The sequence below is a fragment of the Salmo trutta genome, chromosome 14, assembly GCF_901001165.1.
Source record: "Salmo trutta chromosome 14, fSalTru1.1, whole genome shotgun sequence".
NCBI lineage: Eukaryota > Metazoa > Chordata > Actinopteri > Salmoniformes > Salmonidae > Salmo > Salmo trutta.
In genome coordinates, this window is record NC_042970.1 from 82718110 (window position 1) to 82789150 (window position 71041).

At 44.4% G+C, this 71041-nt stretch overlaps 4 protein-coding genes and 2 long non-coding RNA genes across 7 annotated transcripts; 3 read left to right on the top strand and 3 right to left on the bottom strand.

Moving 5' to 3' along the window:
- Positions 1-880: 880 nt before the first annotated feature.
- On the bottom strand, positions 881-3234 carry LOC115147665 (uncharacterized). The gene is made up of 3 exons (XR_003866446.1): positions 3176-3234; positions 2942-3033; positions 881-1623 (listed from the first exon to the last, which is right to left on the bottom strand). It is a non-coding gene; the product is annotated as an uncharacterized LOC115147665 (long non-coding RNA).
- A 39-nt stretch (positions 3235-3273) lies between these two features.
- LOC115147666 (gastrula zinc finger protein XlCGF26.1-like) lies at positions 3274-6770 on the top strand. Its single transcript, XM_029689958.1, has 3 exons — positions 3274-3407; positions 3949-4702; positions 5103-6770. The coding sequence occupies exons 2-3, from the start codon at positions 4199-4201 to the stop codon at positions 6363-6365; spliced, it is 1767 nt and encodes a 588-aa protein (XP_029545818.1). The 5' UTR covers positions 3274-3407; positions 3949-4198; the 3' UTR covers positions 6366-6770.
- A 3415-nt stretch (positions 6771-10185) lies between these two features.
- LOC115147669 (uncharacterized) lies at positions 10186-15084 on the top strand. The gene is made up of 3 exons (XR_003866447.1): positions 10186-10410; positions 10747-10778; positions 13516-15084. It is a non-coding gene; the product is annotated as an uncharacterized LOC115147669 (long non-coding RNA).
- Positions 15085-24461: 9377 nt separating this feature from the next.
- LOC115147668 (zinc finger protein 585A-like) lies at positions 24462-29380 on the top strand. 2 transcript variants are annotated; one of them, XM_029689959.1, is made up of 3 exons: positions 24462-24556; positions 25099-25953; positions 26388-29380. In XM_029689959.1, exons 2-3 carry the CDS (start codon positions 25360-25362, stop codon positions 29076-29078), a joined length of 3285 nt encoding a protein of 1094 aa, XP_029545819.1. In that variant the 5' UTR covers positions 24462-24556; positions 25099-25359; the 3' UTR covers positions 29079-29380. The 2 variants fall into 2 exon arrangements, with proteins under 2 accessions (XP_029545819.1, XP_029545820.1); XM_029689960.1 differs by lacking the exon at positions 24462-24556 and having other exon boundaries at positions 24568-25953.
- A 3168-nt stretch (positions 29381-32548) lies between these two features.
- LOC115147670 (poly(A)-specific ribonuclease PARN-like) lies at positions 32549-59638 on the bottom strand. The gene is made up of 26 exons (XM_029689961.1): positions 59527-59638; positions 59227-59304; positions 58982-59061; positions 54940-55007; positions 54365-54446; positions 54130-54190; positions 53751-53916; positions 53110-53172; positions 52887-52925; positions 52551-52593; positions 51254-51334; positions 50943-50999; positions 50668-50745; positions 48090-48133; positions 47276-47318; positions 47091-47166; positions 43450-43560; positions 42498-42567; positions 41821-41876; positions 41245-41331; positions 40229-40303; positions 39580-39775; positions 39241-39389; positions 36879-36945; positions 36602-36762; positions 32549-34035 (listed from the first exon to the last, which is right to left on the bottom strand). The coding sequence occupies exons 1-26, from the start codon at positions 59543-59545 to the stop codon at positions 33989-33991; spliced, it is 2097 nt and encodes a 698-aa protein (XP_029545821.1). The 5' UTR covers positions 59546-59638; the 3' UTR covers positions 32549-33988.
- A 6272-nt stretch (positions 59639-65910) lies between these two features.
- Positions 65911-69650, bottom strand: LOC115147671 (zinc finger protein 2 homolog). The gene is made up of 2 exons (XM_029689962.1): positions 68486-69650; positions 65911-67646 (listed from the first exon to the last, which is right to left on the bottom strand). Exons 1-2 carry the CDS (start codon positions 69443-69445, stop codon positions 65985-65987), a joined length of 2622 nt encoding a protein of 873 aa, XP_029545822.1. The 5' UTR covers positions 69446-69650; the 3' UTR covers positions 65911-65984.
- Positions 69651-71041: the final 1391 nt, after the last annotated feature.

A 71041-nucleotide genomic window follows, 5' to 3' on the forward strand; every position in this document is an offset into this window, starting at 1 on the left:
CAGATCCTGGTGGCATGTCATTGTTGATAGACCATTTTTTCACCTCTTCCACACTCACTTTACGGAATTCAAAATGACAACGCTTGTCTTTCATAATTTGGTCAGATATACTTGGATGTGTAGTGTAGTGTCAGCGTTTGTTGCTGGCATGTCATGCCTAATTTTGGTAATCTTGTCAATAAAAAAAAATCATGAAGTTGTTGGCAATATCAGTGGGTTTTGTGATGAATGAGCCATCTCATTCGGTTTTCCATTTTTGCCCAAAATTTCATTGAAGGTGCTCCAAAACGTTTTACTATCATTCTTTGTCATTTATCTTTGTTTCATAGTGTACTTTCTTCTTTTTATTCAGTTTAGTCACATGATTTCTCAATTTGCAGAAACGTTTGCCAATCGGTTGAACAGCCAGACGTATTTGCCATTTATTTTGCCTCATCCCTCTCAACCATCATTTTTCAATTCCTCATCCATCCATGGGGATTTAAGTTATTACAGTCATTTCCTTAATGGGTGCTTATTAGTAACTGGGATAAGCAATTGAATAAACGTGTCAAGTGCAGCGTCTGGTTGCTTCTCATTACACACCCCGGACCAACAAATATTCCTTACAACAACATTGGAATCACTCCACAAGTATTTGTATGACCTCTTATACACTATATTAGGCCCAGCCTTTGGAACTTTGGTTTTCCAAGATATGGCTACTGTATTTTGATCACTACAGCCGATGGATTTGTGTAGAGGGTCATTTTTATGTTGTGGTCTTCAAAGTATCACAACCTATTTCTGCATATTGATTATGAATTTGGACATTAAACTGGTGTTTTGACACTGGGTTGTAAATCTAAAAAATATGACAACAGGAAGCAGCAACAGTATAATTTAAGTTATGTTTAATGAATATAAATGGTACTTTATACAGTTTCTCGATCGCTCTGGCTCATTTTTTGAAACAGTCTTAACATTTTTTAAACTCTAAGTGCAATTGTCACAAGTGTTTTATGGGACATCACAACTCTATTGCATGTCTGCAAAATGTAGTAACTCCCCCCAAAACATTTAATTCATGCTTCAAAATCGAGTTATTTTTAGTAAATTGGCCCAATGCCACCAAAATGAAATAAAAAGATCTCCTTGCGTGGCGCAACCATCCCCTGCATTGATCACGTGATGTCCTCACAAGCATCATTCACGGCATCTAACAGAGACATCTGATCTTGTGCCTGATAGTCATATACTTTCCACCTCCGTGCTGAAATAAACCTCTTCTATTGGATTCAGGAATGGGGAGGATGGTAGAAGAACTCCATTGTTATCCTTTCATGCGCTTCAAACCATTCCCTAACAATGTTGGTTCGGTGGAAGCTGACATTATCCCACACAATTACATCATTTGGCAAATCTGGTCTAAATAAACCTCTTTCATGTTCTGGTGTTAGGTCTCTGTAAAGTATATTGGCAGCACGCATTGTAAAATTGCCCCCACTTTGGCCTGGTGTGCCAATTGTGGCTCGGTGTCCAATCAGATTACGGCCACGTCTCCTGCCTTTGGCCAGATTGAACCCAGACTCGGCCACAAAAACAAGAATGTGGGTCATTTCATGTCCTTCCAGCTCCATTATTCTCTACATAGTAACACAGAAACAGAATATAACGTTTGTTTTATATAGCCTATTCTAGAATCAGACAGTTTAGTAAAGTAGAAATGTTTTCTGTTCTTATGGGTATCTACAACTTGAAGTATATACAGGCATCATTGAAGTACAGTAGAACTCCCTGTACAATATACCATGTGTACACCAGTGGTTTACCTGGACATACCGGTACCGCAGCTCCTACCAGTACATACCGGTACCGCAGCTCCTACCAGTACATACCGGTACCTCAGCTCCTACCAGTACATACCGGTACCTCAGCTCCTACCAGTACCTCAGCTCCTACCAGTACATACCGGTACCTCAGCTCCTACCAGTACATACCGGTACCTCAGCTCCTACCTGGACATACCGGTACCGCAGCTCCTACCTGGACATACCGGTACCGCAGCTCCTACCTGGACATACCGGTACCGCAGCTCCTACCTGGACATACCGGTACCGGGCTTCTTAAAGAAAAACTAACAGGTCTGTGAGAGCCGGAATTCTTACTGGTTGGTAGGTGATCAAATACTCATGTCATGCAATAAAATGCAAATTAATTACTTAAAAATCATACAATGTGATTTTCTGGATTTGTTTTAGATTCCGTCTCTCACAGTTGAAGTGTACCTATGATACAAAGCATGTAGAGGTCTGTAATTTGTAAGTAGGAAAACCTGCAAAATCGGCAGTGTATCAAATACTTGTTCTCCCCACTTTATATCTGACTGATTTTGATAATTGAATTGATCATTTTGCATGTGATGGCTCACACGATGACAGAATGTTTAGAGTTGTGAAGAGTATCACAGTTTCACTGAGAATCAACTCAGCAGTTTTGATCAGCCACATGCATGTAGTTATTGTGCAAATTGTAGACAATTGTACTTACTCTTTTGCACACATGTGCCAAAACACATGTAATTTGCTTAAATGAATAAGAAATTCAAATCTGGTGTGAACAAGAACCTAATTGTTCAGAGATGTTTAACTTATTTTTGAAGAAAATTACTCTCATTTGAGAATTGAGCCAAAACGATTGTAGAATCTTTTTTTTTTTTTTTTTTTCAGAATCGGGGAAACACTGCTGAATGAGCCCAAAAATTTGCTGTGAATGATTGATTTATATGATATATTAGTGAAATTATGAAAATGAATTTGTCTTGGCTAATAATAGAATCCAGTCCCCCTGAGCCCAGACATCAATTCAAAGTCTATTCCACGTTGGTTCAATATCATTTCATTGAAATTACATGGAAACAACGTTGATTCAACCAGTGATTAAATTAAGCTAGCAAGCTTACCTCAATTGCCTCGCTAGACTCTTGTATTGCCCTTGATCATGATTTGCAGTTCCATTACATTACACCGAAGAGTCATTGGACGAAGGCGTCTTCTGTATGGGGAAGTTTTGTTAATTAAGAGCCACAATGCTCGGTCTGAACATTAACAAGCACCGCTTGCGTTTAGGTTTTGGAAACAGAACCATATCTGCAGTTTTTATAATTTTTTTTACAAAAGGTTCAATTAATACACACCTTAACATTTTGTTGTTGCAAATATATTTTCAGATTTTGTCTGCCCTCGAACCTCTCACCCTTTCGCGACTGCTCTCCTCTCTTGTCCTTTCCCAGCCTCCGTACTTTCTGCTGGTCCCGCCCCTTTGTTGCTTCTTCTCGAAAGCGTACAGGCCGCTCTTTGAAAAGCTAGCTAGATAGCTAACTAGAAGACTATTGAATACTTCGAAAGGGAAACATAAAACTTGAGCTGGTGAGTAAAGCATTAGATATCTACCAATGGTCATAACGGGTCGCCCAAACGTTGTTATTAGTCGTTAGGTGTGCATAACCACTAGCTAGCTATCTGCTCTTCAGACCAGCTGCTGTTTAGCTTTGTAGCTATCTAGCTAATAGCTCATTCTAACCCATTTGAATCTGTGCTCAAACCCAGTCGATACACAAATACAATTATTGTTTTCTGACTGGTAACTACATGCAGATCGATTTTAGCTGTATAGAATCAATGAGTTACTGTTGTACTTGATGTTCGTTTTAGCTATGTTAGTTAGCTTGTTAGCTCGCGGAATTATGCTTCCAGGTTGGATCCTTCAAAATAAAAGCCCTCATAGGAATATTGAAATTAATTAATGGTCACTGATATTGTTCTATTTAGTAAAAACAATATATTTACAATGAATGATAGAAAATGTAACCATTTGGCACACTTGACAGCAATGGAATCTGACTATACATGTGGATCTTGGATGGTACAGAGTGTTTTTGTATTACACCACATTCTCCTATCTACACAGGTGACCTCACAAGGAATTCCCCTCCTGCTCTGGTGGGAGGAAGAAGATCCAGTGTTATGAGAACTCAGAGCCTGGAATAACTTGTCTTGGTCGGAGACTCACAAAGCAGCACTTGCTAAAACTCCCAGTGGGAAGAGAGATCTAGGAGACCTTTGAATCCATATGAAAGGAAAAGACACCTGACCCTATTTTTGACCAAGACACATAGTAACTCATCAGAATAGGATCATTAAGAATCTGCTGGGACAAAATGGACCGAGAGAAGGGAACGTTGATGGATGAAATCGAAAAGGGTTTATGGAATTTAACCGAGGACAATTTACGTTACCTTTGTGAACGTCATGGACACGGTGGCAAAGATGGCTTCAAAGTTAAAGCAATGGATCACCGGTCGTTGCGGCGTAAAATCCTGGAGGAAATGTGGGACAATACGGATTCAATGAAATCAGAGGAGCAGGGAATATCTTGGTTAGTCCAACTGAATGAGGACATCAGAAAGATACAGGAGGATGCTAGCAGTGCTGATGATGATGATGCTGTAGACTGTGACGAAGAATGGAACGGAGAGGGCGGGGTTCAGTTACCTAGCAATGGGTTGGAGGTGGAGCCCATGAGTTCCAGCCAATCTGATGATGATGGCGCTGTAGACTGTGATGAAGAAAGGGACGAGGAGGTCAGGGATTGGATGGCTAGCGATGGGCTGGAGGTGGAGTTATCTCCAGAGAGGCACACACCAGAGCAGAGAGTGAGAGGGGTGAGTATTTGATTTTCCAGTCTTACATTTTGTTTCGTAAGTCTTTCCTTGATTCCTCGACTTTCCTTTATAAAAGGATCTAATGTTCCTCCTCTTGGTCTTTCTCCACATCTGGGGTGTAATCATTATTCCAAACAGTTGCAAAACGTTTTTCAATGGGGAAAAAAAGTGTTTTATATTAGACAAAGTCGGGTAGATCCCTCCCGGTTTTCATTCCGTTGACTTCTGTTTGTGTTCCAGTGAATACACCCCTGGTGTTCCTCCTCTTGGCCTTTCTCCTTCAATGGATTTTGAGAAGTAGTTTAAATAATTGAGGATGAGAGGAATTGAGGAAAGACTTGACAGGTAGGAGATGGTTTCCCACCCTGTTTCATTCGGTCACTATTTTTACCATTTCCAGGACAAGCCTCCCCGGCCCCCCTCCTCCCTCTCGAAGTCTCCGGGTCGTGCGTCCCGCGGTAGCGCCCTACTGCGCTGTCTGAAGAAGAGGGTGTCTGTGCAGCTAGACGACAGCAAAACAACTCGCACAGGAGAGAAATCTCACAGCCCGTCTAGTGCTAAACGATGCAAGAAAACTCTCCCAGGAGACAGGCCTAGCTCCCATATCTGTGATCACTGTGGGAAGAATTTAGGAAGTCAAAAAAGCCTGAAAAGCCACATGCGTGTTCATACCGAAGACAAACCTCATGAGTGCTCCGAGTGTGGGGAGACGTTCCGTCTGTTAAGAAGCCTAAAAAAACATCAGAAACTTCACACTGGTGAGGTTAGAGGGACGAAGAAAGTCAAAGTTCCGCATCCGTGTCCTCACTGCGGGACGATGCTAGCTTCGAAGAAAGAATTAAAGGATCATCTGCGAATCCGCCACACTGAAAAAACTCAGCTCTGCTCTGAATGTGGCAAGAGATTCTCTAGCACCTACGCCCTGAGGAAACACCAGAGACTACACACTGGGGAACAGCTCCACCTCTGCCCTGACTGTGGGAAGACCTTCTATACTCAGGCACACTTGATATCTCACCAGAGGGTCCATGCTGAACACAGGGAAAGGCCACATGTGTGTCCTGTCTGTGGGAGGGGCTTTACAGCAGCTTCATCCTTGAAGTCACATCAGAGTATTCACACTGGAGAGAAACCTTACCTCTGCTCTGAATGCGGGAAGAGTTTCAGAACATTAGGACACTTCACAACACACCAGAAACAGCATGTAGAAGCAAAGCCATCTTTCCCTTGCCCTGTTTGCAATCAGTGTCTCTCAACAAAGCGCAACCTGATATTTCACCAGAGAATGCACACTGGAGAGAAGCCTTACCACTGCTCTCAGTGTGACCGGCGCTTTGTTAATGAGCAGAAATTGAAAAGTCATCAGCGTGTACACACTGGAGAGAAGCCCTACCTTTGCTCCCAGTGTGGGAAAAGTTTTGCTCTTTCACAAAATCTTAAAAAGCATCTCAGGGTGCATTCGGGTGAGAGGCGTTACAGATGTACCTATTGTGTAAAGAGTTTCATTTCTTCATCTGGTCTGAAATCACACCTGCAAACACACACTGGAGTGAAACCCTGCCACTGCCCTGAATGTGGGAAAGGTTTCTCAGAGAAGAGAGCTCTAAAGAATCACATGCTCACACACGGGAGAGAAACCGCTCCAACGTTCCAATGTCTGTGAGAATGTAACTCAGCACCAGGAGATACACACTGGGGTTGAAGAGCATAAATAACTGCCATTAGACTGAGTCGCTCTGGATAAGAGCGCCTGCTAAATTACTAAAACATTTTAAAATAAAACACAGATATTGTACACCGCTGTCTTCCCGACTCCCACGTGATAGTTCATTTCTGTCTTATTTTCTCTGAAAAGGCTTACTAAGAAACTACCATAACTAGTTATTTTGTGTCTGGGTGTTCTGTTTATGAATTGTCTGCTTGCTTTGTACTGTTCTATCTAGCCTGACTCCAGAACCTGTTTTGTGCTAGTATATATATATGTGTGTGTGACTCCCATTTTGGCATGTATTTAGCAGTGTATGGTGCAGTACCAATGTGGCCACTAAAAGGACACCACTTGCCTGTTTTTTAATGTTGTGAGGTTGCTTCACTTGTCTTCTACTATGGTGGGCTCGCGCTATGGCAGTTTTAGAAGAAGTCTGCCAAGACAACTGTACAAATCTGAACGAAGCAACAAGATAAATACATTATGGCATCTTATTCCCGAGGTAACAAGCACGCCTGCACTGATCTGTCTCGTGTCTTTTGCAAAGAGTCATGGGATTGATCAAAAGGACTCCGGCTGTTATAACGTTAAAAAAATAATACTGAAGTGAAGTAAATTCCTTTGTAAAAACAGGCTGAATTTAAGCGAAATCAATAATTTTGATTTTTTTTGCTGAGGATATCTTAGTCGGTTACTTTTACATCTAGCTACGGTGTTTTTGTGTTTGTACAAGCAGTATTTCTAACTTAAATTTGTCCAACACAGACAAACGAAGGGGCCAGGGTTCAGGTCTGGAAGCACGCTTTCCACTGTACCCAGAGGGCAGTTTTAGTACTGCAGTTTGCCTGACATCTGGCCCACAAAGACCATTCCCATTGATGGTCCCATAGAGAAGTCAGATTTCAAATTCCTAATAAGATACTTTACCCGTCACCTTTGTGCACAAAATATCAGTTGAGGCCATCTTTTTCTCCATCTCTCACAGCCGAAGACATTAACATTTTACATTCAACCAATGTCTGCCATGTTTAGGCCTCCCGAGTGGCGCAGCGGTCTAAGACTCTGCAGTGCTAGAAGCGTCACTACAGACCCTGGTTCGTTCCCAGGCTGTGTCACAACCGGCCGTGATCGGGAGTCCCATAGGGCGGCGCACAATTGGCCCAGCTTCGTCCAGGTTAGGGGAGGGTTTGGCCTAGGATAGGCCGTCATTGTAAATAAGAATTTGTTCTTAACTGACTTGCCTAGTTAAATAAAAAAAAAAAAAATTTGGATGACGTGATGATGTCATCACTGCGCGCGGTGCTCGCTGTGCGCATTGAGTGCTAGTGTGCATGTGAGTTGGCCCCAGTGAAAAGGATGCAACCCGGAGATGTATAGTGCGACAGGTAACCTAGCGGTTAAGAGCATTGGGCCAGTAACCGAAAGGTCGCTGGTTCGAATCCCTGAGACGACTTGGTGAAAAATCTGCCCTTGAACAAGGCATTTAACCCTAATTGCTCCTGTTTTATATAGACTGTCCACAAGTCAGCGTTTTGTGAACGTGAGTAGGTTAAGTTGAAAACAACAGTCTTCCATTTTGGATGCTGTCTCCAGTTAATTTATAGGCCGAGGCTACGAATATAAAGTTTTCACTCCCGCCTCCGTCCCTCCCCTTTAGAAACATCTTTCTCAAAACTAAGGATACAAATCATGTTTTGCGTATGTGTTTATTTTACACACACATTCAAGTTTTTCTCTTTAATCTATGCTTTACTCCCCCTCTTCTGAACCCTCGACCAATGTGATCGACATGGTGCTGTAGCCTGTGTAGCCTCTGTCTATAAACTCTGGCAATTTTGAAAGAATATTCCCAAAATATATATGTGAAGGCTAACTTAACTGTCTGTTGTGACGGATATTGCCTTGAATAAGGCGCCGTCTACACACTGCATTGGAGCAAAAACGATCAGCGTTTTGTGTGATGATGTCATCTTTATAGTTATACTGCCATGTAGCCAGAGTTACTGAACACCAAATGCTTCCTCCATAAGCTAGCTAGCTACTGGCAACATTATGTTATCACAATAAATGAGTTTGTATTAATAATACTAATATCCATGAATTAAATGGCAGTTTAGAAGAAGTCTGGAGATGCAACTAGCTACATATGTGTTTATATATTTATTTAAAGGTCTAGGCTCCAATTCTTCTGAATGACTGTATCTCTATCCACTTCTTGTAATGTGTCATTGTTTAATAACTAATGAATGATATTTTAACAGACCCACGTTATGTTCCCCGGGCGCCGAAGATGTCGATTTTAAGGCAGCCTACCCGCACCTCTCTGATTCTGAGGGGTTGGGTTAAATGCATTTCAGTTGAAGGTATTCAGTTGTACAACTGACTAGGTATCCCCTTCTCCCCTGGACTCCCAGGAGTCATCTTTTAGTTCTACATCAATACATGCACAATTCATAATGTAGATTATAGTGTAGTCTGTAGTTTTTAGCTTACACTGTTCATAGTGTAGTCTAGTTTTTATCTTACTCTGTTCATAGTGTAGTCTGTAGTTTTTAGCTTACACTGTTCATAGTGTAGTTGTAGTCATAGTGTAGTTTTTAGCTTACACTGTTCATAGTGTAGTTTTTAGCTTACACTGTTCATAGTGTAGTTTTTAGCTTACACTGTTCATAGTGTAGTTTTTAGCTTACACTGTTCATAGTGTAGTTTTTAGCTTACACTGTTCATAGTGTAGTTTTTAGCTTACACTGTTCATAGTGTAGTTTTTAGCTTACACTGTTCATAGTGTAGTCTAGTTATCTTACTCTGTTCATAGTGTATTCTGTAGTTTTTAGCTTACACTGTTCATAGTGTACATAGTGTATGTGAATTGTGTAAATGCTGCGTGTATATATTGTCTGTATATTCTGTTTATTGTCTGTCTGTAGCCTATATTCTGTTTATTGTGTCAGCACCATATCACCGAGTCAAATTTCTGTACATGCAAATGTGTTTGGCGAATAAAGGTGATTCTCCATTCCATCTGTTGATTGGAGGGGGAAGTTACAGATGTTGACATGTCTCACACAGTTGTTCATCTAAAGTTTCATTTTGATATGTTTTTTTTTTAATGTTTAAAAATTAAACACGTGTTTCTCAAATAATAAGTAATGTTTGTTCCTGCTTGGCCCTAGTGGTGAGACTGGTTTGGATGCATGAAGTAGAGCTAATTTTTCGGTCTTGTATCGATCTTTCTTAATCCAGGGTTTCCCAACCAATCTCTGTCCTCTGGACCCCAAGGGTTGCCCCCCCCCCCCCCCCCCCCACACACACACACACACAGCTGATTCAAATAATCAACTAATCATCAAGATTTGACCATTTGAATCAGCTGTGTAGTGTTAGGGCAAAAACCAAAACGTGCACCCTTTGGGGTCCCGTGGACAGAGTTTGGGAAACGCTGACCTAGTCCCGCGGAAACTAGAGCGGTTTGAAGTGGATAGAACATGGTATGTGTTCATTAGTTGCAGACCATAGCAAACAGTTTTGCAACATAAAATGTTATGCAATGAAAACTAGTTTCGTTTGGACAAATCCCTAGTGAATACACCTAATGCATTGATTTATAGATCATTTCATAAAACTACTTTAAAATTTGCTTTCACCACCCCATTTGGTAAATTGCTCAATCTTAAACATAAAACTAGTGAAAATCACCATTGAACTCACTGAACACTTCTCTTTCTCTCTGTGCTGTGTCATTAAAGAGGCACGTGGGATAATACATGTACTCATTTGTACGTGTAATGAGTAACTGTTCTTCTAATTTAGCTATGATGCAATATAGTGTATCTATGTCCTCAATGAGCATAGTTGTATTACTATTCTCGACTCTCTCTACCCTCGGCCTTCTGCTCCCATGTCCTTTCTGCTAGCCTCGCCCCTTTGTTTTGTTCTCATCTCGAACAGGTAGCTAGAAGACGACTGAATACTTCCAAAGGATTATGTTTCAATCGAACCGGTGAGTAAATCATTAGGTATCTACTAACGGCCAGGAGGGGTCGTCCAAAATATGTAATTAGCAAGTAGTTAGGTTTACATAACCGCTAATTTAGCTGGCTAGCTGCTCTTCAGACTAGCTGTTGTTTTTAGCTTGATAGCTAGCTAGCTAATTGCTCCTGTAAACAATGTTTAAGCTGTAGTCAAACTGAGTCGATATTCGAATAAAATGATTGTTTTCTGACTCGTAGCTACAGGCATATCGATTGTAGCTATATGAAATCATCAACGAGTTACTGTTGTATTTTCTGTCTGTATTAGCCACGTTAGCTAACGTTAGCTGCTTCTTCTTCTTTAGGATTTGGTTGGCGGATCGCGTCCAACTTTTAGGTGCGTACAGCGTCACCTACTGTACTGGTGTGAGGCCATTCGGCCAACGTACATTTAATTGGTATGGTAATACAAAATTGGGGAAAAGGAAAATCGCCCTGCCAACTATTAGCCCTCTATAAAAAAACACCACCCCATTCCACTATTTAACCCTCTTCTATTCTACTCCAGACCAACGGTCTGAGAGGACAAAACACTACCACTCAACACCCCTCTGCAACTGTTTTGCAGTAAATCCTCGCAATCCCAAGTACTTCTCAGCAACTGCCACCACAACCTCTATTTTCTGTGACTTCTGATCCATTTCTGCAGTACAATTGACAACCATGTCTATGAATGCTAAAAAGCCCACCTTACTGAATCACATTATTTCCTTCACTCTGCCTTGGTCTCTGCCTACTCTCAGGATCCCTCAGCCTGTAACCAGCTTCCTCTACCACTCTGTTCACTGCCTCAGCATACAACACCTTCTGTGCTACTCTAAACCTGGCAACCTCAACCTGTCTTTCTCTCACCTTACACCTCCGATCTCCAACCCCATGGGCACCCCCACAACTAACACACACACACACTTTCTCCAACGATACTACACATTCCTTCGTCTCATGCTCTCCTGCACACTTCTCACATCTAGGAATCTCCCTCCTACACACCTAAAACACCATAGTATTTTCAGAACAAAAGCAGAATAACTTAGACTTTCTAACTTGACCATGTCGGGCAAAGACTTCACATCGAAACTCAGCAGGACAGACTATGTCTTCTGTTTCCCCACGCTCTCCACCAGGTCTGCGTCGTATCAAACGGCGGGCGTTACAGACACTGGGGAACTTCAATTTCAACTGATCCTCCTCAACACTTAATGCCACCCCATGTATCACTCTTTTCAAAGATGCCCTGCTCCATAGAGCAAAGTAAGTCGCATGTATTGTCCCTAATCGCGTGATCCGTAGCACACGCTCCCCCTGGACTGAAGAAACATAGTAAATCATCACTAATCCACTCCGCGTTACTCTCACCACCTCAACAGTCCACAACCTCTTCTCCACCCAACCTGACAGCACATATGGATCCATTCTCTCCACAAATCTCACTCTCACTGGGCCAGAATGATCCTTTTCATCCTCTTGACGAGGCCCGAACTCGGCGGTCTTCGCTGCAGGTTAACTTGTAGTAGCTGTTGGATCCTTCCAAATAAAAACAAGGAGGGGTCGCTGCAGCCCAATATGGCGACCGGAGTATAGGAGAGTGGGTGTGTCGGAAGGAGTGTGTATATAAAAAGCGAGTCAGCTAATTTGGCAGATTTGTTGCCATTCAAGAACGTTTTGTGTGGCTGATTGGGTTGCACAGTGAATCGATAAGCCGGCGACCAGTGTTGTATCGGCCTGCCTGCAGACTTGAAGTGCTTCCTACTGGGTATCACAGTCGTGGCGCCGGCGGCAGCTAAAGTGGCCATGTTTTTCTCTCACAAGATTTTATCTCAAGTAGAATAGCAGCCCACACAAGAAATAACTAATACTGATAACCATCTAGATGCCACCTTGATACATAGCCTACATGCAGTCTGCTACTCAATGGGGAGGGAATGAACGGCAACACCGGGACACAGTGCCCTTCGCTACCGCTTGACAAGCACGACTGTCCAGCACTGGCCTGGGAAGTAGCTACCTAGTAGCCAGTCACAGTAAGCACACGCATACAACTCTTGAAGCAACAGTACACCCATCATAGATCATTTGAATCAAAAATAAACAATCATTAGTTTTCTAACTGAAAATGTAGAATTATTTGTGTAAAACTAACAGTGAAATACGACTGACTCATCCTCTGGCTTCAGAACAGAAGTCCAAACTCTCGCGGTATGGTAGCTCAATGTACGGTTGTTGCGTTTTAAGAAACGGAAGTGGGAAAAACAACTTATAGCAGAGTGCTTTTGACACACCCACCCCTTTTGACACGCCCACCCCTTTTGACACGCCCACTACTTTCCTTTCGACACACCCACCCCTTTTGACACGCCCACTACTTTCCTTTAAACTGATGGCCGATTTACGACAAACAGTACCAGTCAAGAGTTTGGAAACACCTACTCATTCCAGGGTTTTCCTTTATTTTGACTATTTACTACATTGTAGAATAATAGTGAAGACATCAAAACTAGGAAATAACACATATGGTATCATGTAGGAAACAAAAAAAGTGTTAAACAAATCAAAATATATTTGAGATTCTTCAAAGTAGCCACTTAACATTCTCTCAACCAGCTTCATGAGGAATGCTTTTCCAATGGTCTTAGAAGTTCCCACATATGCTGAGCACTTGTTGGATGCTTTTCCATCACTCTGCGTTCCAACTCATCCCAAACCATCTCCATTGGGTTGAGGTCAAGTGATAGTTTGTAAACCAAATAAATGTAAACAAACACTATATAGTCTCAAAATATAGTTAAAACTGTAATTTAGATTTCATGGATGGTCAGTCAATGAATTTGAGAGTGGTTAGATTTCTCCTGCCCCATCCCTCCGCTTTTTATCAAAACAGGGTCAGGGATGATGCTTTGTTATTGTTTTAACTGCTGATCGGTGCTTTAAGTAAAAAATGTAAGGTTGACAATCTAATGCAGAAAATGGTTTGATTTGATTTGACAGACTCTGCAAAAATAGAATGCTGCTACACATCTAGATTAGATGGTAAAAACTGTTTTTTTTTCTCACACCATGTTCTCCTACGTCCACAGGTGACCTCACAAGGAGATTCCACAGGTGACCTCACAAGGAGATTCCACAGGTGACCTCACAAGGAGATTCCACAGGTGACCTCTCAAGGAGATTCCACAGGTGACCTCACAAGGAGATTCCACAGGTGACCTCACAAGGAGATTCCACTGCTCTGGTGACAGGAAGAAGATCTGGTGTTATGACAACTCCAGATATGAGTTCTCCATTTTTTTCTTAACATGTATTTTTCTTAAAACTGCATCGTTGGTTAAGGGCTTGTAAGTAAGCATTTCACTAAGGTTTACACATGTTGTATTTGCCGCATGTGAAAAACAACATTTGATTTGACACAGGAGAGAGACACCTCACACTTGTTGCAGCTCCATTCAATAACCAGTTGTTATTGCTACTTTTACCAAGAAACATTCAAACTCTGCTGGGAAAAAAATGAATCGAGAGGAGGGAGTGTTGATGGATGAAATTGAAAAGAGTTTATGGAATTTGACTGAGGACAATTTACGCTACCTTTGTGAACATCATGGACATGATGGATCTGAAGTTAAAGCAATGCATCACCGCTCTTTGCGGCGTAAAATCATGGAGGGAATGTGGGACAATACAGATTCAATTAAATCGGTGGAGCAGGGAATATCTTGGTTAGTCCAACTGAAAGAGGACATCAGAAGGATACAGGAGGATGCTAGTGGTGCACCGTCGAGTCCCCTCCAGGCTGAGGATGCTGTAGACTGTGATGAAGAGTGGAGCGGAGAGTGAAGGGCTGGGTTACCTAGCAACGGGTTGGAGGCGGAGTCCATGAGTCCCAGACAATCCAACGACGCTGCAGACTGCGACATGGAGGACACGGATTGGTTACCTAGCAACAGACTGGAGGCGGAGTTATCTCCAGAAAGGCACACACTAGAGCAAAGAGTGAGAGGCGTGAGTATTTATTTTCCCAGTTGGAAAGGGAGTATTTATTTTCCCAGTTGGAAAGGGAGTATTTATTTTCCCAGTTGGAAAGGGAGTGTTTATTTTCCCAGTTGGAAAGGGAGTGTTTATTTTCCCAGTTGGAAAGGGAGTGTTTATTGTCCCAGTCGCAAAGGGAGCGTTTATTTTCCCAGTCAAAGTGAGTATTTATTGTTCCAGTCAAAGTGTTTCTCAACAGTCCTTCATTGATTCCTCAACTTCCTTCTATAAAAGACATTGGAGGAGAATATCTGAGGTTCCTCCTCTTGACCTTTCTCCTTTTTGAGAAGGAGGTTACATAATCGTGGATGAGGGGAATTTAAAGACTTCAAAATTAATTGTCAGGTAGAAGAGCATTTCCCACCCTGATTAATTCCGTCTATATTTTGGGATTTACAGGACACGTCTCTCCCGCCTCCCTCCACTCTCCCAAAGACCCTGTGTCGTGTCTCTCCCGGTAGCGCCTTAATTTGGGGTCTGAAGAGGGTGTCTGTGCAGCTGATGGACTGCAGGAAAACACCAGGGCAGACAATCCGCAAGAAAACCCACTCCTGTGCTCAGTGTGGGAAGAGTCTTGCCACAAAAGACATTCTGGAGCGACATCTGCTAACTCACACTGGAGAGAAACAGAAAAATATATGCGCTGAATGTGGGGAATTATTCAGTACATTTTCCAGCCTTACCAGGCATCTAAAAACGCATACTGGAGAGAAATGTTATGTTTCTGAAACCACATGCTCTGAATGCGGAAAGACATTCCGTACACATTCCAGTCTTAAGAGACATCTGCTAACTCACACTGGAGAGAAACCGTACGTTTGCCCTCGTTGTGGGAAGAGTTTCACTGATCCAGGAAACTTAAAGAAACACATCTTTAGAATTCACTCAGGAGAACATTTTGAAGAGGAACCCGCCAAAAACAATGTTGGTTCCTCAGAACATGATGGGGCCGTGAAGAAACAAGTCCTTCATCCATGTTCTCACTGTGGTAAGAAGTTGTCAACCAAAACAAGACTAAAGATTCACCTGAAGACCCACACTGGAGAGAAACCTCACGTCTGCCCCGACTGTGGGAAGAGCTTTGCTTTCCGTCCCTCCTTGACCAAACATCAGAAACTTAGTCATTCAGAGCAAGGAGGAGTGAAACGGCACGAATGTTCAGTCTGTGGGAAAGTCTTTAATCAACCAGGAGCCTTGAGGTCACATCAAAGAACCCACACTGGAGAGAAACCCCACCTCTGCTCCGTCTGTGGGAAGAGTTTCTGTTTTCATTCGTCTCTGAGAAGACATCAGGTACTCCACGCAGGAGACAGTGCGAAGCCCCACGTGTGCTCTGTCTGTGGGAAAGGCTTCAAAGATTCTGGATACTTAAAAAAACACCAATCTATCCATTCAGGAGAGAAACCTCACCTCTGCTCCAATTGTGGAAAAACTTTCACGTCCTTCCTTAGTTTAACAAATCATTCCAAATCACATCGTCTAGATGGAAACCAATTCCAATGCCCTGAATGTAAGCGCCATTTCCCAACAAAGGAAAGGCTGTCAAGCCACCAGAGGACGCATACTGGTGAAAAACCTTTCTGCTGCTCCCAATGCCACAAGCGCTTCTCTCATTCAAATAGTTATCAAAGGCATCTTCGTATGCACTCCGGTGAGAAACCCTTTGTGTCCTCTCTGTGGGAAGCGATTTAACGACTCTTCTAATCTTAGAACACATGTTAGAAGACATAAAGGAGAAAAGGTAGGATAGACACAGGTCTCTGAGCAATGCCCTCACTGTGGGAAGAGGCTGGCTTCTAAGGCAGGGTTAGAGACTCACCTGCGGATCAACACTGGAGAGAAACCTCACCTCTGCGGCAAGTGCTTTACCTTCCTCTCCGCCTTGAGAAGACATCAGGAAACGCAGCACAGAGAGCAAGTAGCAAAGCCGCACGTCTGTTCTGTCTGTGGGAAAGGCTTCGTGGAGTCTGGAGCGCTGAAGAAACATGTGGTGACCCACGAGGAGAAACAGCACCTTTGCTCCGATTGCGGGAAGAGTTTCAGGGTGCTTCAGGCCTTGTCGATTCATCAGAGAAGCAAGCATCAGAAAACAAATGAGCAAGTAAGAGAGAACAATTCGTACCTCTGCCTTACTTGCGTCCAGGAATTCAATTCAAAGCATAGATTGGTAATCCACGAGAGAAAGCACACAGGAGAGAAACCTTACCAATGCTCCCAGTGTGGCAGGTGCTTCGCTGATAAGACTAACATGAGGCGTCACCAGACGGTGCACACAGGAGAGAAACCATTCCAATGCTCCGTCTGCGACATGAAGTTCTCTCAAGTCGCCTCTTTAATACGGCACCGGCTAATACACTCAGGTGAGAAACCGCACCACTGCACTTACTGTGACAAGAGTTTCTCTCAGTCGAACACGCTGAAAACGCACATACTAACCCACACCGGAGAGAAACCGTACCAGTGCCCCGACTGTGGGAAGGGTTTCACTGAAAAGAAAGCCATTAAGAAACACCAACGTGACACACAGGGGACAGGAGCACACAGCAAGACACTGCTTTTTCATAGATATTGAGTCAAGACCGGAGCCCTCGAGCAAAGAAAATGTTTCTCAGAAAAAAGAGCTCTTGTGAAAAACCAGAAGCACACCGGAGAGACAGCGCCCCCTATTGTTTCATTTTGATCTGAAGGTTTGAGAATGTTTTAAAATAAACATGTGCTTTTTAAAATAATGATTTTTTTCTCCACTTGGCCCCAATTGTGAGTCTGGTTTGGATACAGTCATGAATTTGAGCTCAGAACATTTTGTGGTCTTGAATGTGATGTTTATTTTTGTATGTTTAGCTGTATAGATCAATCCTCTGGAAGCTAAAGTGGTTTCAAGTGGATAGAAACATGGATTTACATGGATTTATATATTGATATTTCAATAATACTATTGCGTTCATCTGCTGGTTTTGGTTTTGATACAGTGGGATCAGTAGGAGAGAGACTGATACACTGTGGTCAGTAGGAGAGAGAAGGAGAGAGACTGATACAGTGGGGTCAGTAGGAGAGAGACTGATACAGTGGGGTCAGTAGGAGAGAGACTGATACAGTGGGGTCAGAAGGAGAGAGAAGGAGAGAGACTGATAGTGTGGTCAGTAGGAGAGAGACTGATACAGTGGGGTCAGTAGGAGAGAGAAGGAGAGAGACTGATAGTGTGGTCAGTAGGAGAGAGACTGATACAGTGGGGTCAGTAGGAGAGAGACTGATACAGTGGGGTCAGTAGGAGAGAGACTGATACAGTGGGGTCAGTAGGAGAGAGACTGATACAGTGGGGTCAGTAGGAGAGAGACTGATACAGTGGGGTCAGTAGTAGAGAGAAGGAGAGAGACTGATAGTGGGGTCAGTAGGAGAGAGACTGATACAGTGGGGTCAGTAGGAGAGAGAAGGAGAGAGACTGATACAGTGGGGTCAGTAGGAGAGAGAAGGAGAGAGACTGATACAGTGGGGTCAGTAGGAGAGAGAAGGAGAGAGACTGATACAGTGGGGTCAGTAGGAGAGAGACTGATACAGTGGGGTCAGTAGGAGAGAGACTGATACAGTGGGGTCAGTAGGAGAGAGAAGGAGAGACTGAAACAGTGTGGCCAGTAATCGAATCTCCCAGATAACATTCCTTTATAAAAAAAAATATGGGGTGCCTCAGAGCGAGAAATTTCACTGCCTAATTTCTTCTGGGTGGGCAAGCGGGGAGGGGACAATAAATAGTTGTTACGTGAATAAAGTTATCAATGTTCTTAAACCAAACTTCAATTAAACTACTCAGTCTGCCCGCCAGAGGGTGTAAGATTCTGGTTGAATGAAGCAGACGGAGACCCAGCTTAAGTAAAGTAACAGTGTCCTAGTCTTAAAAAGTCTACTCACACACAGTATTGGATTATAGTCTTTAACACATTGTTATAGCCTTATAATTCTAATACATTTCACAAAGTTACATGGTTTCAGAGTGGAATACTTTAGTCAAAACCTTAAACAGAACAATTATCTTATCAATAATCCAGAGCCAGCCAATAGCTTTGAGCTCACGCGAGAGAGGGAACACCCACTTACACTGACAGGAACCTTGAATATTTTTTTAATGGTAAACAGCCTTAATAAACTATCTTATTTCTCCACCATCTTTGGAAGTACAAAAGATTCATATCAAAAGATTGGAGACTGTATCTAATGATGTTCTGGGCAACTTGGATGGGGGTGGGGGCCACAAACAATCTGAACATCATGAGGGGTTCACAGTGGCTCAAGGGTCAGCATACCCACATCTACTTAAATGGTTAGGTTAAAAGGTTATGGTTAGGTAATGGTTAGCTAACATGCAAAGTATATAAAAAGTAGTAAGTAGTTGCAATGTTGCTAAAATGCTGAAGTTGTCTGTGATGAAATGCGAACACGAAACCTTTGAGTTGCTAGATGTTTGCGTACATTTTTGCCTTAAGTATCCTGTCTTATGTAACCATACCAAAACGTAACATATACTAATTTGAGTGTCCCCGGATTTACGTTCACTATGCTACGTCTAATCTATGCGGCCAGGCTGCCAGAAGTGGGCTGGTTCTGATTCATTGTATTTCTTAAGAACAGAAGAAAATTGTACAAGGACTCGCAACCATCGCAAATTCCAAAGTAGGGTCCCTGTTAAAGGAATCATCTCCGAGGTGTCTATGGCAGTTGAGGCTGAGTACCCCAAGTCATTTCCGGGGTGTCTATGGCAGTTGAGGCTGAATACCTCAAGAAAATAATCTAAGGTGTGGTTGGTGCCCGTTGACTGAGATGATTGGTGAACTGAGGAATAAGGAATAAGATAGTCTATGGTTCTATTGTTTTTTGATAAAGAGCTTCTCCCTACATGTGAAGCTAGGCTAGGCAAGGTATGCATTCACCTCACTACATGTGAAGCTAGGCTAGGTAAGGTATGCATTCACCTCCCTACATGTGAAGCTAGGCTAGGTAAGGTATGCATTCACCTCACTACATGTGAAGCTAGGCTAGGTAAGGTATGCATTCACCTCCCTACATGTGAAGCTAGGCTTAACCTTTATTTAACCAGGAAAGGCTATGAGCTTCTAACTTTGCAGTATTTTGGGGGTTTTTTTCTGATGTTTCTGACGTTATTTGCTCAGAACGTTTCTTATATTATTATCTACAGCCGAAAATAACTTTTGGATATAAGATGAGCACAAATTTGACTTCCTGACCTGGATCCTTTGTTTGAACTTTCTGAGACAGGTCATTATTTTCATCCTGGGAGCTGCACCAAAATGCTGACGTCGAAGAAGAAGTGGAGCCTTAGTCAGACACCGCATACCATCCACCGCTTCAGAGTACATTACTCGTTAACGTTCAGTCCCTTGACAATAAAGTAGACAAGCTCAGGGTGAGGATCTCCTTCCAGAGAGACATCAGACTGTAACATACTCTGTTTTATGGAATAGTGTCTCTCTCCGGATATATTGTCCCCGTCCATTCAGCCAATGGGGGTTCTCTGTCCATCGCGCTGACAGGAAGAAAGAATTCCCCAGGAAAAATATAATCACATTTTATTGGTCGCATACACATATTCAGCAGATGTTATTGTGGGTGTAGCGAAATGCTTGCGTTCCTAGCTCCAACAGTGTAGTAATATCTAACCATTCACAACAACAATAATACACATGAATCTAAAAGCAAAAGAGCAAGATGTATATATGATGGGATATATAGAAATTATGGACAGTATGTGGAAAGAATATTTTGTATATCTGTAGAATAGAATAGTATATGTACAGCAATAGTTGAATAGAATACTGTATGTACATATGAATGGAGAAATATTGTTACGGGATCTTTTTGTCTGTGCAAGTACAAACATCCTTTCAAATCCATATCATTATTTACAGTCTGCCTGTTATCTTCAATATGTTTCTCAATATCATTCAGTACATGTCATTTTACTGGTATTCTAAGCAGATACAGTGCAAATCGGAAAGTATTCAGACCCCTTGACTTTCTCCACATTTTGTTACGTTACAGCCTTATTATAAAATTGATTAAATTCATTGTTTTCCTCATCAATCTACACACAATACCCCATATTGACAAAGCAAAAACAGAAATACAGTATTTATATACTTATTAAGACCCCCCCTTTGCTATGAGTCTTGAAATTGAGCTCAGGTGCATCCTGTTTCCATTGATCATCCTTGATGTTTCTACAACTTGATTGGAGTCCACCTGTGGTCAATTCAATTGACCACAAGGTGGACTGGGGAAGGGAACCAAAAATTGTCTGCAGCACTGAAGGTCCCCAAGAACACAGTGGCATCCATCATTCTTAAATGGAAGAAGTTTGGAAACACCAAGACTCTTCCTAGAGCTGGCCACCCGGCCAAACCGAGCAATCGAGGAAGAAGGGTGTTGGTCAGGGAGGTGACCAACGCCCTTCTTCCCCGATTGCTCAGTTTGGCCGGGTGGCCTGCTCTTTATTTTAAGAACTCTTCAAAAATATGCTCGACCAGGTGGTTGAGTTGCCCATTAAAGGGCTCCAGAGTTCCTCAGTGGAAGATGGGAGAACCTCCCAGAAGGACAACCATCTCTGCAGCACTCTGCAAATCAGGCCTTTATGGTAGAGTGGCCAGACGGAAGCCACTCCTCAGTAAAAGGCATATGACAGCCAAAAAGGCACCTAAAGTTTGCTAAAAGACACCTAAAGACTCAGACCATGAGAAATGAGATTCTCTGGTCTGATGAAACCAAGAATGAACTCTTTGGCCTAAATGCCAAGCGTTACGTCTGGAGGAAACCTGGCACCATCCCTACGGTGAAGCATGGGGGTGGCAGCATCATGCTGTGGGCAAGTTTTTCAGCGGCAGGGACTGGTAGACTAGTCAGGATCGAGGCAAAGATGAACGGAGAAACGTACAGAGAGATTCTTGATGAAAACCTGCTCCAGAGCGGTCAGGAGCTCAGACTGGGGCGAAGGTTCACATTCCAACAGGACAACGACCCTAAGCACACATCCAAGACAACGCAGGAGTGGCTTCAGGACAAATCTCTGAATGTCCTTGAGTGGCCCAGCCAGAGCCCGGACTTGAATCCGATCCAATATCTCTGGATAGACCTGAAAATAGCTGTGCAGTGACGCTCCCCATCAAACCTGACAGAGCTTGAGAGGATCTGCAGAGAAGAATTGGAGAAACTCCCCAAATACAGGTGTGTCAAGCTTGTTGCATCATACCCAAGAAGACTCGAGGCTGTAATCGCTGCCAAAGGTGCTTCAACAAAGTACTGAGTAAAGGGTCTGAATACTTATGTAAATGTGGTGATATTTCATTTTTTATTTATTTTAAAATCAATGTGCTAAAATGTCTTAACCTGTTTTTGCTTTGTCATTATGGGGTATTGTGTGTAGATTGATGAGGGGGGGAAAGCTATTTAATACATTTTAGAATAAGGCTGTAACGTAACAAAATGTGGAAAAAGGGAAGGGTTCTGAATACTTTCAGAATGCACTATACATAGTTGTGAAATACATTTTATAGATAAAAGGATAAGTAGCTTATCATTTTTTAAATGTTTGCATGCTTTTCTCCTTTGAGAAAACAGCTGATTCAAAGGGGGTGTGGCGGATTTTAGAAAACTTCTGTGTGTGCCACTACGAGGATACTCTTGTGCATCCTCTGCCGAAGTAGGGAATCGAGGAGGGGAGAAGACTCATTTGTATCGCCTACTAACAAATTGACACTCTCCTCATTTAGAATCTCACAAGGAGTGGAATGATAGAACATATCTAAACAGACTGTTACTGTCACGGTTGTCGTCTGGAATGGAGGACCAAAACGCAGCAGGAATGTGGATGCTCATCTTGTATTTATTTTAAATCAAGATAACACCAAAATAACTAAACGACGAAGAACAAACAGTCTTGTAATGCTCACACAGGCAAAACAAGAAACAATCTCCCACAAACACTAAACCAAACAATTACCCATATATAGGACTCTCAATCAGAGGCAACGAGAAACACCTGCCTCCAATTGAGAGTCCAGCACCCAAACCTAAACATAGAAAACCTAAACTAGACAACAAGCAGAAATACAACCTAGAACAACTAACCTAGAACATACACCCAAAACCCAGGAACACATAAATCAAACACCCCTCTAACACACACAAAACCCCCACCATACAAAACAAACATCCCTCTGCCACGTCCTGACCAAAATACTAAACAACTACTCCCTCTGCTGGTCAGGACGTGACAGTTACCCAGGCTCCTCCAGGAGTCTCAGTTCTATATTTTAATTGGAGGTGGAAGTTATCGATGTTGCCATGTCTGAAACAGTTGTGAATCTGATGTTTAATTTTGATCTGAAGGTTTGTAAATGTCTCAAAATAAACATGTTTTTTTAAATTCTTTTTTTTAATCATGTTTTTTCTCTGCTTGGCCCCAGTGGTAAGTCTGGTTAGGATAAAAAGTCATTAATTTGAGCTCGAAACATTTCCTGATCTTGAAAGTGATGTTGATTTTTGTTTGTTTTATTTTTATTTAGCTGTATAGATTAATCCTCTGGAAGCAAAAGTGGTTTAAAGTGGAAAGAAACATGGACTCATTTATATATCTTATATCATTTATATATCTTTCAATAAGACTATTTTTGACCATAAAAGATCTGGTGTTATGAGACTCCAGTTCTAGAAGACTTGTGAATAAACCCAGCCCACTGGGCACACACTGATTGAATCAGCGTTGTTTTCACATCATTTCAATTCAATTATGACTTATTAATTATTGCTGTTTTTACCATGAATCAGAGTTACACAGTGTTTCTTGTTCGTCTTAAACAAATCTACTTTGAAACCAAAGTCTACACCTCACACACATGTTTATGGGCTTATAAATAGAAGACACCTGTACCATGTCAGACATAGAATTGAAATGTATTACATTTTGAGTTTGCATCCCAATATTACACTTTATATACACCACAGAAGACTGAAATATAACAAAACCGTTTGACATAAAAACACAAGATTTTCTGCTGTTTAAAAAAATATATAAATATTTATTAATTATGAAAAATATGAAGAACATTTCACGCATGAGGCCACTAAGTAATTTGACGGCAGGAAAGGGCTACAGGGCAATCTGCAGTTCAAACAATAACAAAGTGGGCACCCTGTCATTGTTATGGTAAAAAGCTGAGGGATAAAGTTTGGAGAAATGTAGCCACTGTCAAATTCATAGACATAGCTATAGATGCAAGAACTCACCATTCATGATATCAAAATAATAGTTTTAATAATGTTCTGAGGCTATACAGTGTTTGTTTACTAACAATGGAGTAAAACAAGAAGTGTATTTGGGGTTTTGATAGGGTATGACAGTTGAGCTAAAGCTCATGAGGTATTTATAGGTTATTTTCTTCAAGGATCAATGGGTATATAGAATTAATTAGTCCAAAAATGGATGGACCAATCACAGATTGAACCTTTGAAGTTTGAATTCATCTGCCGGTTTTGGCAAACTGCACTATCATAACCATTGTAAACAAACTAGTGAAAATCACCAGGAAACTCAATGAACACTCCTCTTTGTCACTGTGCTGCGTCATTATGTAGGCAAGGGGTTAAAAAAAAAACGTTAATTAATTTGTACGTCTATTAAGTAATGTTACTTTTTATTCAGCTATGATGCAATATAAAGTGTATTCATGTCCTCAATGAGGATATCTTCATTAGTTTTCTCATCTCTAACCTCTCACTCATTATGCCAGTGGTTAACAACCTTTTTCGGTTACTGTACCACCAACTGAATTTTGTTCTGCATTTTAACAGAAACCTATGGTCTCATGAATCTTCTCAAGTACCCCCTGTGGATGGGCCGAGTACCCCCCAGGGCTCCTAGTTGGTTGAGAACCACTGCTCTCCTCTCATGTCCTTTCTCAGCTTCCGTACTTTCTGTTGGCCCCGCCCCTTTGTTTCTTTTCTCCTCGAACGTGAACAGGTCGCGTTTGAAAAGCTAGCTAGCTAATAGTACACTGCTCAATACAGGGAAATATTTTTTCTTAAATCGAGCTGGTAAGTTAAGTATTAGGTATCTACCAACAGTCATAAAGGTCGTCTAAACGTTGTAATTAGTTGATAGGTTTGCATAACCGTTAGCAAGGCTAGCTACCTGCTCTGCTTAGCTGCTGTTTAGCTTGGTAGCTAGCTTGCTAATTGCTCCTGCTAACTAATTTGAAGCTGTACTCAAATTGAGTCGATATAATAATACAAGTATTGTTTCTGCTGACTGGTAGCTACATGCAGATCGATTGTAGCTGTGTATAATCAATAGTTACTGTTGTACTTTCTGTTCCTCTTTTCTTAGCTTGTTAGTTAGCGGAATTATGCTTCCGGGTTGGATCCTTCAAAATAAAATCCCTCATGGGAACATTGAAATGTTATTAAATCGGTAAATAAATGTGTCACTGATATTGTTCTATTAAATAAAAATACAAATTCATTATACAAAAGGTAAATATTTGACACACCTGACAAAAATAGAATCGGCCTATACATGTAGATATTGAATGGTACAAACAGTTTTTGTTTCACTCCATATCCTCCTATGTACACAGGTGACCATACAAGATCTGGTGTTATGAGACTCCAGTTCTAGAAGACTTGTGAATAAACGCAGCCCACTTGGCACACACTGATTGAATTGGCGTTGTTTTCAGATCATTTTAATTCAATTACTTTGAACCAACATGGAATAGACCTTGAATTGACGTATGTGCCCAGTGGGAGGAGAGATACCTCAAACTTGTGACAGCTCCATTCAATAACTAGGTGTTATTATTGCTGTTTTTACCAAGAATCATTCTAACTCAGACAATATGAGTCAAAAGAAGGGAACGTTGATGGATGAAATCGAAAAGAGTTTATGGAATTTGACTGAGGACAATTTACGTTACCTATGTGAACATCATGGACATGATGGATCTGAAGTTAAAGCAATGGATCACCGGTCGTTGCGGCGTAAAATCATGGAGGAAATGTGGGACAATACGGATTCAATTAAATCAGAGGAGCAGGGAATATCTTGGTTACTCCAACTGAAAGAGGACATCAGAAAGATACAGGAGGATGCTAGTGGTGCACCCGTGAGCCCCAGCAAAGCTGATGAAGATGATCCTGTAGACTGCGATGAAGAATGGAATGGAGAGGGAGGGGCTGGGTTACCTAGCAACAGGTTGGAGGAGGAACCCATGAGTCCCAGCCAATCTGATGATGATGATGCTGCAGACTGTGACGCAGGGGACACGGATTGGTTGCCTAGCAATGGGCTGGAGGCAGAGTCCATGAGTCCCAGCCAGTCCGATGATTGTGATGCTGCAGACTGCGATGAAGAATTGGACAGGGAGGTCAGGGATTGGATGGTTAGCGATGGGCAGGAGTTATCTCCAAAGAAGCACACACCAGAGCAGAAGGTGAATATTTATTTTCCCAGTCAGAAAGTATGTATTTTTCCAGGCAAAAAGTGAGTATTTATTTTCCCAGGCAAAAAGTTAGTATTTATTTTCCCAGTCAGAAAGTGAGTATTTATTTTCCCAGGCAAAAAGTGAGAATGTATTTTCCCAGTCAGAAAGTGAGTATTTAATTCCCAGTCAAAAAGGTAGTATTTATTTTCCCAGTCAGAAAGTGAGTATTTAGTTTGTTTCTCAATGCTTTCATTGATTCCTCAACAATTTATACAAGGCTTTGGGAGAATATCAGATGTTCTTCCTCTTAGACTTTCTCCTTTATTGAGAAGGAGGAGGTTGAGTAATCGAGGATGAGAGGAATTGAAAGACTTCAAAGTTCTTTGTCAGGTAGGAGAGGGTTTCCCATCCTGATTAATTAAGTCTCTTTTTGTGATTTCCAGGACAAGCGTCGCCCACCGAAGACCCTTTGTCGTGCCTCTCCCGGTAGCGCCTTAATTTGGGGTCTGAAGAGGGTGTCTGTGCAGTTGATGGACTGCAGGAAACCACCGGGGCAGAAAACCTGCAAGAAAACCCACTCCTGTGCTCAGTGTGGCAAGAGTTTTGCCACAAAAGACATTCTGGAGCGACATCTGCTAACTCACACTGGAGAGAAACAGAAAAATATATGCGCTGAATGTGGAAAAGTATTCAGTACATTTTCCAGCCTTACCAGGCATCTGAAAACTCATACCGGAGAGACATGTAATGTTTCTGAAACCACATGCTCTGAATGCGGAAAGACATTCAGTACACATTCCAGTCTTAGGAGACATCTGCTAACTCACACTGGAGAGAAACCATATGTTTGCCCTCGTTGTAAGAAAGGTTTCAATGATCCAGGAAACTTGAAGAAACACATCAGGAGAGCTCACCCAGGAGAGAAGTTGGGTGTGGAGAGGCTCTACCGTGAACCGTGTCCTCACTGTGGGGAGAAGTTTCCCACAAAGAAGGCTTTGGAGGAGCACCTGGTAACCCACACAGGAGAGAAACCTCACCAGTGTTCTGACTGCGGGAAGGGATTCAATGAATTGTCTAGTCTTAAGAGGCATCTGAGAACTCATACTGGGGAGAAACCATACATTTGCCCTCGTTGTGGCAAGCCTTTTAATGATCCAGGAAACTTGAAGAAACACATGAAAAGAACTCACTCCGGAGAACATTCCAAAGAGAAACCTTCTGAGAACAATGTTGGTTCTTCAGAACAGGAGGAGACAGTAAAGAAGCCAGTCCTTCATCCATGTTCTCACTGTGGGAAGAAGTTGTCAACCAAGACAAGACTAAAGATTCACCTGAAGACCCACACTGTAGAGAAATCTCACGTCTGCCCTGACTGTGGGAAGAGCTTTGCTTTCCGTCCCTCCTTGACCAAACATCAGAAACTTAGTCATTCAGAGCACGGAGGAAAACGGCACGAATGTTCAGTGTGTGGTAAAGTCTTTAATCAACCAGGAGCCTTGAGGTCCCATCAAAGAACCCACACTGGAGAGAAACCTCATCTCTGTGCTGACTGTGGGAAGAGTTTCTCTTTTCAGTCGTCTCTGAAAAGACATCAGGCACTTCACGCAGCAGGTAGTGCAAAGCCCCACATGTGCTCTGTCTGTGGGAAAGGCTTTAGAGATTCTGGATACTTAAAAAAACATCAAGCCATCCATTCGGAAGAGAAACCTCACCTCTGCTCTGATTGTGGAAAGACTTTTGCATCCTTATTTACCTTAACAAATCATTCCAAATTGCATCGTTTAAACAGAGACCAATTCCAATGCCCTGAATGCAAGCGCCATTTCCCAACAAAGGAAAGGCTGACAAGCCACCAGAGGACGCATACCGGAGAGAAACCATTTCGCTGCTCCCAATGCCACAAACGCTTCTCTCACTCAAGTAGTTATCAAAGGCACCTTCGTATGCACACTGGGGAGAAACCCTTCATTTGCCCCCTTTGCGGGAAGCAATTTAACGACTCTTCGAATCTTAGAACACATGTTAGAAGACATAAAGGAGAGAAGGTAGGCAAGACACAGGTCTCTGAGCCATGCCCTCACTGTGGTAAGAGGCTGGCTTCTAAGGCAGGGTTAGAGACTCACCTGCGGACCCACACTGGAGAGAAACCTCACCTCTGCGCCGACTGCGGCAAGAGCTTCGGCTTCCACTCAGCTTTGAGAAGACATCAGAAAACGCAGCATGGAGAGCAAGTAGCGAAGCCACACGTCTGTTCTGTCTGTGGAAAAGGTTTCATGGAGTCTGGAGCGCTGAAGAAACATGTGGTGACCCATGAGGAGAAACAGCACCTCTGCCCCGACTGCGGGAAGACCTTTAGGGTGCTTCAGGCCTTGTCAAATCATCAGAGAACCAAGCATCAGAAAACAAACGAGCAAGTAAGAGAGAAGAATCCGTTCCTCTGCCTTACTTGCGGCCAGGAATTCAATTCAAAGCATAGATTGGTAATCCACGAGAGAAAGCACACAGGAGAGAAGCCTTACCAATGCTCCCATTGTGACAAACGCTTCACTGAGAAGTCTTACATGAAACGCCACCAGACGGTGCACACGGGAGATAAACCTTTCCAATGCTCCGTCTGCGATATGAAGTTCTCGCATGGTGCATCTTTAATACGGCACCGCCTAATACACTCAGGTGAGAAACCGTACCACTGCACTTACTGCGACAAGAGTTTCTCTCAGTCAAATACGCTGAAAACACACATACTAACGCACACCGGAGAGAAACCGTACCAGTGCCCCGACTGCGGGAAGCGTTTCACTGAAAAGAAAGCCATGAAAAAACACCAGCGTGACACACACGGGACAGAGACACACAGCAACGCACACGGGTCAGGGTCACACAACTCTGCTTTGTCTTTGCCTGGTAAAAAACAGAGATTGAGTCAAGACCGGAGCCCTCGAGCAAAGCCGTACCAATGCCCTGACTGTGGCAAGTGTTTCTCAGAGAAAAGAGCTCTTACGAATCACCAGAAGACACACCGGAGAGACAGCGCCCCCTATTGGTCCGGTATACTGCAGCGATGGAGTCAAGACCCGCAACACTCTAATACTGACTCAGACTCTGACCAAGACCAAGACTGGACCTCTTTATAAAGACTCAGACCAAAACTCACAAAGACAGGACAGACCAAGACCTCTTTATAAAGACTCAGACAGGACGTCAGTATTGACCCCCAGTCAGATGAGACCAGGACCTCATTAAAACAGGGCAGATATGATTGTGTTGTCTTATTGTTTTGGCCAGCAGTTCTCCAGGCTTGTTGTCCCTCTTCACAGTATGTTAACCTTCAGTCTGACAATTCTGCTTTAATTAGGAGACATTTTGTTTCGTTGCATGTTGTATTGAGACTTTGCCCAATTATATAACATAATATATATTATTGAAGAAAAAAAAAGTAATTGCACCAAGAGCGTGAGGAGATCATTTGGTCTGGAGTCTGGAAACACCCAGACGACGAGATCAACACTCCATTTTTTGGTGTAAGCAAGCTAAGGGATGGGAAAACCACCTCAAATTCATAGACATGGCAACAGAAAGCTGCCCATAGCATTTTACACAGCTACCGTTTACAGCCATTGGATTTAAAATGGATTCATTCATTGATTGACTGTTCTTTGTCCTTCAAGATAACATTTCCACAACTCTTTAGTTACCAAGAAACAATACAATTAGAAACAAGTGCCCCTCTACCTAAGAGACTCAATGAACTTATAGTACACTGCTCAAAAAAATAAAGGGAACACTAAAATAACACATCCTAGATCTGAATGAATGAAATAATCTTATTAAATACTTTTTTCTTTACATAGTTGAATGTGCTGACAACAAAATCACACAAAAATAATCAATGGAAATCCAATTTATCAACCCATGGAGGTCTGGATTTGGAGTCACACTCAAAATTAAAGTGGAAAACCACACTACAGGCTGATCCAACTTTGATGTAATGTCCTTAAAACAAGTCAAAATGAGGCTCAGTAGTGTGTGTGGCCTCCACGTGCCTGTATGACCTCCCTACAACGCCTGGACATGCTCCTGATGAGGTGGCGGATGGTCTCCTGAGGGATCTCCTCCCAGACTTGGACTAAAGCATCCGCCAACTCCTGGACAGTCTGTGGTGCAACGTGGCGTTGGTGGATGGAGCAAGACATGATGTCCCAGATGTGCTCAATTGGATTCAGGTCTGGGGAACGGGCGGGCCAGTCCATAGCATCAATGCCTTCCTCTTGCAGGAACTGCTGACACACTCCAGCCACATGAGGTCTAGCATTAGGAGGAACCCAGGGCCAACCGCACCAGCATATGGTCTCACAAGGGGTCTGAGGATCTCATCTCGGTACCTAATGGCAGTCAGGCTACCTCTGGCGAGCACATGGAGGGCTGTGCGGCCCCCCAAAGAAATGCCACCCCACACCATGACTGACCCACCGCCAAACCGGTCATGCTGGAGGATGTTGCAGGCAGCAGAACGTTCTCCACGGCGTCTCCAGACTCTGTCACATGTGCTCAGAACCTGCTTTCATCTGTGAAGAGCACAGGGCGCCAGTGGCGAATTTGCCAACCTTGGTATTCTCTGGCAAATGCCAAACGTCCTGCACGGTGTTGGGCTGTAAGCACAACCCCCACCTGGGGACGTCGGGCCCTCATACCACCCTCATGGAGTCTGTTTCTGACCGTTTGAGCAGACACATGCACATTTGTGGCCTGCTGGAGGTCCACCTCCTGCTCCTCCTTGCACAAAGGTGGAGGTAGCGGTCCTGCTGCTGGGTTGTTGGCCTCCTCCACGTCTCCTGATGTACTGGCCTGTCTCCTGGTAGCGCCTCCATGCTCTGGACACTACGCTGACAGACACAGCAAACCTTCTTGCCACAGCTCGCATTGATGTGCCATCCTGGATGAGCTGCACTACCTGAGCCACTTGTGTGGGTTGTAGACTCCGTCTCATGCTACCGCTAGAGTGAAAGCACCGCCAGCATTCAAAAGTGACCGAAACATCAGCCAGGAAGCATAGGAACTGAGAAGTGGTCCCCACCTGCAGAACCAGTCCTTTATTGGGGGTGTCTTGCTAATTGCCTATAATTTCCACCTGTTGTCTATTCCATTTGCACAACAGCATGTGAAATTTGTCAATCAGTGTTGCTTCCTAAGTGGACAGTTTGATTGACTTGGAGTTACATTGTGTTTAAGTGTTCCCTTTATTTTTTTGAGCAGTGTATATTGACATGTTTCACAGTTGTGTATAGCAAGTAATTTTTGTTTAACATTTTTAGGGCTCTTTTCGATCAGATCCGTTTCAGTGGTGTCGGAGGTAGAACTGTGTTAGAGCTGTCAAATCCATAAGCGGCTCCTGGCTTATACCCAAAGCGGACATTGCAATCGGCTCCACAGTCACATTAACAGAAATCCAATGCAGCCTTGTTTAGAAGTTGGAACACTGGAATGTGATGTAATCTACAGCCAGTTGAATGATTTTTAAATCTGAGTGTATTCTTTCTATGTATAGTCGACAGCTCCAGCAGTTCCCCCTCAGACGCCACCAAAACGTCCGCTATGCCGGTTAATCTCATTGAATCTAGGCCTAAGTATATATTTTGGCAGATGATATTGAAGAATGTGTGTTTCAAAGGCTGTTTGAGTCTATGGAAAAACATGGAAACCGTGACAGTAAACGTGTTTGAACTGAGTTCTGTTGTAGTTCTTGTCTTCAGTTATTTGACTGTCTGGTCAGTGGAGAGTTTTACAGCAGATTTAGAGATTATCAATATGGACATGAAGTGTAATTAATTGGAGGTGCAGTTAGATAATTATATACATGTAATTTTGACTAACATTATCCAGATATAATTGCTACTGGCTTTCTAGCCTTCAGTGCCGGGCAGTTGGGTGCCTTCATTGGCAGGGACGTAAGAACCATTTAAATTGTGATCTGGTCTGCGCCATCATATCAATGACCAGGGTTGGCACTTCACAGGCAAACTGACAGACATAGAAAAATCTTCCACTTTTAGAAATTGAAGGATAAACTGATTGGAGCTCATTTCTAATAAAAACACATGATACCTTAAGGTTTGATTATATTTGTTAAGATGTGGATTTGTCTATACATGTTTGTGTTGAAAAAAAATGCACAAAAACTGAACTATAAGAAAACACCTACACTGACAGCTGAGATGTAACGTTGCCATGGATATAGAACAGTTCTAAATAGATCCTACACCGACGGCTGAGATGTAACGTTGCCATGGATATAGAACAGTTCTAAATAGATCCTACACTGACAGCTGAGATGTAACGTTGCCATGGATATAGAACAGTACTAAATAGATCCTACACTGACGGCTGAGATGTAACGTTGCCATGGATATAGAACAGTTCTAAATAGATCCTACACTGACGGCTGAGATGTAACGTTGCCATGGATATAGAACAGTACTAAATAGATCCTACACCGCCATGGATATAGAACAGTACTAAATAGATCCTACACCGACGGCCGAGATGTAACGTTGCCATGGATATAGAACAGTTCTAAATAGATGAAGGAACACAGTGAAACACTGGATTACTAAGAAACGTTCTTTAATTGTTCCTGTTCATAAGGAAATATTTGTTTTAACATTTTTCATACAAAAACAGCATACGTATTCTTAACGTTGACACATTTTGCATTGATACAATATTTCACACAGTTGCAGGGGAGGAGTTACAACGAGGGGAAAGTAAGACAGCAAAAATAAAGACATTTAAACGCCACAAAAATGTCTTCCATACAAAAGTAATGCCACTAGACCGTCTGTTGTAGGGAAAAGACCAACCACGCCAAAAACCACATCTTGTTGTTTCACAAAATGGCTCCCTATTCCCTTTCTAGTACACTGCACTATACAGGGAGTCATTTAGGATACACCCTTGGAGAAGGTTCTAGCAGGATCTATACAATTAGAGGGAAGGGGCTTTAACTTTATACATATTTTTTTAAAAGGAAGTTAAACTACATTTAAAATATTATTACAGCACCAGGACAGTATTACACTAGAATCAGTCAAGTGGCATTGGGGGGGTGGGGGGTTTAAGAGACACTTAAATGGTTCACTATGAACGAGACAAGGAGGCAACATTTTTACGGTTAAAACTAAACCGGTTTGGCACCGGTAACAGACACAGTGAGGGGAAAGATTTCAGACTCGGTGACAGTAACTAGGTGGTCGTGGAACAACTAGCCTGGTGTTCAGGATGATACAACATAGAAAATACACACCAGATGAATGACACGATTCCCTCTTCTATAGAACAAAGAAGCGCATCAATCTAGATAGTGTATTTCTAGATGAATATTCTGTAACGTCGATCCTCATGGAACACAGACCCTGGCTGTGTACCAAATGGCCCCCATCCCCTATACAGAGCACTCGTTTTGACCAGAGCGCTATAGACCCTAGTTAAGTGTAGTGGAACAGAGATTAGGCTGCCATTTCAGACCCTGATGGGTTAGGTGATTAGAACTAAGCCTGGGTGTGAGTTCTCTCTCTGTATTGAACAGGTGTCAGTAGCACCACAACATGCAGAGTGGTAACTACCTAATCCATCACAATACACGGGATTTAGTAATCAATAAATCAGACTTGAAAAACAGTGCGAGCAAAATAAAGACAGTGAAAAAAAAAGATTGAATATGTCCCAAATGGCACCCTAATTCAATCCATAGTGCACTACTTTGAACCAGAGCCCTATTGACCGTGGTTAAAAGTAGTGCACTATATAGGGAATAGGGAGCCATTTAGGACTGATTTTTCTTTCCGAAGGAATATCCTGCTATACCACATGCTGAGGACTCCTACCATGATTTATGGCTTTAAGACATTTCTCTCAGCCAGTCAGATAAGTGTAGCTGGTTGAAACTTCAGGCCTAGTTCCAAACCCGGTCCTAGGGGGTAGGAGTCAAGTGGCTAGGGGTACGAAGTAGGAACCAAGGTGGTAAGGAGCCAGGGGCTCGGTTCCATCGCTACCAGACCTCAGGAACGTCGAACAGAGAAGACGTCGTCTCTGCACCTAGAGGGAGGGAAAGATGAGAGATAGAGAGACAGTCCCAGTCAGTCAACCTGAGGTACACCACTGGTGTGTTGTACTGGTGACGGTGCTACAGACAACTGTTCCAATACAGAGAAGCACAGAGCAAAAGCACAGCCAACTATCAGGGTCTGGCACTAGAGGATGTTAGCTCCACAGATCAATTAGACTATTAGAGATTTAAATACTTGGATGGTTCAACTTCATCAAGACAAGACCGAGGTTCTTATTGCTGGAGCCGAAACCCAGAGAATCTGGCCGCACATTTTAATTCACCAGCAATAAAGGAACATTGATACAGAGAGACTCATCCATGCTTTTATTACAAGCAGGCTTGACTACTGTAATGCTCTCCTGTCTTGTCTACCCAAGAAAGCCATTGGTCAACTGCAAAACATACAGAACGCTGCAACACGACCAGACAGAGAACACAACACACCGGTTTTAAGGTCTCTGGACTGGCTGCGAGTTTTACAATTCATGTTAAGATCATTCTATTGGTTTTTAAATCAATCCATGATTGTGCACCTCAATATGTCAGACATGCTTTTAACCTGTTAGGGTATAGGGGGCAGTATTTTCACGGCTGGATAAAAAAATGTACCCGATTTAATCTGGTTACTAATCCTACCCAGTAACTACAATATGCATATACTTATTATATATGGATAGAAAACACCCTAAAGTTTCTAAAACTGTTTGAATGGTGTCTGTGAGTATAACAGAACTCATTTGGCAGGCAAAAACCTGAGACAGATTCTGACAGGAAGTGGATACCTGATGTGTTGAATTGACTTTCAGCCTCTGCCATTGAAAAACAAAGGGGCTGAGGAATGTTTTGGCACTTCCTATTGCTTCCACAAGATGTCCCCAGCCTTTACAAAGTGTTTTGAGTCTTCTACTCTGAGATCTGACTGAAGAAGAGCCTTGGAACGGTGATGGCCCATTAGACACCTTGCGCGCGAGTTGATGGTGGGTACTCTCATTCCGAAACGTTTTAAAAGAGAACCCAATGGTCCGCCTTGAATTTTATTCATGTTCTGGTTAAAAAAGGCCCTAATGATTTATGCGATACAACGTTTGACATGTTTGAACGAACGTAAATATCTTTTTTCCGTTCGTGAAGTGAAGTGAAGTCCGGCTGGCTTAGATCATGTGCTAACAACACGGAGGTTTTTGGACATAAATGATGAGCTTTTTTGAACAAAACTACATTCGTTATGGACCTGGGATTCTTTGGAAGTGACATCTGATGAAGAGAATCAAAGGTAATGGATTATTTACATAGTATTTTCGATTTTAGATCTCTCCAACATGGCGGTTAGTCTGTATCGCAATGCGTATTTTTCTGGGCGCAGTGCTCAGATTATTGCAAAGTGTGATTTCCCAGTAAGGTTAATTTTAAATCTGGCAAGTCCATTGCGTTCAAGAGATGTAAATCTATAATTCTTTGAATGACAATATAATATTTTACCAATGTTTTCTAATATTAATTATTTTGTTGTCATGACTTGACTGCCGGTATTGGAGGGAAACGATTTCCTGAACATCAACGCCATAGTAAAACGCTGTTTTTAGATATAAATATGAACTTGATAGAACTAAAAATGCATGCATTGTCTAACATAATGTCCTAGGAGTGTCATGTGATGGAGATTGTAAAAGGTTAGTGCATAATTTTAGCTGATTTTATGGTTTTGGTGACGCCCGTCTTTGAATTGACAATACAGTACACACAGCTATTGTCAATGTACTCTCCTAACGTAACCTAACTTTATGCTTTCCCCGTAAAACCTTTTTGAAATCGGACAACGTGGTTAGATTAAGGAGATGTTTATCTTTCAAAGGGTGTCAGATAGTTGTATGTTTGAAAAACTTGAATTTTGACATTTATTAGGTTTCAAATTTGCCGCTCTTGACATGCACCTGCTGTTGATAGGGTGCGCCACGGGTGGCACGCTAACGTCCCAAATAGCCCCAAGAAGTTAAGTGATGTACCCAGTAGGTCCCTCAGGTCCTCTGGCCTTTTAACTCTCCCAACGCCTCAGACCAAGAGGCATGGAGAGGCAGCCTTTAGTTACTATACCCCAGCCTCTGGAATAGCCTGCCAGAGAACCTGAGGGGGACCAAGAGGCATGGAGAGGCAGCCTTTAGTTACTATACCCCAGCCTCTGGAATAGCCTGCCAGAGAACCTGAGGGGGACCAAGAGGCATGGAGAGGCAGCCTTTAGTTACTATACCCCAGCCTCTGGAATAGCCTGCCAGAGAACCTGAGGGGGGCAAAACTGTGGACATTTTTACAAAGCACATTTGTAGCTTTGCATTTCCTTAAGGTGCTTTAGTCGTTCAGTTGTTATTCTGTTTTTTTATCCACTTATGTTTGTTGTGTAGTAAATATTTCAGTTTCTATTTTCAGTGTTTTTAATCCATGGTTTGTGTACAGTCATGTCTGAAATGTGCTGTAGAAATAAAGCTTGATTTGATGGATCAATACACACTTTAAAACAAGCCTTCCAGAACACACGCACGGTTCTCTCACTCGTCTCACCATCAGCCTTCCTCTTCTTGTTGTTCTTGCGGCCCTTCTTGCTCTGATTGGTCGAAGGCTGCTGTTGCCATTCGCCCAGCGCCGGATCACTGGCGTCGTCTACCGCCTCCGACCCCACCTCTTCCTGGATCGGACTCATGCTCGACGAATCAGACCCAGACCTACAGGGAACAGCAACCAATCACAGGCTTAACTTCCTTCAACGAACACCCAGGTAGTTTAAGGCAGCACTAAAAGTACCGGAGTTACATGTTCAACTGTACACATCTTTACTTACTGAGTTTTCATCCAGCCTTCTGACGTCCTACTGTCCACTACTCCTGCATACGTCCGTACACACACCCCTAGAGACAACACAGATCAGATCTCCACACACCCCTAGAGACAACACAGTCCAGATCTCCACACACCCCTAGAGACAACACAGACCAGATCTCCACACACCCCTAGAGACAACACAGACCAGATCTCCACACACCCCTAGAGACAACACAGACCAGATCTCCACACACCCCTAGAGACAACACAGACCAGATCAGATCTCCACACACCCCTAGAGACAACACAGACCAGATCAGATCTCCACCCCCCTAGAGACAACAGACCAGACCAGATCTCCACCCCCCCCCCAGAGCCGAGACAACAGACCAGACCAGATCTCCACCCCCCCCCCAGAGCCGACAACACAGACCAGACCAGATCTCCACCCCCCCCCCAGAGCCGACAACACAGACCAGATCTCCACCCCCCCCCCAGAGCCGACAACACAGACCAGATCTCCACCCCCCCCCCCCCCCAGAGCCGACAACACAGACCAGATCTCCACCCCCCCCCCAGAGCCGACAACACAGACCAGATCTCCACCCCCCCCCCCCAGAGCCGACAACACAGACCAGATCTCCACCCCCCCCCCCAGAGCCGACAACACAGACCAGATCTCCCCCCCCCCCCCCCCAGAGCCGACAACACAGACCAGATCTCCCCCCCCCCCCCCCAGAGCCGACAACACAGACCAGATCTCCACCCCCCCCCCCCCCCCCCCCAGAGCCGACAACACAGACCAGATCTCCACACACCCCTAGAGACAACACAGACCAGATCAGATCTCCACCCCCCTAGAGACAACAGACCAGATCTCCACCCCCCCCCCCAGAGCCGACAACACAGACCAGATCTCCACCCCCCCCCCCCCAGAGCCGACAACACAGACCAGATCTCCACCCCCCCCCCCCCCAGAGCCGACAACACAGACCAGATCTCCACCCCCCCCCCCCCAGAGCCGACAACACAGACCAGATCTCCACCCCCCCCCCCCCAGAGCCGACAACACAGACCAGATCTCCACCCCCCCCCCCCAGAGCCGACAACACAGACCAGATCTCCACCCCCCCCCCCCCAGAGCCGACAACACAGACCAGATCTCCACCCCCCCCCCCCCAGAGCCGACAACACAGACCAGATCTCCACCCCCCCCCAGAGCCGACAACACAGGCCAGATCTCCACCCCCCCCCCCCCCCCCAGAGCCGACAACACAGACCAGATCTCCACCCCCCCCCCCCCCCCCCCAGAGCCGACAACACAGACCAGATCTCCACACCCCTAGAGACGACAACACAGACCAGATCTCCACACCCCTAGAGACGACAACACAGACCAGATCTCCACACCCCTAGAGACGACAACACAGACCAGATCTCCACACCCCTAGAGACGACAACACAGACCAGATCTCCACACCCCTAGAGACGACAACACAGACCAGATCTCCACACCCCTAGAGACGACAACACAGACCAGATCTCCACACCCCCCCCCCCCCAGAGCCGACAACACAGACCAGATCTCCACCCCCCCCCCCAGAGCCGACAACACAGACCAGATCTCCACCCCCCCCCCCCAGAGCCGACAACACAGACCAGATCTCCACCCCCCCCCCCCCCCCCCCCCCAGAGCCGACAACACAGACCAGATCTCCCCCCCCCAGAGCCGACAACACAGACCAGATCTCCACCCCCCCCCCCCCCCCCCAGAGCCGACAACACAGACCACATCTCCACCCCCCTAGAGACGACAACACAGACCACATCTCCACCCCCCTAGAGACGACAACACAGACCACATCTCCACACCCCTAGAGACGACAACACAGACCAGATCTCCACACCCCTAGAGACGACAACACAGACCAGATCTCCACACCCCTAGAGACGACAACACAGACCAGATCTCCACACCCCTAGAGACGACAACACAGACCAGATCTCCACACCCCTAGAGACGACAACACAGACCAGATCTCCACACCCCTAGAGACGACAACACAGACCAGATCTCCACACCCCTAGAGACGACAACACAGACCAGATCTCCACACCCCTAGAGACGACAACACAGACCAGATCTCCACACCCCTAGAGACGACAACACAGACCAGATCTCCACACCCCTAGAGACGACAACACAGACCAGATCTCCACACCTCTAGAGACGACAACAGACCACATCAGAACAGGTGTTTCTTGATCAGTGTTTTCCTTTAAACATTTTGTTCATGGTTTGTACTCTGGTGGTGGATATATACACTTAGTTACTGTCTGTCTTCAAGCAGGAGAGTGTGTGTGAGTGTGAGCGTCCTTACCGTCGGTCCTGATCTTCTTGCTGCCCGTGTCGGAGTGTGTGTGAGAGTGCGTGTAGCCACTCCATCCGTCAGCGTGTGATCTCTGAGCCTCTCCGTCTGTAGGCTGCTCCTCCTGGATAGGACTGACGCAGCGTTTCCCCAATGACGGCCTGACGCGTACAACACACAGACCGGCCTTCACATTTAAACATCAACCTGCCTTACAGATTCCATGGAGAACTTGTGGAACGCTGGAGGACATCCTTAGCTTATTTTAATATAAAACATGGACATTTTAATTGACAGACGCCTTTCAAGACACGTCCATGAAATGAAGTGGTGTCTTTGTAAGAGGTGTACCTGCTGTGACCGTAGCTGTAGCCAGTAGGACCAGCACCAACTGTAGAGGGGGAGGTGTAGTGTGGTTTAACCCAGCCGTCCTCATCCCAGGACTGGGTAGAGTGGCCCTGGCTCTCCCTGACCTGCTGTCTGCCCTGGACGTACTCTGCATACGTCTGGATACGGTAGCTCTCTGCATAGCGACTGGTGTTAATCGCTAGACACAGATGAGAGAACAGGGGTCAGGCCTCTGGCTAAAGGCAGGCGAACGGGGGTCAGGCCTCTGGCTAAAGGCAGGGGAACGGGGGTCAGGCCTCTGGCTAAAGGCAGGGGAACGGGGGTCAGGCCTCTGGCTAAAGGCAGGGGAACGGGGGTCAGGCCTCTGGCAGTGCTCCACAAGGCCTGAAACAGCTGTTCATCCTGGACCATTAATATGTAGCTGCAGGAACTCTGCAATAGTTCAATGTCTTCTATAAGGAGGTGCCAGGACTCAAGCAGTAGAACATTTGAGGTGCTGCTGGCCCGGTACTCCGATCATGTGAGCTCTGGCCCAAGTCAAGTACTGGTCTCTGGGTCAAAGGTAGCGCTCTATATAGGGAACAGGGCTGGTCTCTGGGTCAAAGGTAGCTCACTATATAGGGAACAGGCTTATGGATAGGCCAGTACTCACCGATCTGTACCTGGTCTGTCTGACTCAGAGAGACAAACGCTGACGTGTCATCAATCCACGACACCTGGATGTTACCTAGGAGAAATGGGGGAAGACATGGGAATTAAAAAGGTTTCCTGGCGTGGTGGCCCGGTTGGTGGTAGTGACTGGTGGGCGTGGTGGCCCGGTTGGTGGTAGTGACTGGTGGGCGTGGTGGCCCGGTTGGTGGTAGTGACTGGTGGGCGTGGTGGCCCGGTTGGTGGTAGTGACTGGTGGGCGTGGTGGCCCGGTTGGTGGTAGTGACTGGTGGGCGTGGTGGCCCGGTTGGTGGTAGTGACTGGTGGGCGTGGTGGCCCGGTTGGTGGTAGTGACTGGTGGGCGTGGTGGCCCGGTTGGTGGTAGTGACTGGTGGGCGTGGTGGCCCGGTTGGTGGTAGTGACTGGTGGGCGTGGTGGCCCGGTTGGTGGTAGTGACTGGTGGGCGTGGTGGCCCAGTTGGTAGTGACTGGTGGGCGTGGTGGCCCGGTTGGTGGTAGTGACTGGTGGGCGTGGTGGCCCGGTTGGTGGTAGTGACTGGTGGGCGTGGTGGCCCGGTTGGTGGTAGTGACTGGTGGGCGTGGTGGCCCGGTTGGTGGTAGTGACTGGTGGGCGTGGTGGCCCGGTTGGTGGTAGTGACTGGTGGGCGTGGTGGCCCAGTTGGTCGTGACTGGTGGGCGTGGTGGCCCAGTTGGTAGTGACTGGTGGGCGTGGTGGCCCAGTTGGTCGTGACTGGTGGGCGTGGTGGCCCAGTTGGTAGTGACTGGTGGGCGTGGTGGCCCAGTTGGTAGTGACTGGTGGGCGTGGTGGCCCAGTTGGTAGTGACTGGTTTGTGTGGTGGCCCAGTTGGTAGTGACTGGTTTGTGTGGTGGCCCACTTGCAAGGCCAGGACAGTGGCTTTGATTCCCACTGGGACCACCAACGCGAAATTGTACATTGTTTTAGATAAAAAGTGTCTTCTGAACAGCCTATATTATTATCATATAATGTGGTGGGTCTTACCAAAGGCACTGAACAGCTGGTAGAGGTCACTGGTCTTCCACTCCTTCGGGAAGGTGACGTACAGAACATGATCCCTCTTGGGCTGGACTGTAGAGGGGAATGAAGGGAAAGGGGGGAGATAGAGAGGGGGGGAAAGAGGGGAACAAGGAAAGTTCTCAGTCACCACTGGCCAATGATAGGTTTATATACATCATTGCCACGGTCCATTTCTATATGCCATCTTTCATAAATCCTCTCCATTTTCCTTTGGCTGCCGACTATATGCAGACGAGGTGGTGTCTAATACTACTGTGCTGTAGGATATGGTGTTGTACAGTATATAGTAACACATTAAACTACTAATACTGTGCTGTAGGATATGGTGTTGTACAGTATATAGTATCACATTAAACTACTAATACTACTGTGCTGTAGGATATGGTGTTGTACAGTATATAGTAACACATTGAACTACTAATACTACTGTGCTGTAGGATATGGTGTTGTACAGTATATAGTAACACATTAAACTACTAATACTACTGTGCTGTAGGATATGGTGTTGTACAGTATATTGTATTACATTGAAATACTCACGGTCTGGTCCGCTGATGTTGAGGTAGGGAATATCTATGATCCTCATCAGGAACAGTCTGGCGAAGACATGAGACGTCAACGTAGCATTATAACGCTTCATACAGCTGACAGATGCGTTATAACTACACTAAGACATGTTGAGGTAGGGAATATCTATGATCCTCATCAGGAACAGTCTGGCGAAGACATGAGACGTCAACGTAGCATTATAACGCTTCATACAGCTGACAGATGCGTTATAACTACACTAAGACATGTTGAGGTAGGGAATATCTATGATCCTCATCAGGAACAGTCTGGCGAAGACATGAGACGTCAACGTAGCATTATAACGCTTCATACAGCTGACAGATGCGTTATAACTACACTAAGACATGTTGAGGTAGGGAATATCTATGATCCTCATCAGGAACAGTCTGGCGAAGACATGAGACGTCAACGTAGCATTATAACGCTTCATACAGCTGACAGATGCGTTATAACTACACTAAGACATGTTGAGGTAGGGAATATCTATGATCCTCATCAGGAACAGTCTGGCGAAGACATGAGACGTCAACGTAGCATTATAAAGCTGACAGATGTGTTATAACTACACTAGGACTAAGTTGAGGTAGGGGATATACGAGTCCCCTTCGTAGAGGTAAAGAAACTTAAGGGGAGAACAAAGATCTTACTTGTTGACGAAGGGTTGGATGAGTTTAGATTGGGATGGGATGTGGGCTCTGGGAGGAGTCAGGAAAGTACCTGAGAAGGAAAGAGATAGTTTTAAAGATCGAGAAACAGCCACCGATGACCAAACACATGACAGCAGCTACTGATATAGTCTACATGGCATAAGAGATTCAAAGCTGTCCATGGTACTGTCCCCCATCCGTTTTCACTAACGGTAAGCGGTAGTGTTACCATGGAGATGGTCTTCTCTCCATTGGATTTGCTCACCTCCCGCATCCTTTTTGAAAATGGTCAGGTAAATTGAGGAGGCGCAGCAATAAGGGAACATGGATGAAAATGCACTTGTATGACATGAGTCCTCCCCTAGCACAACATGAGGCAAATTACATTTACAGGGTGGATCTCAAAAGAAGTGTCAAGTGACGTAAACAAATTAAGTTGTGCAAGACTTTTTATAGATAAAAACAATATGCTACTTATCGTTTTAAGTGAGTACATGCTTGTCTCCTCCGACAACACCTGATTCAAAAAGGGGAAGTGGCAGATAAACTCTTCCATGAAGGACTTAGGGTAGGATACACTTCGACTATCCTCAATGGAGAGGTGACTGTCGACGAGGGGAGGACTTCTGTTCCCTACTAACCAACTGACATCTTTGACCACAGAGCAGAGAAAGGAGGAGAGCAGACTTCTGCCCAAATGAGAAAAGGCCATTGAAGCACAGGCCAGTGACGTAGGGTTAGAGCCACAGGCCAGTGACGTAGGGTTAGAGCCACAGGCCAGTGACGTAGGGTTAGAGCCACAGGCCAGTGGCGTAGGGTTAGAGCCACAGGCCAGTGGCGTAGGGTTAGAGCCACAGGCCAGTGGCGTAGGGTTAGAGCCACAGGCCAGTGGCGTAGGGTTAGAGCCACAGGCCAGTGACGTAATAGCGGTATACAGTGTAAATGGTAGTACCTAGGTAGTTGGCCATGGAGATGAAGCAGAGGCCAGTGATATAGGCATCGTAGCCCGCCTCGTGGAGCTGTTCCTGGGCTGTATCGTAGCTGGGGAACCCCTCCGCGGTTACTGGGCCACAGAGGAAAGAAACAGGGATAAATCAGACACTACATTAGCCATGGATGGAGACCTGTCCTATTCTACTGTAATCAGACACTACATTAGCCATGGATGGAGACCTGTCCTATTCTACTGTAATCAGACACTACATTAGCCATGGATGGAGACCTGTCCTATTCTACTGTAATCAGACACTACATTAGCCATGGATGGAGACCTGTCCTACTCTACTGTAATCAGACACCACATTAGCCATGGATGGAGACCTGTCCTACTCTACTGTAATCAGACACTACATTAGCCATGGATGGAGACCTGTCCTACTCTACTGTAATCAGACACTACATTAGCCATGGATGGAGACCTGTCCTACTCTACTGTAATCAGACACTACATTAGCCATGGATGGAGACCTGTCCTACTCTACTGTAATCAGACACCACATTAGCCATGGATGGAGACCTGTCCTACTCTACTGTAATCAGACACTACATTAGCCATGGATGGAGACCTGTCCTACTCTACTGTAATCAGACACCACATTAGCCATGGATGGAGACCTGTCCTACTCTACTGTAATCAGACACTACATTAGCCATGGATGGAGACCTGTCCTACTCTACTGTAATCAGACACCACATTAGCCATGGATGGAGACCTGTCCTATTCTACAGACGTGCATACATATAACGTAAGTACATGACGTAATGACGCCACGAAAAATACAGCGCGACACAGAACAAAATCTTTTTCTAGTTAAGTGTACACTTCCAACAACTAAACAAGTTCATGTCGAGCAGTCATTTTAAAGAGTAATTACATTTCAGCGAGACAACTCAAAGGCGAAATCCATTAAAGCCAAGATAATGGAATTCATTATGCTGCTTGCTATGGGCGTCACGACTTCCATTTGGACCAGCGATGTCAGCCCCATGAGCATGCGGAGTCCGACAGCACAGTGTGTCGACGAGGATTTTGTACTGAGGAAAGCCGTATTGCTCAAGAATGTGCTGGTTCTCATACCGCTGCTGCCATTTCAATCGCATTTGAGAACATGTTTGAAACATGAACACTCCTAGCTCCATTCGAACAACTGACTGGAGAAATAAGCTCATCAACTGCGTCTGCAGCAGACGTGATACCCTCTGTCATGGCATTGAAACGCCTGCTCAACAAAACTGCCGACACAGACCGTGGGGTTAACTTGGAAAGTACTCTACAAGAGTCTGCAAACAAGCGATTCGGTTGTGATCTCTCTGAGCCTCTACTGTGTCGCCACCATGCTCGATGCTAGGTACAAGGACCGCTACTTCGATGCAGACAAGAAACAGGGTTTACGTGAAATGTTAGACACAGCTGGACAACATGGAAAGCTCTTGATTCATTTTCGACTTGCGGTAAAGCTTCGTGGTTCGAAGTCGATAGTTGTTTAGCAGTCCAAAAAATGTCGGAAACATTAACTTACATGACCTACAGCATGGTCAAGCAACTGTTTTAAACATGCAAAATGATTTGTGGACAGACAGATGTTGCTGTCCGGTTTTGTGATGAAACAAAAAGTTGTTTGAATTAATTCTGCCAGTCTTATTGTCTCGGCCTTAGGCCTATATATCACGGTGGCAAGGCATATGAACTAACAGGTTATAGAGCAAACAAAGCAATTATCACAACAAAGGTCAGGTTTCCCCCCCCCCCCCATGAGCTTGGCCTTATTTCTATTACAGCATATTGACGGTCATTCATATTCCATTCACCCAATTCAATGTAACATCGATAGGTTTAGGCTACTACACGATACTCACATTGTCCCTGTACCCATCGTGATGTTGCTACAACCCAGCCTATGAATGAAAGTTTACAACGTAGGTGCACACAGGTCGAGATAAACATTTGAGGTGATCGTGACACATTCAATACCGCCTTGCACACTCTTGCCTGCATCTAGCTGATCTAGGGTGTAATCAATTAGTCCACATTTCTAATGAGAGTTTCTATTAGACAAATTCAGGTATGTTTAACCTCGTTTTGTTCCAGTTGCTTCAGTTTGAGAAAAGTTAACAGAATCGGATAAATGAATACACCCTTTATCACGTGTTGACTTTCATAGCAGCCACGTTGTTTTCCTGCTCACATCTATGCGCTCTCCTCTCACCTTATCCCTTCGCTTGTGGACTTCAATGCACAACACATGCGCTGTGTGACCAGGCGAGAAAACCTTCCAAGACATACCATATAACCGCTAACACAAGGACTACATCATTGTCACCATATTAGCTCAAGTAACATAGTCAACACAGCCAATAGAACTAACGCGTTAGTAAACCTGCTACAATCATGCAGTAACATTACAGTGTACAGTCACTAAGCAGTTTACCACTTACAGTTGGCGGACCCCAGTGGCAATACATTAGTCAAACCAAAAGCTTACCTTGACTTGGAAGAGTTCCAGTGTTGGATAGTCATAGCCAGCTAACATAGCATCCCATGTTTGAGCAGCGTGTTTCAGTAGGCTAAACTAGGTAGCTGCATTTGCTAGCTACTTGGAGTAAAACTGAAAAATAATTAATCTCTAACTTTATTTTGGAAGAAATGACTTTGTTAAAAAACGTTCAACTACTGTATTTCTCTCTTTGAGTCAACTTTCACCGCAGTGCTAGCTAGCTGTAGCTTCTACTTTCAGTACCAGATTCTGACATTCTCTGATCCTTTGATTGGATGGACAACATGTCAGTTCAGTTCATACAAGAGCTCTGATAGGTTGTAGGACGTCCTCTGGAAGTTGTCATAATTACTGCGTAAGTCTATGGTAGGGGGTGAGAACCATGAACCAAAACGTGAAACCCATTGGGGTCCCGAGGATAGAGTTTGGGAAACGCTGACATGGGTTGGTTATACATTGAATTTCTTTCTGGCTCTGCTAACCCATTGATTTTATCCACACTGCTAAACTTAGATTTTTGTTATTATATGGTCCCATACAATAATCTGTACTCCTAAAAAAAAGTGACCCCACTGCAGTTGCCCTGGGGTCACGTCCCCTACTTTGAACACCATTACAGTATCTACACAGGTCCTATAGATCTATGGTTCAACCTCGGTTAAAATACCAAGTATATTTTGCTCTGTCCGGAGTACCCCTGAAGTACTCCCTCTTGCATTTTAACAGTAAGCCTATGGTCTCATGAGTCTTCAGGCACCCCCTGTGGATAGGTCTGGTACCGCCAGGGGCTCCTAGTACACCGAGTTGAGAACCACTGCTATAGAATCTTGTCCTTACTATAGACAATATAGGTTAAGTTAGAATTTTGTACACAAATGTACCACCATTTCTATTATATGTTAAAAGCTGTATGATTTAGTTCATGTGATGTAGTTATTTTGTTAGATACTCCTCCCTATTAGCTGAAATCCTATTTTTTTCTAAGCCATTTTAGCCTTTGCATCAGCTGCCCGAGTGCCAGCTGCCCAAGCGCCAGCTGCTAGCTTTTGAAATAAACTTCCTGTTCCTTTAACATGGTGTAGTTGTCATGTTCTCTTACCAACTTTCGGAGATTTGAAGGGGCTCTCTTTCAGCTGTTTCTGCAGCTCTGCTAGAGACGTGATGTTGATCAACTCCTAGAAGGGTTAAAATAACAAAGTCAAAATAAATATTCTTCAGACTTCCACAGGGGGTTTCATGACATCCTTTTATAACCTGACATCTAAATACTTAAAATAGTATTACCTTGAAAGGTTGCGTAGTGGCCATGAGCTTGGTGTCCAACAGCCTGAGGAAACAAAGAAAATACTTGGTCCATTGGTTAGAAAGGGACATCTGTCTTTACCAACAGCACCAGATATACACGCGCTGGGGGGGAGGGCGGCGCACGCGCTGAGGGGGGAGGGCGGCGCACGCGCTGAGGGGGGAGGGCGGCGCACGCGCTGAGGGGGAGCCCTCCTGGAGGAAAAACATGTGGGTTAAGTGCCTTGCACAATGGCAGGAGATTTTGGGGGTGGGGTGGAATCAGCAGACCAGCAGCCTTTCAGCTGTCAGTTCATTCCCATGTGTGTCGCCGGCTCTTCCAGCTGCTGGTCACCCTCTCCAACCTCTGGGCTACTGGAGAGGGTTCTAGATTAACAGTGCACCAGATAAATAGACTGACTCCCAGAGAGGTTAGGTCAAAGTAGTGGTAAGCCTTGTCAGAGCCAGAACGGCCCATAGAGAAGTTGTAGCAGTATGCATTTACCCGGGGAAGACCCACCTAAACCCTGACGTAGTATGTATTTACCTGGAGGAGACCCACCTAAACCCTGACGTAGTATGTATTTACCTGGAGGAGACCCACCTAAACCCTGACGGAGCGCAGTATGTATTTACCCGGAGAAGACCCACCTAAACCCTGACGTAGCGCAGTATGCATTTACCCGGGGAAGACCCACCTAAACCCTGACGTAGTATGTATTTACCTGGAGGAGACCCACCTAAACCCTGACGGAGCGCAGTATGCATTTACCCGGAGAAGACCCACCGAAACCCTGACGTAGCAGAATGTATTTACCTGGGGAAGACACACTGAGTGACTTCTTTAAAGTCATTCAGGTCCTGTGGGGAAGAAAGAAAGACTTTGTCAAATAGAAAAGCGACAAGGTTCTTCTAAACCACTGTGTCTCCAATTCTAAACCACTGTGTCTCCAATTCTAAACCACTGTGTCTCCAATTCTAAACCACTGTGTCTCCAATTCTAAACCACTGTGTCTCCAATTCTAAACCACTGTGTCTCCAATTCTAAACCACTGTGTCTCCGACCTCATTCCATCAGTAGAATACGCCTGGTTATTCTTTAAAAGTGCTTTCCTCACAATCTTAAATAAGCATGCCCCATTCAAAAAATGTAGAACCAGGAACAGATATAGCCCTGGGTTCACTCCAGACCTGACTGCCCTTGACAAGCACAAAAACATCCTATGGCGTACTGCATTAGCATCGAATAGACCCTGCGATATGCAACTTTTCAGGGAAGTTAGGAACCAATATACACAAACAGTTAGGAAAGCTAAGGCTAACTTTTGCAAACAGAAATTTGCATCCTGCAGCACAAACTCCAAAAAGTTCTTGGACACAAAAGTCCATGGAGAATAAGAGCACCTCCTCCCAGCTGCCCACTGCTCTGAGGCTAGGAAACACTGTCACCACCGATAAATCCACAATAATAGAGAATTTCAATTAGCATTTTTCTACAGCTGGCCATGCTTTCCACCTGGCCACCCCTACCCTGGTAAACAGCCCTGCACCCCCCACAGCAATTTGCCCAAGCCTCCCCCATTTCTCCTTCACCCAAATCCAGATAGCTGATGTTCTGAAAGAGCTAAACAATCTGGACCCTCTTTCTAAATTATCAGCCACATTTTTTGCAACCCCTATTACTAGTCTGTTCAACCTCTTTCGTATCGTCTGAGAGCCCCAAAGATTGGAAAGCTGCCGCAGTCATCCCCCTCTTCAAAGGGGGAGACACTCCAGACCCAAACTGCTACAGACCTATATCCTACCCTGCCTTTCTAAGGTCTTCGAAAGACAAGTTAACAAAACAGATCACCGACCATCTCGAATCCCCACCGTACCTTCTCCGCTATGCAATCTGGTTTCCGAGCTGGTCATGGGTGCACCTCAGCCACGCTCAAGGTCCTAAACGATATCATAACCTCCATCGATAAGAGACATTACTGTGCAGCCGTATTCATCGACCTGGCCAAGGCTTTCGACACGGTCAATCACCATATTCTTATTGGAAGACTCAACAGCCTTGGTTTCTCAAATGACTGCCTCGCCTGGTTCACCAACTACTTCTCAGACAGTTCAGTGTGTCAAATCGGAGGGCCTGTTGTCCGGACCTCTGGTAGTCTATGGGGGTGCCACAGGGTTCAATTCTCGGGCCGACTCTTTTCTCTGTATACATCAATGATGTCGCTCTTGCTGCTGGTGAATCTCTGATCCACTTCTACGCAGACGATACCATTCTGTATACTTCTGGCCCTTCTTTGGACACTTAACCTCCAGACAAGCTTCAAATGCCATACAACTCTCTTTCCGTGGCCTCCAACTGCTCTTAAATGCAAGTAAAACTAAACGCATGCTCTTCAACCGATCGCTACCAGCACCTGCCTGCCTGTCCAGCATCACTACTCTGGACGGTTCTGACATCTACAAATACCTGGGTATCTGCTTAGACTGTAAACTCTCCTTCCAGACTCACATTAAGCATCTCCAATCCAAAAATAAATCTATAATCGGCTTCTTATTTCGCAACAAAGCATCCTTCACCCATGCTGCCAAACATATCCTCGTAAAACTGACTATCCTACCGATCCTTGACTTCGGCAATGTCATTTACAAAATAGCCTCCAACACTCTACTCAGCAAATTGGATGCAGTCCATCACAGTGCCATCCGTTTTGTCACCAAAGCCCCATATACTACCCACCACTGCGACCTGTATGCTCTCGTTGGCTGGCCCTTGCTTCATATTCGTCGCCAAACCCACTGGCTGCAGGGCATCTATAAGTCTTTGCCAGGTAAAGCCCCGCCTTATCTCAGCTCACTGGTCACCATAGCAGCACCCACCCGTAGCACACGCTCCAGCAGGTATATTTCACTGGTTACCCCCAAAGCCAATTCCTCCTTTGGCCACCTTTCCTTCCAGTTCTCTGCTGCCAATGACTGAAACGAATTGCAAAAATCACTGAAGCTGGAGACTCATATCTCCCTCACTAACTTTAAGCATCAGCTGTCAGAGCAGCTCACAGATCACTGCACCTGTACATAGCCCATCTGTAAATAGCCCATCCAACCACCTCATCCCCATACTGTTATTTTTTTTCTTCTCCTTTGCACCCCAGTATCGCTACTTGCACATTCATCTTCTGCACGCACTGTATATAGACTTTTTTTCTATTGTGTTATTGACTATATGTTTGTTTATTCTATGTGTAACTCTGTGTTGTTTGTGTCGCACTGCTTTGCTTAATCTTGGCCAGGTCGCAGTTGTAAATGAGAACTTGTTCTCAACTAGCCTACCTGTTTAAATAAAGGTGAAATAAAAAATAAACCATTGTGTTCATATAAATGGTGCGTGTTTGTACCTCTGGCAGTACGCAGTAGAACTGATGGATGGTGTGCATGACGTCCAACAGCATGTTGTGGCCAACCACCAACTTTCCCTGGGTTGGAGAGAGGGGGAAAAGAGATGAGTCCCATCCTAAAGGTATAGCGCCCAAGAGAGATAAAGGAGAACTCACTCAACTAAAATATTCCTTATAGTTTCAGTGGTGGATTGCAAAGGCAGTTGGCATATACTGTACATCGTAACATAACAGAACAAACAACAATTTGATAACAGGTTGTCAGGGTAACTCACAGATTTGGAGATGGCGTGTATGACCCTGGAGAATCCCACAGCGTCATTCAGCTCCCCCTGGAAGGATTGACGAGGGTCATGTTCAGTAGGAAACATAGCAAAACATTGCAAAGAAACTACAAAGGGGTGAAGTTTTGGAACGTTTCAAGAAGAAATGTACCGTCTGCTTTTTAGATACAGTAGAAGGAAATTCAGCTGGTCATGTCATTTTGGAGTTACTGTGTTTAGACTGCTTCCATCTAGAACACCACAGAGAGAAATGTTCTGGAATGTTGGTTTGCTTTTTAGAAAAACGGTAGACGGAACGTCACCTGTTCCCTCTCCTGTTTCTGCCGTTCTCTCCTCTTCCGCTCCTCGTCGTCCACCTTGCTGATCTGGATGTAACGCTCTTTCTGAAACACCATATATCATCATAATACACCTGTCTATAATGTACAACACACACCTACTGATAATATAACACCTACTGACTGGAGACAATCCCTCTTTCTGAAACACCATATATCATCATAATACACCTGTCTATAATGTACAACACACACCTACTGATAATATAACACCTACTGACTGGAGACAATCCCACAGCATGACTCACATTACATGATAGTATTTCTGTACTCTAAGCATTGTGTTATTCCTTCGAGATCTGGATGAGACTAGAACACCGGCAGGGGGGTCAGACTAGAACACCGGCAGGGGGGTCAGACTAGAACACCGGCAGGGGGGTCAGACTAGAACACCGGCAGGGGGGTCAGACTAGAACACCGGCAGGGGGGTCAGACTAGAACACCGGCAGGGGGGTCAGACTAGAACACAGGCAAGAGGTCAGACTAGAACACAGGCAAGGTAGTATTTCTGTACTCTAAGCATTTTGTTGTTCCTTCTAGATCTGGAGGTGTTGCTCTTTCTGGACCACCATATATAATATAACACACATGTGTTTATAATGTAAACAAACATACACCTCACACTGACTGGAGACAAAAGTTACTCTAAGCACAGTTATACTCCAGAGAAAAGAAATTAATTTCATTAATCCTGATTACTAACGTAGAAAATCCCTGAGTAACTCTGCCATAGGTATAAAGACAGTTAAAATGGAGGCCTAAACTAAAGTTGAAACTGGTATCCCGCATTACATCCTCTAGCTTAATCGTTTTATTTAACTAGGCAAGTCTGTTAAGAACTAATTCTTATTTTACAATGACGGCCTACCCCTCCCCTAACCCGGTTGATGCTGGGCCCATTGTGCACTGCCCTACGGGACTCCTGATCACAGCTGGTTGTGATACAGCCCGGGATTGAACCAGGGTCTGTAGTGATGCCTCTAGCACTTCGATGCAGTGCCTTAAACCGCTGCGCCACTCGGGACCCTTGTCCCTAATATAAAAGGTCTTGATTAGTTGAATCAGGTATGCTAGCGGTTTAAGGCACTGTATCGAAAGTGCTAGAGGCGTCACTTCAGACCCTGGATCGATCCCGGGCTGTATCACAACCGGCCGTGATCAGGAGTCCCGTAGGGCTCTGGAATAGATCAAATACATGGACTGGCTGTGGGTCCCCCCTGAGGAGAGGTTTGAGAACCACTGATCTAGCTGGCAGACTGACCTTCTCTGTCTCCAAGGTCTCAACATGAAGGCCCTTTGGGAACCTATAGGAGATTAGACCAACATTATCCTTCTATAAAGATATGTCATCTCTGTACAATATACACGCGCAGTACTGGTAAATATATAAACATTTTATGATTAACATTAATTGTGACTAAGCAGCGTTAAAACTACAGTTATAAACCCCAATTCATTTGTTTTAGAAATAGCAGAATGTAAACAAACAATTAAAAAGTGGATTTCATTCATCTCCCTGTATTCATGGGGTGGAACACTGAATTATATCTGCAGAGTTCTAGAACATTGCTGGTCTTGAAGGACAGAAAGTATTTACTTGGAGTTGAGTGTCTGGTAGATCAGCTTCCTCTGAAACCTGGAGTGGAGCAGAGAACAGAACAGGGGGAATGGAGGTTCTTAATAAACAAAACAATGGTAAATGTAGCTGGGGATCAGGAGAGCCATGTTAACATGGTAAAGCCCTTTGAGACTGAAAAAGTGTTGAATAAATGCACATTTCACACACACACACACACACACACACACACACGTTTCTTTACCCTGTGCAGGGCTCCAGGTCCACAGTCTTCTCTGAGGTAGTGAACAGAGATTCCACCTTCTCTCTGTAAGGGACAAGAGGAAGACTAAACAAAACGACTACAGGGATGCATTCAGGGCTGGAGCTGAAGGGTGGTGTCTGGACTGTTACCATGGATTTCTGCTCAGCTAGACATAAATCAGTACCATGTGACTTCACTGTGGACCGTAGGACGGGTTCCCCACTGAGGCTGTAACACCCGTTTGGAGGAGTTTAAACCATGCCTTATATGAAGGACAACTATGGAGGAACTGGTGTCAGCAGGTGGCTAGGGAGGGAAAGGGGCGGCTGGAGGAACAGGTGTCAGCAGGTGGCTAGTGGTGGCTGGAGGAACTGGTATCAGCGGGTGGCTAGGGAGGGAAAGGGGCTAGCGGTGGCTGGAGGAACTGGTATCAGCGGGTGGCTAGGGAAAGGGGCGGCTGGAGGAACTGGTGTCAGCGGGTGGTTAGGGAGGGAAAGGGGCTAGTGGTGGCTGGAGGACCTGGTATCAGCGGGTGGCTAGGGACAGATTTGGGACCAGGCTGTCAACTCTCACCACTCCGTTACCACATGCAACTACAATCTAAAGTTGTAACTAGAAATGGGAGTCAGGTTTAAACTTACACCACTCGTCCGATGTACTCCCTGTGCTCCTCGGGGATGCTGCCGGGGCCTTTGTTTGAGTTGGGGGAGATGTAGGAGGGGTTTCCTGATCCGTTACTCTGACTCCGCCTCTCCTCATACTGCTCCCGCAGCTGCACTTCCTCTTCCTGGTTCAGGTACGGGATCCCTACGGCAACCACAAAAGGAGGCGGGGTTAGATGGCGGCGTGTTGGTTAGCTTAAATCAATCACTTAGTCATCTTTATTGTCCCAGTTGGAATATCTAGAGCAACCAGAACAGGGGAGGAGTTAGCTAGAGTAGCTTCAATCAATAAAATCAATCGATCCTCTTTATTGTCCAAGTTCGGATTTCTACGGCAACCAGACAGAATGCCACCTACCGTGACGGAACACTTTGTTGAAGTCAAAACCCTGACTGGCCAGGAAGTCTATGCTGGAACTCTGAAATAACAAACAATCATATTTAACGAAGCACCGCCAGGGGCAACATGGGTCGTCCTCTCCAGGAATGAAAGAGAAGCAAAAGGGCTGAAACGGGGAGTGACAACCTAAACCTGTCCAATAAGAAATGCTTGTACCACCCGGATTAAATAAAACAGACCATGGTTTTCTAACCTGGCAGATGAACTTGGTGTCTGGTGAGGTTCTGTTGAATGGCTTTGGGAATATATAAAAATTAAAAGTCTTTATGACGTAGCTGTGGGGACAAAAACACCGGGAGAGAAAGAACAGCAGGTCAGGTAGGTTAAACATTCCTATAGCCTGCATAGAGATCACATCATTCAATATAGCTGACTTAGACTTCTATTTAACACTAAATCAGCCTTTATTTCATTCTGTGGCAGACTGGTCCCAGATCTGTATTTCAAACAACCCGTTTGTTATGACAGTGTAACAACACAACAGAGAAGAGTTGGCTAAATCACTAACTGATCTGGAGTCAGGTCAGGGGTCCTATGTGTCAAGCTTATCTAAGTAAGATGGCTGATATAGGAGCAGGTCCATATGGAGTCTCATTCAGAATGAGCCGAAAGGCTAAAAACTGACCCTAAATCAGCACTCCTACTCTGAGAAGCTTCATGTTACTCAAATGTCACTCAGTTCAAAATCGACTGCGCGTGTGGCCCAGGACCCTAACAATTGTGGTGGAGGAAGGAAGGTTAAACCTAAGAGAGAAAAGTCCCACTCACTTGGACTCTGCCTGGTCATATGTGAACGTACACAGTCCAAACTGAAACAGCAAGAAATCCATAGAATGCTGCATAAGAGAGAGAGGGGGGGGGGGGGGTGGAGAGCCAGAGGAGTGGAGAGAGAGTCAAACGTGTACATTTAAAGCAGGACCGATAGCAGGTGGCCTTGTTGTGGCACACGTGGGGCCATACATAGACTCCAGGAATCAAAAACACCCAAAAACCATGATCAAATTCAGCCATGAAATAAAAAGTTACGCACGCTACCTCGCTACATTATTAGTTCTATACAGTCGGAAGTTTACATACACTTAGGTTGGAGTCATTAAAACTCGTTTTTCAACCACTCCAAATTTCTTGTTAACAACTATAGATTTAGCAAGTCAGTTAAGACATCTACTTTGTGCATGACACAAGTAATTTTGTTTACAGACAGATTTCACTTATAATTCACTGTATCACAATTTTAGTGGGTCAGAAGTAGAGGTCGACCGATTAATCGGAATGGCCAATTAATTAGGGCCGATTTCAAGTTTTCATAACAAACGGTAATCGGTATTTTTGGACACCGATTTGCCATTTAAAAAAAAAAAATGTATACACCTTTATTTAACTAGGCAAGTCAGTTAAGAACACATTCTTATTTTCAATGACGGCTTAGGAACGGTGGGTTAAGTGCCTTGTTCAGGGGCAGAACGACAGATTTTTACCTTGTCAGCTCGGGGATTCGTTTTTGCAACCTTCCGGTTCCTAGTCCAACGCTCTAACCACCTGCCTTACTTTGCACTCCACGAGGAGCCTGCGTGGCAGGCTGACTACCTGTTACACTAGGGCAGCAAGAAGCCAAGGTAAGTTGCTAGCTAGCATTAAACTTATATAAAAAAAACAATCAATCTTCACATAATCACTAGTTAACTACACATGGTTGATGATATTACTAGTTTACCTAACGTGTCCTGCGTTGCATATAATCGATGCGGTGCCTGTTAATTTCTCATTGAATCACAGCCTACTTCGACAAACGGGTGATGATTTAACAAGCGCATTTGCGAAAAAGCCCTGTCATTGCACCAATGTACCTAACCATAAACATCAATGCCTTTCTTTAAAATCAATACACAAGTATATATTTCTAAACCTGCATATTTAGTTAATATTGCCTGCTAACATGAATTTCTTATTACTAGGGAAATTGTGTCACTTCTCTTGCGTTCCATGCAAGCAGTCAGGGTATATGCAGCAGTTTGGGCCGCCTGGCTCATTACGAACTGTTTGAAGTCCATTTATTACTAACAAAGGCCGTAATTAATTAGGACATAACATTGAAGGTTGTACAATGTAACTGCAATATTTACACTTAGGGATGCCATCCGTTAGATAAAATACGGAACGGTTTCGTATTTCACTGAAAGAAAAAACGTTTTGTTTTCGAAATGATAGTTTCCGGATTTTACCATATTAATGACCTAAGGCTCGTATTGTGTGTTATGTTATAATTAAGTCTATGATTTGATAGAGCAGTCTGACTGAGCGATGGTAGGCACCAGCAGGCTCGTAAGCCTTCATTCAAACAGCACTTTTGTGCGTTTGCCAGCAGCTCTTCGCAATGCTTCAAGCATTGTGCTGTTTATGACTTCAAACATATCAACTCCCGAGATTAGGCTGGTGTAACCGATGTGAAATGGCTAGCTAGTTAGCGGGGGTGCGTGCTAATAGCGTTTCAAACGTCAATCGCTCTGAGACTTGGAGTAGTTGTTCCCCTTACTCTGCATGGGTAACGCTGCTTTGAGGGTGGCTGTGGTCTATGTGTTCCTGGTTCGAGCCCAGGTAGGAGCGAGGAGAGGGACGGAAGCTATACTGTTACACTGGCAATACTAACGTGCCTATAAGAACATCCAATTGTCAAAGGTATATGAAATACAAATCGTATAGCGAGAAATAGTCCTATAATTCCTACAATAACTATAACCTAAAACTTCTTACCTGGGAATATTGAAGACTCATGTTAAAAGGAACCACCAGCTTTCATATGTTCTCATGTTCTGAGCAAGGAACTTAAACGTTAGCTTTCTTACATGGCACATATTGCACTTTTACTTTCTTCTCCAACACTTTGTTTTTGCATTATTTAAACCAAATTGAACATGTTTCATTATTTATTTGAGGCTAAATTGATTTTATTGATGTATTATATTAAGTTAAAATAGGTGTTCATTCAGTATTGTTGTAATTGTCATTATAACAAATAAATTCCAAAAAATAAAATACATTTAAAAAAAGAATTATAAAATTAAAAGAAATAGGCTTTTTTTGGTCCTCCAATAATCGGTATCGGCGTTGAAAAATCATAATCGGTCGACCTCTAGTCAGAAGTTTACATACACTAAGTTAACTGTGCCTTTAAACAGCTTGGAGAATCCCAGAAAATTATGTCATGGCTTTAGAAGCTTCTGATAGGCTAATTGGCATCATTTGAGTCAATTGAAGGTGTACCTGTGGATGTATTTCAAGGCCTACATTCAAACTCTGTGCCTCTTTGCTTGACATCATGGGAAAAATCTAAAGAAATCAGCCAAGACTTCAGAAAAAAAAAGTTGACTTCCACAAGTCTGGTTCATCCTTGGGAGCAATTTCCAAATGCCTGAAGGTACCACGTTCATCTGTACAAACAATAGTATGCCAGCATAAACACCATGGGACCACGCAGCCGTCATAATGCTCAGGAAGGAGACGCATTCTGTCTCCTAGAGATTAATGTACTTTTGTGCGAAAAGTGCAAATCAATCCCAGAACAACAGCAAAGGACCTTGTTAAGATGCTGGAGGAAACAGGTACAAAAATATCTATATCCACGGTAAAACGAGTCCTATATCGACATAACCTGAAAGGCCGCTCAGCAAGGAAGAAGCCACGGCTCCAAAACCGCCATAAAAAAGGTAGACTACGGTTTGCAACTGCACACGGGGACAAAGATCGTACTTTTTGGAGAAATGTCCTCTGGTCTGATGAAACTAAAATAGAACTGTTTGGCCATAATAACCATCGTTATGTTTGGAGGAAAAAGGGGGAGGCTTGCAAGCCGAAGAACACCATCCCAACCGTGAAGCACGGGGGTGGCAGCATCATGTTGTGGCGGTGCTTTGCTGCAGGAGGGACTGGTGCACTTCACAAAATAGATGGCATCATGAGGAATGAAAATTATGTGGATATATTGAAACAAAATCTCACGACATCAGTCAGGAAGTTAAAGCTTAGTCGCAAATGGGTCTTCCAAATGGACATTGACCCCAAGCATACTTCCAAAGTTGTGTCACAATGGCTTAAGGACAACAAAGTCAAGGTATTGGAGTGGCCATCACAAAGCCCTGACCTCAACCCTATAGAAAATTTGTGGGCAGAACTGAAAAAGCTTGTGCGAGCAAGGAGGCCTACAAACCTGTTTCACTTACACCAGCTCTGTCAAGAGGAATGGGTCAAAATTCACCCAACTTATTGTTGTTAGCTTGTGGAAGGCTATGTGAAACCTTTGACCCAAGTTAAACAATTTAAACACTATCAAATACTAATTGAGTGTACGTAAACTTCTGACCCACTGGGAATGTGATGAAAGAAATAAAAGCTGAAATAAATAATTCTCTCTACTATTGTTCTGACATTTCACATTCTTAAATGAAAGTGGTGATCTTAACTGACCTAAGACAGGGAATTTTTACTAGGATTAAATGCCAGGAATTGTGAAAAAAAATGAGTTTAGATATCTTTGGCTAAGGTGTATGTAAACTTCCGACTTCAACTGTACCTACTCACTCAGTACCTGACCGACATTTATAACCAGAGTCATTTAGTGTTAGGCAATCTGTTAGAGTTTTGAATATCGTTGTAGTTCTAGACATTCCTTTACATAGCATTGTTAAATATTTCCCATGTTAAACTAACGGGGAACCAACATGGCTGCCATAAAATGTTGTAGTGTCAAGTAAATGCAGCATAATGCAGAAACCGCATTGACCCCAACTCTAAACGCATGCCTCTCTTGACTTACCTTTTTTAGCTTCATGTAGCGCTCCTCTGGCGTGTCCAACCCGTTAGTCAGTGCGCTGACGTTGGGCCCATCGCTAATACCTGAAACCGAAAAGTGTATTTTCTATTGTATTAACTAGAAAATTATAGATGTCAGAGTTCAAAACCGACTGCGCTTGTAGCAGCCACAGAAACTGGTTGGCCAGCGAGCTAGCTAAGATAACTATAAACGTTTGCCAGTTAAATAGCTAGCTAACAATGGCTTACCTGAAAATTCCCCATCGATTGCGAGAAAGTCTGCTTCCTCTATTGCGCTGTACACAGTGTTTAAACTGTCTTTGAAATCTGTAACACAAAAACAACAATCAGCCAACATGCGTTGGTGGTTTACTCAACACGCAAGCTAGCCATTAATGCTAGTTAGCGGGTTAGCCTTCACAACCTCGCGGACATGAACGGAATCATGATTGTGCGGTGAGAAACGACAGCTAACGTTGAGTATCTAATAGCATAGGAATATAATCTTAGTGTATATCAGCTATAAGGGTGCATAAAGAGATGAATTACTTGTTCGTGTCACCTCCATCCCTACAGAAAGACAAAAATACAATGTACCAAACCGCCGCTGTCACTCAAGAGGATTTTAATCTTTTCCAACACTTCCGGCGTAGTGACGTTTTTGACACGGCGTCAATCAAAATATGTCTACGACAAAATAAAAGCTGTATGATGCACGAATCACGATTACGCGCTTTCTAGCTCGAATGTACAGTATGGATTTATTAGTCGTGCGGTGAGCATAAATGAACACGTTATAACGAGTGTCCCCCCCATTTTGAATAGCAATTTTAATTTGTCTTTTCACGCCATCAACAGTCACCCAATGCAAAAGCACAAAACTCTGCCATGAAAGACGGACTGAAATGAAGATCCCCATTTTTTAGATAGGTGACAAATAATGGTAGTATAGCAATCTTATCGGGATTAATGTGTGTTTATGTAAAAATTACACATATGATTATTGTTATCTAACTGAAGCTAGAATTACACCTTTGTCATTATTGATCAATTAACAAATAATTACAAATCTAAGAATTTCTTAAATTTCTGTCCTCACAAAATGTTGACTTAACACTACATACATGCACTTTACCTGTGACGCTTGAACCCTTGGTTATACTAGGACCCTAGGTTATGCTAGGACCCTTGGTTATGCTAGGACCCTTGGTTATGCTAGGACCCTTGGTTATACTAGGACCCTTGGTTATGCATAATCCTTCTTACTCATAAAGATCTACTCCAACAACACTTTGCTGTCACCATTTTTATTAACTCTAGTTGGGGTCAGCAATAAATTGAAAATATTCCTTGAAATGGACAACATATACAACATGACCAAAATGATGTGGACACATGCTCGTCGAACATCTCATTCCAAAATGTTGGGCATCAATATGGAGTTGAGTTTTGTCAAGTGTAAGCAATATGGTAATAGCTCTACCACACAACGATAGGCTAGGTGGAAGTAATACCATATTGCTTACAACCAATTAGATTATCTTACATCTACACAAGTGCATAGGGTCTAGATGGCAATTTGGGATTGGGCCCTTCTCCAATGGTCCAATGAAAGAAAGTCAGCTGTATAGAGTTCTTCATTCAGCCGTTTGTCTTTGGTAAACTCAGTCATCTTGTCCCTAGATCTGCCAACATGGAGGGGTTGTCAAGGTGACGGTATTACCACCAGATCGGCAGTCACAAGCCATGACGGCAGTCAAATTCCACGAGACCGTTTAGTCACGGTAATTAGGCTTCTCTGATGCTACTGCTGGTCATTAGTAGCCTACCAAACTAACTGCCTGGTACTGAGCACTGTACTGTCCCTTTAAATCACTCAGACATCAATGCAAATGTCATGTCAAATCTAATCAAAACACTTCAGTCCATGAGCTCATGTTGGTCAACATTTCTATAGGTCATGTAATTGAGTGAGAAAACCGTTTTGATGGACTATTAAAAAGAGGAGGATCCCATCAGCTTTCTATAGGCTAGGCCTATTATATTTATAAACTTTCCTAATATTAAGCACATTGCTTCTCTTTACAACAGGAGAATAGCCCACCTGGCTGGTATGAAAATGGACCACAGGAAAAGCATTTCGCTATTTAAGTGCATAGTTGACACATTTTTCCCCCACACCCCTGTTTCGATCCAGGTGCATGATTATAGTCCATTCTAAATCCAAACTAATTTCACACATATATTATTTAGTATATGTAAAGACAACATTATATTAAGAATAGTCTGATGGGTGACAATATTAGCCTATCACTTGTGGATTATGTATTATCACTTGTGAATGATGCCCAGCTTGTGCAGTAAGGTAAGGAATAACTTGTGTTTTTTTGCGACTTTTTCAAATCATAGTCACACACCGTGTGTAGCCCAGCACATAGGCCTCTATGTTTTAATAAAGTTTTTATCACAACTAAAGTCACCAAATAACTCCTTAAAATGAAGCACAGGAAGCGCAGGTAGCCTAGTGGTTAGAGCGTTGGGCCAGTAACCGTAAGGTTGCAAGATCAAATCCCCGAGCTGACAAGGTAAAAATCTGTCATTCTGCCCCTGAACAAGACAGTTAACTGTTCCTAGGCCGTCATTGAAAATAAAAATGTGTTCTTAACTGACTTGCCTAGTTAAATAAAAAATAAAATAATCACCATTAATCTGCTTTATAACCGGTGTAGAGCCTAACTGGCATACATAAGCTGTGCGTGAGTTTCAAGTTTGGGGAAGATCATTTTCACCATAAATATACACCTTTATAATAAACCATTAAATGCACAAATCGCATTTGCCCTCACTTTCAGGAACAGTGTTTTACTGCTAATTGATTGCATTTTGGGACATTCGCACTAATAGCCAACCACTGTGTGCGCATTGATACAGTTCTAATATGAAGAAATATACTAATAGAAATAGCCTAATAGTTTATCAACAGTTTAAGCTAAACGTTCTATCTGTTGCACCAGCCTCATTGCTTTAAAAAAAAATGTTTGGATGCAAGTTGCTGTATTCATTTGGGATCTATCGCATCCCACAAACTGTCCTAGAGTATGTTTGACATATTTATTTCTTGCACAGAAGAAGAACAGTTGACCAATAGCATAGGTCAACTTTTGCACTATGGGGGGGATAGTACATTGGCATAAGCTAGTGCTGTTGGTGTTGGTTAGACCGACTCATCTGATTGGCTGACGAAAAGTAAAATGTGGACAGTTCTAACATTATCAATATGCGCCTCGGATTTGGACGAGCGCAGTTACGCCCCCGATGTGTCTGTCTTCATTCACTTTTAGCCTACTTCTTAGCTGAAATGACTTTGAGATGGACCCGATTATAACACTCACATTGGCCGCAAAAGGCACAGATTTTTTTATGGGACATTACAGCCACACAAGGGGGATGCTACCGGGAAATTCGAGGCCTGGTGAGAATATTGTCAAGTGCCTGTCAAATTGTGAATGAGAGACTGATGAAGTGTGTTCAGCTTGCGACTTTTTTCAAATCATCAGAGTCCCATCATGCACCCTTATAATATATTAAGAATAAGAACATATCTCAACGTTCGTATCACAACGAAAGTCGAATAAATAACTGAACGAAGCATATAGGAGGACCAGTTTCTTTGTTAACCGCTCAACACAGAATTGTGTGCACTTCCTTTGAAATCGTTTGGGGAAAATATCCTTTCTATTTTATTAAGCTATGCTCAATTGTGATATATTAAATTCTATGTTTATACTTCTCTTAAATATGTTTTTTTATTTAACTAGGCAAGTCAGTTAAGAACAAATTCTTATTTACAATGACGGCCTATCCCAGCCAAACCCTAACCCGGACTACGCTGGGCCAATTGTGCGCCGCCCTATGGGACTCCCAATCAAGGCCAGTTGTGATACAGCCTGGAATCGAACCAGGGTCTGTAGTGACGCCTGTAGCACTGAGATGCAGTGCCTTAGACCGCTGCACCACTAGGGAGCCCAAAGGTCTGCATCAGTGGCTTGTAGGTTAAATGTGGAAGCCAGGAGATTCTAAACATGTTTATGATAATTAAACAGTCAAAATGAGACCGGCAGTTATTTACTTGGCAGTTATTTGCTTGACAATCACCTGCTGACAAAATGTCATGACCGCCACAGCCCTAGTGAGGGCCGACCAAGGGCACGTGGTAGGTAGGGGTTTGGGAAGTCCTGAATCTCAAATGGCACCCCATTGGGCAGGGGTCAAAAGTAGGCGCACTATATAGGGCATTAGGTGATATTTGGGACATGCTGAGTCTAGGGCAGTGTTCCAATACTTTAGAAATGCTTCCTTCTGTACATAGCCTGTAGTCTTGTGGTAACACAGCTGGATGCTCTATGTATGCCTCAGCCTCCCCACTGGAGACCAAAGTTCAATCCCTGCATCTACTCTTCACTGTCTTCCCTGCTCATCTGTCTCCCCCTCTACTTCTAACCTGTCTCCATTAAAAACAATGACAACATCAAATATACCCCCCCTAAAAAAACCTAAAAATCACATGCTTCATATCTTGTCTCCTTGAAGTAGTAAACACAACTATAAGGGATTGGACAGGTGATAAACCAGGTTACAATGGAGTCTGGTGTGGGTAGGGATAAGGGATTGGACAGGTGTAAACCAGGTTACAATGGAGTCTGATGTGGGTAGGGATAAGGGATTAGACAGCTGATAAAGCAGGTTACAATGGAGTCTGGTGTGGGTAGGGATAAGGGATTAGACAGGTGATAAACCAGGTTACAATGGAGTCTGGTGTGGGTAGGGATAAGGGACATGCCGATGGTGTGGTGGGTAGGGATAAGGGATTAGCTGATTGTGTGGTAGGTAGGGATAAGGGATTAGCTGATTGTGTGGTGGGTAGGGATTAGCCGATTGTGTGGTGGGTAGGGATAAGGGACATGCCGATTGTGTGGTGGGTAGGGATAAGGGACATGCCGATGGTGTGGTGGGTAGGGATAAGGGACATGCCGATGGTGTGGTGGGTAGGGATAAGGGACATGCCGATGGTGTGGTGGGTAGGGATAAGGGACATGCCGATGGTGTGGTGGGTAGGGATAAGGGACATGCCGATGGTGTGGTGGGTAGGGATAAGGGACATGCCGATGGTGTGGTGGGTAGGGATAAGGGACATGCCGATGGTGTGGTGGGTAGGGATAAGGGACATGCCGATTGTGTGGTGGGTAGGGATAAGGGACATGCCGATGGTGTGGTGGGTAGGGATAAGGGATTAGCCGATTGTGTGGTGGGTAGGGATAAGGGATTAGCCGATTGTGTGGTGGGTAGGGATAGGGGACATGCCGATTGTGTGGTGGGTAGGGATAAGGGACATGCCGATTGTGTGGTGGGTAGGGATAAGGGACATGCCGATGGTGTGGTGGGTAGGGATAAGGGATTAGCCGATTGTGTGGTGGGTAGGGATAAGGGATTAGCCGATTGTGTGGTGGGTAGGGATAGGGGACATGCCGATTGTGTGGTGGGTAGGGATAAGGGACATGCCGATTGTGTGGTGGGTAGGGATAAGGGACATGCCGATGGTGTGGTGGGTAGGGATAAGGGATTAGCCAATGGTGTGGTGGGTAGGGATAAGGGACATGCCGATGGTGTGGTGGGTAGGGATAAGGGACATGCCGATGGTGTGGTGGGTAGGGATAAGGGACATGCCGATGGTGTGGTGGGTAGGGATAAGGGACATGCCGATGGTGTGGTGGGTAGGGATAAGGGACATGCCGATGGTGTGGTGGGTAGGGATAAGGGACATGCCGATGGTGTGGTGGGTAGGGATAAGGGACATGCCGATGGTGTGGTGGGTAGGGATAAGGGACATGCCGATGGTGTGGTGGTAGGGATAAGGGACATGCCGATGGTGTGGTGGGTAGGGATAAGGGACATGCCGATGGTGTGGTGGGTAGGGATAAGGGACATGCCGATGGTGTGGTGGGTAGGGATAAGGGACATGCCGATGGTGTGGTGGGTAGGGATAAGGGACATGCCGATGGTGTGGTGGGTAGGGATAAGGGACATGCCGATTGTGTGGTGGGTAAGGATAAGGGACATGCCGATTGTGTGGTGGGTAGGGATAAGGGACATGCCGATTGTGTGGTGGGTAGGGATAAGGGACATGCCGATTGTGTGGTGGGTAGGGATAAGGGACATGCCGATTGTGTGGTGGGTAGGGATAAGGGACATGCCGATTGTGTGGTGGGTAGGGATAAGGGACATGCCGATGGTGTGGTGGGTAGGGATAAGGGACATGCCGATTGTGTGGTGGGTAGGGATAAGGGACATGCCGATGGTGTGGTGGGTAGGGATAAGGGACATGCCGATGGTGTGGTGGGTAGGGATAAGGGACATGCCGATGGTGTGGTGGGTAGGGATAAGGGACATGCCGATGTGTGGTGGGTAGGGATAAGGGACATGCCGATTGTGTGGTGGGTAGGGATAAGGGACATGCCGATGGTGTGGTGGGTAGGGATAAGGGACATGCCGATGGTGTGGTGGGTAGGGATAAGGGACATGCCGATGGTGTGGTGGGTAGGGATAAGGGACATGCCGATGGTGTGGTGGGTAGGGATAAGGGACATGCCGATGGTGTGGTGGGTAGGGATAAGGGACATGCCGATGGTGTGGTGGGTAGGGATAAGGGACATGCCGATGGTGTGGTGGGTAGGGATAAGGGACATGCCGATGGTGTGGTGGGTAGGGATAAGGGACATGCCGATGGTGTGGTGGGTAGGGATAAGGGACATGCCGATGGTGTGGTGGGTAGGGATAAGGGACATGCCGATGGTGTGGTGGGTAGGGATAAGGGACATGCTGATGGTGTGGTGGGTAGGGATAAGGGACATGCTGATGGTGTGGTGGGTAGGGATAAGGGGACATGCTGATGGTGTGGTGGGTAGGGATAAGGGACATGCTGATGGTGTGGTGGGTAGGGATAAGGGACTTTAATTACTCCAAGCCTTCCCACAACGAAGGGCGCCTCCCGCTTCGTTCCATTCTTCTTCGCGGTCTGCAGCGTCATCATCGGATTGGCTGGGGCTCATGGGCTCCGCCTTCAGTCCGATGCTAGGCAACCAATCCCTGTCCTCAACGTTGCAGTCTACATCATCAGCATGAGCCTGGCTGGGACTCACGGGTCCACCGCAAGCATCCTCCTCTTTCAGCTGGAGTGACCAAGATGTTCCCTGCTCCTCCGATTTAATTGAATCCACATTCATTTCCTCCCTACTTCCTGTAGGGTCACTCCTCTGAGTGTCAAGCCTCTTAACCATCTCTTCTCCTGGGTGAGTTTTTCTCATGTGTCTCTTTAAGTTTCCAGAATCACTCCAGGCCTTACCACAACGAGGGCAGACGAACGGTTTCTCCCCCGTATGAGTTCTCAGGTGTCTCTTCAGACAGCCGGCCTTTTTGAATCCCTTTCCACATTTAGTGCACAAGTGTGGTTTGAGAAAAACACTTTCTGACTGGGAAGTAGTCACATCACTCTCCCTCTGGTCTGGTGTGTGCCTCTCTAGATCAGATTTCGCCTCCAGTCTGTTGCTAGGCAACCTAGTTCGTCCCTCGTCACAGTCTTCAGAATAATCATCGGCTCGATTGGGACTCATTGGTGCACCGCTAGCATCCACCAGTATCCTTCTGATGTCCTCTTTCAGCTGGAGTGACCGAGACATTCCCTGCTCCTCCAATTTAATTGAATCCACATTCATTTCCTCCCTACTTCCTGTAGGGTCACTCCTCTGAGTGTCAAGCCTCTTAACCATCTCTTCTCCTGGGTGAGTTTTTCTCATGTGTCTCTTTAAGTTTCCAGAATCACTCCAAGCCCTCCCACAACGAGTGCAAACGAACGGTTTCTCCCCCGTATGAGTTCTCAGGTGTCTCTTAAGACAGCCGGCCTGATGGAAGCCCTTTCCACATTCAGAGCACACATGTGGGTTCTTCAGAGGATCACTTGGCGGGTGTCGTGTTTTTATGTGTGATTCCAGTCTTTCTGCAGTTATGAAACTCTTCTTACATTGACCACAACGGTGAGGGTGTACTGTGTGAAAAACTAGCCGGTGATGTTTTAGGCTTGATTTTACAATGAATTGTTTCCCACAATGAGAGCAGTGGTGAGGTTTCACTGTGTGTTGTTTAACAGTATGCCTTCTCATGTGTCTCTTTAAGTTTCCATAATCACTCCAAGCCTTCCCACAACGAAGGCAGATGTACGGTTTCTCCCCCGTATGAGTTCTCTGGTGTGTCTTAAGACTGCCGGCCTGTGTGAATCTCTTTCCGCATTCAGAGCACATGTATGGTTTCTCTCCAGACAGATACAGCAAGTGTCTTTTCAGATTGGTTGCTGTGGTAAAATTCTTCCCACAGTGATCACAGATATGGGAGCGAGGCCTGTTTCCTGAGAGGGTTTTGTGTTTTTCAGCATTAGACGAACTGTGGGATTTCTCTCCTGTCTGTGTTGCCTTGTGTATTTTAAGGCCACTCTGCCCAGGTGTCTTCCTGCAGTCGACAAGCCGCACAGACACCCCCTTCAGACTGCACAATAAGGTGCTACCGGGACAGGCACGACCCGGGGACTCTGGGAGGGTGGAGGAGAGCCAGAGAGGCTTGTCCTGGAAATCAGAAAAATAGACATGAAATCAAAAATCAGGGTGTAGGGAGTTTTCTGCCATTGAAGTCCTGGAAAAACACTTTTAGGGTAAAGGACTAAAACCAGATAGAAAGTATGTAGAAAAGATAACAGACCGATACATCTATCAATAATATAATCTGAGAACTAACAATCATCAAAATAAAAACTAGACAGTCAGGGAGAATAAACAATGCCAAAAACAATTAATTTTGCAGAATTGATATAGATTTTTTTGTTTGAGCAGAATAACCCAGCATTAACCACGGCAAAATGCATAGAGTTCAAGGAAATTAGCTTCAAACTGCAAAATCTTCTCTCAGGTCCATGGCAGAATACGTAGAAACGCAAAATAATGTTGCTTTAAAAATGTGTTAAAAATCTCTCTCAGCTCCATGGAGAAATTTGTAGAGTTGCAGAAAATTGGCTTAAAAATGCTAAGAATTCTGTACACCGCCAAGATGGGGGCCTCTAAAATGATGTCCAAAATTCAACTGAGCCAATGGGCCGACCCCGCCCATTGATACACCCATTGCCACGCCCCCATGCCACGCCCACCCCCTGAGCCCATTTTTGATCCAGAAAAACCCTTAGTGTGGGAAACGCTCTCCTACCTGTCAAGGAATTTTGAAGCCTCAAGAGTCTTTCCTCGATTACTCTCATCCTCAATTACTCTGCCTCCTTCTCAAAATGCATTGGAGGACGAAGTCCAAGAGGTGGAGCCTCAGTTATTCTCCTCCCAATGCATTTATAAAAAGGAGGTTGGGGAATCAAGGAAAGACTGTTGAGAAACAAAATACATAATGACTGGAAAGTACTCACGCAACTGTGGCTCTCTTGAGCTGACTCCGCCTCCAGTCCATTGCTAGGCAACCTAGCGCCTCCCGCTTCGTTCCATTCTCCTTTGCGGTCTGCAGCGTCATCGTCGGATTGGATGGGACTCATGGGCTCCGCCTTCAGTCCGATGCTAGGCAACCAATCCCTGTCCTCAACGTTGCAGTCTACATCATCAGCATGAGCCTGGCTGGGACTCACGGGTGCACCACAAGCATCCCCTTCTTTCAGCTGGAGTGACCAAGATGTTCCCTGCTCCTCCAATGTAATTGAATCCACATTCATTTCCTCCCTATTTCCTGTAGGGCCAGTCCTCTGTGTGTTGAGCCTCTTAACAACCATCTCTTCTCCTGGGTGAGTTTTTCTCATGTGTCTCTTTAAGTTTCCAGAATCACTCCAAGCCCTCCCACAACGAGGGCAGACAAACGGTTTCTCCCCCGTATGAGTTCTCAGGTGTCTCTTCAGACAGCCGGCCTGATGGAATCCCTTTCCACATTTAGTGCACAAGTGTGGTTTGAGAAAAACACTTTCTGACTGGGAAGTAGTCACATCATTCTCCCTCTGCTCTGCTGTGTGCCTCTCTAGATCAGATTTCGCCTCCAGTCTGTTGCTAGGCAACCTAGCTCCTCCCTCTTCGTTCCGTTCTTCGTCACAGTCTACGTCGGATTGGCTGGGACTCATGAGTGCACTGCTACCCTCCTCCTGTATCCTCCTGATGTCGTCTTTCAGTTGGAGTAACCAAGACATTCCCTGCTCCTCTGATATCATTGACTCCGTATTGTCCCACATTTCCTCCATGACTTTACGCCGTAATAAGCAATGATTCATCCCTTTAACTTCAGAGCCATCTATTCCACAACGTTCACACAGGTAGCGTAAATTGTCCTCACTTAAATTCCATAAACTCTTTTCAATTTCATCCATCAACGTTTCCTTCTCTGAACTCATTTTGTCTCAGCAGAGGTAGAATGTTTCTTTGTTTAAAAAAACCTAGAACAACTGGTTATTGAACGGAGCTGTCACTGATGTGAGGTGTCTCTCTCCTGTGTATTCACAGGTCTCCTATATCTCCCTTCACACTGGGAGCTTTATTTTTATTTAACCTTTATTTAACCAGGCAAGTCAGTTAAGAACAAATTCTTATTTATAATGACGGCCTACACCGGACGACACTGGGCCAATTGTGCGCCACCCTATGGGACTCCCAATCACGGCCGGTTGTGATACAGCCTGGAATAGAACCAGGGTGTCTGTAGTGACGACCTCTAGCACTGAGATGCAGTGTCTTAGACTGCTGCTCCACACAGGAAGCTTCAAGAGGTGCTGTTTTGCCGGTCTCTGGTCAAGACACAAGTTATTCCAGGGTGAGCGTTATCACAGAACACCAGATCTTCTTCCTGTCACCAGAACAGTGGAATCTCTTTGTGAGGTCACCTGTGTAAAAATAGGCAGACATGGTGTAAAGGGCAAGTCGGACGGGATCAGTTTTTACCAAACTGCCCCCTGTAATTGATTTGTATTTTTCCTCATTCAAACTTGACCGTTATGATTGGAGGCTGTTCTAGGCGTGCAGATATTTCTTCTTGTCTATGGATAGCCTAATAAAAAGGTGTAGTAACTTGACAAGGAATACCCACACGCATTTCGATATTACTTTCAACCCAAACTTAAAGGTGTATTGCCAGGTACAAACGGTACAAATATAACAGAACTATATAGCCCACTCAGCCGGTGGTAGAAACACATTGCACAGAACTCACTCTTGGTGATGACATCATCAAAGGGGAAAGGTCAAGGTTAATGCCAATAATAACCATGTAATTATTTATATAGTGTCCACACTATAACAATAATATTGACTTGCTTTAAGATCGGAGAAAATCAAAATAATATCAATAAGAACTATGAACTGTATGCAGACATCAATTTAAAACTGTTGTATTTGGCCATGTATCAATTCATTGGCACAATATCATGCGCTTAATCTTTTAAAAAGAGAAATAGGTGCTAGGAAAGTTTATATATGACAAAAAAAATATAACTTATCTGTAGGCTCTGTACATAGCTAGCACTGCACAGCCTTGTTCCCATGTTCTTACCCAAACTGCAAGCAGCGCCTGTTAAACGCTGTAATACCCTTCAAAACACAGTGATGTCGATTCGCTCAGGATAAGTACTATCAGAGCATCTTGGAGTTTGCCAAAAAAAAGAACTGTAGGTTTTTCCGGCTAGAATTATTATTCTCCCTCCATGTGAAAATGACTGGACATGGCAGATTCGCACGGGACAAAAATTAGGTTAGTTGAGTTTTGTGCTCGAGCGCATAATTACTTTACCTGATCTCCCCCAGTAAAACAAATCCCGTCCTAATACGGTCAAATATGTAGTGACATTCTATTTCTGTCAAGTCCATCAAATGTTTAAATGTTCTATATTTTACCGTCACTATTTCATGTTTACTTAATATAACAATATAGTAGAACAATATTAGTGGTCTTTATTACCATTTAAATTGAAAGGTTTCCACAATGAGGACTTTTATTT

What these genes read in the sequence shown, in the direction of transcription:
- LOC115147666 (XM_029689958.1), top strand. Translation starts at nt 4,199, where the DNA reads ATGGACCGAGAGAAGGGAACGTTGATGGATGAAATCGAAAAGGGTTTA. An exon ending in CAGAGCAGAGAGTGAGAGGG is followed by an intron (nt 4,703 to 5,102) that starts GTGAGTATTTGA and finishes TACCATTTCCAG; the next exon opens with GACAAGCCTCCCCGGCCCCC.
- LOC115147668 (XM_029689959.1), top strand. Translation starts at nt 25,360, where the DNA reads ATGAGTCAAAAGAAGGGAACGTTGATGGATGAAATCGAAAAGAGTTTA. An exon ending in AGCACACACCAGAGCAGAAG is followed by an intron (nt 25,954 to 26,387) that starts GTGAATATTTAT and finishes TGTGATTTCCAG; the next exon opens with GACAAGCGTCGCCCACCGAA.
- LOC115147670 (XM_029689961.1), bottom strand. An exon ending in CAACAAAGTGTTCCGTCACG is followed by an intron (nt 53,917 to 54,129) that starts GTAGGTGGCATT and finishes TGGTTGCCGTAG; the next exon opens with GGATCCCGTACCTGAACCAG. An exon ending in CCACTACGCAACCTTTCAAG is followed by an intron (nt 47,167 to 47,275) that starts GTAATACTATTT and finishes TAACCCTTCTAG; the next exon opens with GAGTTGATCAACATCACGTC.
- LOC115147671 (XM_029689962.1), bottom strand. Translation starts at nt 69,445, where the DNA reads ATGAGTTCAGAGAAGGAAACGTTGATGGATGAAATTGAAAAGAGTTTA. An exon ending in CTCAAGAGAGCCACAGTTGC is followed by an intron (nt 67,647 to 68,485) that starts GTGAGTACTTTC and finishes TCTGATTTCCAG; the next exon opens with GACAAGCCTCTCTGGCTCTC.